Raw genomic sequence first — 71,840 nt, 5'->3', positions numbered from 1 at the left:
ACCCACTGCTTTCCTCTGAGCGTGTCGGCTGCCTGGTAATGCTGTATTAATGGCAGTTTGAAAAGAGGCGGTGGCTGGCTTTGTGGGTGTGTAGGAGGACATGTATTAAGATGTGTGTATTAAGAGGTGTGAACAGGCCACCTATCGATCTCTCTCTCTACCATGCTGTTTGTGTTGTGGGACGTCTTATATAAGCATCTTTTCAACCACTTAAAAAAGACATCTAGCTTCAACTAACATCACTGACTTTTTTCAACATCACTGACTCCTCAAACCTTGTCCCAACTTTCTCACATCCTCACCACAAGATTCTGCATCATGTGGATGGATGAAGGCAAAGTAGAACTTTTGCAGTGAGTAAAGGTATTTTGGGCAAAAAAGGAGGCCAAACTTATCAAAAAGAAATCCTCTCCTTTTGAACACAGGGGTGGATCCATCATGTTTTGGCCTTGTGTTACAGTTTGTGGCATAAGTAACATTTCACTAGTAGAGGGGTAATGCAGGGTGCCAAGACATTTGCTTTAGGGGCTTTTCCTTATTTTATATTTATTTTTCCCTTATTTTGAAGTGCAAATTTCAAAATGTTGTTCAGCCCCTCCTCTGCAATCACTGTCCTGCTAAAAAAATGAAGTTTCTTTCAAGTTTTAGTTTTTTAGCAGCAGGTAGCCTTATACTAATGCCCTGTATTTTGTATGGTTCATCCACCATTTGACTGTAAGTGGCAAGGCCTCACATTCTCACAGCATGTTGCTGCCACCTCCATACTTCACTTGTGGGATGGTGTTTGTTGATGAATGGACAGTGTTAGGTTTGCATAGTATAGCATTTTGAATTTGGGATAAAATGCTCTATATTTGTCTCATCTGACCACAAACATTTCTGGTAAAGTCTAGATGTGATTGATGTGTTTCTTTCATCTATGATGACTTCTTCCTAGCAACCCTCCCATACAGGCCAGCTGAGCACAGAGCTCTCATTATGGAAGACTGGTGCACCTTTACTCCAACCCACTAAAATTCAGCCACTGTACTCTGAAAGTTTCTACAAAATGATTGTTGGCCTCTCTGTGGCTTCCTCGTAAATCCCCTACTTGCTCTGATGAGTTTAGAGAGGCGGCCTTGTCTAATGCAGTGCCTGTGTGGTAAGGTGCAGCTGCCATTTCTTTACCATTGATCCAACAGTACTCACGGAGATAATCAAACACTTGGATATTATGTAGCCTTTTCCTACTTTGTGCATGTTAATAACTTTATCTCTACTTCATTTTAAATACTCTTTTCTTGATTTTCTTAGCTTGACCAATGGTTCATAAATTAACCCAGGCATTGTAACCGCATGGTAGTAATTCAATTGCTGTAATAAAAACACTGCAAAACTCTTTGGCTGTTTGAACTTATTTCTCTCATACACGGAAAGTTGAAGGAAGAAAAAACAATTATCGCATGTCATGTTCTTCACCCCTTAACAGTTTGATTGTTAAGTTTTTGACAGAAACGTGATGACGTTATGCTGAAATGCGCTTGTGACCGCTCGGTTGAGTTGCCCATTTAGAGTAAACAGAATTGGATGCCAGTGTTAGCTCTGCATTAACACTGCACAAAATGATATCACCAGTGTCCTTCCTAAACTGAACTGTATGTGTTTTACCTTAAGATTATAGTATCTTTACTCTTTATATAATAAGAAATGAGCTAATAATACCCATTTGTCAGCCATCATGACTGAGCCTCATTAAAGAACACTGTGCATTAAATAACTATAGCTACAGATATCTAGACAGGTAAGTAGCTAAAAAAATTTGATTTTACTTTAACATGCACATAGATAAGGCTGTAATTAAAGAGATGTTTTTTTATGTGTTTTATTTAGCACAGTAAACTTGACTATATTCTAGTTCTGTTTTATTACAGTGACTGTTCTGTAATACTATTTAGTTCATGTCTAGAATTATCCTAACTGGGCAGCTGGCTGACTTGCATATCTGCAGGAACACAATTTGACCAATAAATTAGCATTTTGTTTGCAAATGTATTTCTTAGTATACTTTCTAAAGGTTGAAGAGGCTCTTTTATCTAAAAAAAAGTTAACTTTTTAAATTATTCCCAGGTTGTCAAGTCAAGTGCAAGTCAGCTGTGTGCTTGTTAGGGACTTTCATGTCTTTCATTTGCGTAAACTTGGAGCTCCAACAGGGATTGAATATACTAGCCCAAAATATCAGAGTGCTATTTACAATTCAGATGAATCCGATGACTTTTAAAAAGGTTGCACTGAACTTTTGCACTGTATATTTTATTCCGCATACACATGTGCGGGCACACACACACATCATGATCTAATAATACACTACTCCACTGCACATAATGGGGAATGGCAGAAACAAATGTAGGCCACATTTCTTTACCTAAGAGCTCCATGAGAGGTGCATTAGGGGCAGAACACTCTCAGAGACATACAGTGAAGAGAAACCAAACATCCATATCTCTATTGTACTTTTCTTTACCAGGTGACACACTTTTTCTTGAGGGGCTCTGTCAACCCTGGTCCTCTCACCCTTTCTCTGCATGACTTCTCCTCAAAGGGCTCCTCTCTCTCTGTCTGCATGATCTGTCTGGGCCTGCCTGTGCAGGCTGTTTGTGTTTCGCTTTCCTGGGTAAATGTTTTGATTAAGGCCCGGTTACTATTATGATAGTAGCGAGCACTTTGTAGTAGCGCTGTGGCGGCTGATGCGCTGATGGACGGCCCCTCCTTCCCTAGTGTGCTAGCAAGATGCTCTCTCTGCATTCTGGGGAACATTTGGGGGAGCATACACTACTATGCTACTGTCAAAAGTTTAGAATAGCCACTCATTCCCCAACCTTGGAGCAGACACATGTATAATATGAGAATATGATGCTAATATTCAACAGGAGGGGTGGCTGACTCATTACAGGTAACAGGCCACATTACATCCAGTCCAATGTTAAGGGGACCAGGCAGAGAAACATGAAGTTCTTTGGTAGTTAATGAAGAATTAAATATCTTTAGCACATTTTGGCCAAAGTGTGGCGCTAGTGGAAGCAGTGGCTGGCTACCTGATATCAGACAACTGGGCCACTGACTGACTTCCACCAAGTTTTGCTCTACATACAACCTTTGTCAGAGCTATGATACAATAACTTCTTCTAATAAGCCTGTCAGTGTTTATTTTAACCCTGCAGGTTCTTACAGTGCATTAACTGTGCTAGCTAACAATTCTTTAGAACATCAGGTTCTATCTTAGTGAGGCAGTAAAAAATCCAAACAGTGTGGGACACAAACTGTGCCTTTTTATTAGTTTGTACATTACAATAAACCCAGCTCTTACTGAATTAGAACTCAACTGTTTGGGAAAAGTCTCGCCCCCAAATACAGATTTGAGTCTCTGATGTCCGGCCCCGGCTGAAATTGACTCTGTGTTGCCCTGCCCCCTCCGGCTGAAATGGAGACTCTGATTGGTTTTGCCTCTATGAGTTTGGCTATTTGCTGTCCTGCCCCAGCTGAAATAATCAATAGAGATTCTGATTGGTTCTGCCTCTCTGAGTTTGACTCTCTGTTGTCCCGCCCCAGCTGAAATAGAGATTCTGATTGGTTCTGCCTCTCTGAGTTTGACTCTCTGTTGTCCCGCCCCAGCTGAAATAGAGATTCTGATTGGTTCTGCCTCAAATTTGACTCTCTGTTGTCCCGTCCTCAGCTGGAAAAGATTGGTTTTGCCTCTGAGTTTGACTCCCTGTTGTCCCGCCCCCAGCTCAAATGAAGACTCTGCCTCTCTGAGTTTGACTGTATATTGTACCGTCTCCAGCTGAAATACAGATGCTGATTGGTTCTGCCTCTCTGAGTTTGACTCTCTGTCTGTTTCTCTGACACATAGATGTTGGCACATCATCCACTGAGGAGAAAACATTAGATATGTAGATAATGGTAAACCTTTACAAGCATCCAGAAATAAAACGGTTAACTTTCAGCTTGTATGTAGAGAGGGAGCCCTACACTGATTTTGGTTGAAGGATTTTGTGGTGAATGTCCCAAAAGAAAATATGGAGAAATAGTTAAAAATGAAGTAAGATCCTGTCACTGGTATCATATAATAGTATACAAATAGAGTAATTTTACACTGCAAAAATTGTTCAGTGCCCATCACTGCTTAGCATGACCAGCCAGGACTATCTGAAAGAAATGAAGAACAATAAAGTGTAACATTTGAAAAATAGGGTGTAAGCTTGCAAGTAAGCTTGATAGAAACATTTTCTGAGCTGTCATAATTATTTAGCATATACCTCTACACGTACTCATTTATGCAACTATCTAATCAACCAAACATGTGGCAACCATGCAATGTATAAGAAAATCACACAGATATGGACCAGGCCATTCTCACATGGGATTTTGAGAGTGGCATGATTGTTGGCAGGGGCACTGCCACGAATTTTGGCCCCTTAAAAATATATTTGGGCTAAAATACTCAAATAAATCCATATTTAGGGCCCCTGTCAGTCACAGGCCCTTAGAATTGTCCTAACCACGCCACCCCCAAACTGTGGCCCCTGATTGTAGTTGCCAGACATGTTGATTTGAGTCTGTACAGTTTACTGAGAATGGTGTAATAAACATCCAATAAAAAACATCCAATGAGCGGCAGTTCTGCGCATGTAAATGCTTTACTGATTACAGAGGTCAAAGGAGAGTGGCTTGAGCTGGTCTGAGCTGACAGAAGTCTACAATAACCACTGTACAATTACAGTGAGCAGAAATCATCTCAGAATGCACAAAACTGTGTCAGGATCCACTCCTATCAGCCAAGAACAGAAAGCTGAGCCTGCAGTGGGTACAGGCTCACCAACACTCAATCGCTGACTGGAGAAATGTACCCTGGTCTGATGAATCTCATTACTGCAGAGGTACACAAGGAACAGGGTCCGACACTGGAGACATTGGAAACATTTTCTTGACAAACTGATTTTACAAACATGCTAACAAGCACAGCATGCTAACAAATAATTGGAGACTGTTTTGGGAGTCAGGAGGAGGCACTAACCACTATTAAAGTGGGAAATGAGTGCACAGTGTGGTGGAATGTATATTTGGACGCAGCCTTGCAAACAGGCGCCCTTGGTTTTTAAATGACCAATAGTGTTTTACCGACATCTACTGGTTGGGTTGTGTACTACACCCATGAGTGGCGTGACAATGCGCTGGATCTACCACAAAATGATATAGCTATACATATAATATATATATATAATGACAAAATTATAATATGTATTTTTTTATTTACTTATTTCTCATTATATCTACATCTTGACAATAAAAAACTAATTTAAGCCTGTTGTTATGGTCTAGTATTGTTAATCCTACTAGCTATGTTACTTGCTACTACTTAATGACAGCTAGCTAGCTACTAAACTAAGTGAAAAATCTATCCTCATACACTCATTATACTATAATGTAGTAATTATTAATATTTGTTGTGAGAACACGTTTTATTTGACTGCGATCTTAAACGACTGTGAAGAAACAGGGACATGACGAAGCTGTTTCCCCTTCTGCCCACAGGTCCGAAGAATCAAGCGCAGATCCGCTACGGTCTTGTTGTCAGAGGCGAGGACTGTTAGTGGCAGCCGGAGAACATGATTCCGTAAATATGGCCATTTCGAGGGGACTGAGATGCTGTCAGAGGATTTTTTCATGGATACCCGTCGTCATTATTTCCTCCGTGGTGTTGTGGTCGTACTACGCCTATGTGTTTGAGCTTTGTTTTTGTGAGTGTTAGCTAACCTTATATTTACAGATTCGCGCTGCCTGACGTTAGCTCGGATGCTAGCTAGCTAACCGCTCTGTGGGATGCTAAAGCTGATATAGCTATGAGGAAGTGTTTTTCGGTGTCTTAATAGCTAGCTAACAGTTTAAGCAGTCATTTAAATATCATTTAAAATAATAATAATAATAAAATAATAATAATACGTCGGTTACATATCGTAGCTATGTATTCAATGGTCGTCTTGTGTTTTAAGGGAGGTTACAGGGCGACTTCGCTGGCATTATTTGAAATGGACGTCAGCTTTTGCTGTTATCAGTAAGAAATGAGCTGAACGGGACTGTCATGCTTGAAAGGTGTCCTAAAAGAAGTCCTAGCTAGCTGTTTAACTGCTCGTCTTTCCACTTCTGCCTGCCAACAACAAGCTAGCTAACGTCTCCTGTCTGTTTGTATTGCAGTTACTCTCAACAATACATTGGAGAAAGGTAAGTTCCTGGTCAGTTAGTAAAGGGTATCCAGTTCAATCCCCCTCATTCACTCTTAGTCAGTTCCATCTGTGATTTCTTCACACTCCTGTTTGACTTCAGATCAAAATCACCTCACACTGCCGTATCGCTCTGATCCTCATAAATCAACATATTTGCTGTGTTTTCCTCTGCAGTTTCCTACCTTCTGGTGTTCCATGTGTGCTTTGTGATGTTCTGCTGGACCTACTGGAAGGCCATCTTCACTCCACCCTCCACGCCGTCCAAAAAGGTTGGTGGTGTGGATGAGTTTTAAGGCTACTTGGTTTATCAAATCAGGGCCCAGTTTTCCCAAAGCATCTTCACATTAAGATCATCTTCCCTGAACGAGAAAGTGCTCAGTGGGATGCTTGCCCGACCATTTAGGAATCATCTTTGTGCTGAGATGCTGATTTGGAGGCACATCCTTGACACTGTTCTTTCTTTTGCTACAGTTCCACCTCTCCTACAGTGATAAGGAGAGATATGAGATGGAAGAGAGGCCAGATGCACAGAAGCAGATCCTGGTTGACATCGCTAAGAAGCTCCCGATCTTTACAAGGGCTCAGTCAGGAGGTAAGTAATCTTAGATGCTTAGATTCTCCTTATTGAAACTGCCTTTGACTGAATGCTTGTTTAGGCATTGAGTTATATGGTGGGAGTTTACTGTGCACACCTTTGACCGTGCTCCTCAATTCAGTTTACCTTAAAATGGAGAGCGCAGTCCTCATAAGCATATATCCCAGCAAATTGTTGGGAATTGATTATTATTAAATAATGTACTTTTTGTAATGTAGATTGCTCAAACTGAATTAAGGTAGATTATCAGGTTCTTCTTACTTTAACTCAAGACCCTGTAATATCATTTAATTACATTTTAAATGCTGAGAATCATTGCACTCTCACTATACAGGCTATCTGTACATTCTTTAAAAACAGCTTTGTTGTCTAATTGCCTTGCTGAATTACATCAGTATTGCCTGTCTAGTGACATTAATGCTTTGAAAGATAGTAAGTGGAGCACCGAAGTGTGGCACTGAATTCCAATGCTGGTAGATGACTCTGCTGTGTGTGTGTGTGTGTGTGTGTGTGTGTGTGTTTAGCTATCAGGTTCTGCGATCGTTGTCAGCTGATAAAACCTGACCGCTGTCACCACTGTTCCGTCTGTGAAACGTAAGTTTCTTGTCCCTCCGCCTTAGCCCCTCTCAGTTGCCCTATCTCTCTCAAACCGCTTGTTCTCTGCTGCTGTAGAAAGAGGATCGCCGCATGCGAGACTCATGTAATAATTAGATGGTGTTGTCAGGCAGGAACTTGACCTTATCAGAGAAGATATCTTGATTCTGTTCAATTTAATTACAGTACCTCTGTGTGTTTTTCCCCTTGCAGGTGCATCCTGAAAATGGACCATCATTGTCCTTGGTTAGTGCATGTTGTTTATTTCTGGCATCATTAGTTGTTCTCAAAGTTGTCATACAGCAGTGTGTAATGATCTACGATTGTTTCCAGTTGTTCATTCATCCATATATGTGTGTTACTCTCTTCTCGCTTTCAGGGTGAACAACTGTGTCGGATTCTCAAACTATAAGTTCTTCCTACTCTTTCTGTCTTACTCTATGCTCTACTGTGTCTTCATCGCTGCGACAGTATTCCAGTATTTTCTCAAGTTCTGGGTGGTGAGTGTCATTATAAATAGATGTTGCTAAAGCACATCATTCTTTTGTTGTCATACTGTATTCTAGAGGCATAGCTAGTGATATTTTTAACAGCTGAAATTTCATTTGCAACAACAGAGAGAGCACAGATGTTTTTTCAGCATCTTTGAGTTGTCATGATGTTTTTTGTTTGTTTTTTTTTCTCCCAGGGAGAACTTTCAAACGGCCATGCGAAGTTCCATGTCTTGTTCCTTCTGTTTGTGGCTCTCATGTTCTTCGTTAGCCTCATGTTCCTCTTTGGCTACCATTGCTGGCTGGTGGCTAAAAACAGATCGACGCTGGGTAAGACACATCGCCCTGTTCCTCTTCAGCATCACTGGTACTGTTCCATCCAGTCGGTGTGATTGATATAGCAGGGCTCATAAACTCTGGTCCTGAAGGTCTGGAGTTAAGCACAGTTTGGTGCTGGTAATGAACTGCTGTGTTGAACCAAGTACATTTGAGCAGAGAAATTGACAGGCTGTGCTGGAGACGGTCCTTCCAAGACCAGAACTGATTACCGCTGTGATAGAGTATATGACACTCATTCCACTGGCAGCTGAATGATGGGCACTGAACGTGCTTTATGTGTTATTGTATCATTAAATTATGGTGCAAAATCATTAGTTTGGGTCTTTCTTGCATTGATATTTGTTTTTCATGCTTTTTCAGAGGCTTTCTCTGCACCACTGTTCCAGAATGGTCCTGACCGGAATGGCTTTAACGTTGGCATCCGCAAGAATCTTCTTCAGGTCTTTGGAGAAGATCGAAGGCTTTGGCTTTTTCCAGTGTTTACCAGGTGAGTAACCAGAATTGCAATATCACAGCTGTCACATCCTAAAGATTTAAGTTTGCAAATCCACTGCATGTCCAAAAGTATACATGGTGCACTAATTACTGACCTAAATGGTCCATTGCCACACACACATTGTACACTAGCAGTGTACAAGGAAATGCTCACATGCTTATTTCTGATGTGTTCATTTTCTGTGCACTGGATGGAGGAAACCCACAACCAGTGGCAGATAATTTTAATGACGATGCAAGATGAAATTCTCTTCTCCATGAATTTCTTCTCCTAGTCCCACAAGTGGACTTCAAACTGTGCCTGAAGTTTACTGTGTGGCATCTTGCATGGGCTTGTAGGAATATCCGTCATTTGGTGTGTTTTTCCTTCATTAGTCATACAGCACAAAACTTCTCAAAGACAGTTGCTATACACAGTTGGCAGTTCTTTTTGACTGCCAGTGTATAATTTCCTCATTAGGAAAATATTAAATGCATTTATTATGGGATATGTTTGTTTTGTGGTACCTCAGTTTATCCATCAACATTCCCACAACATTGAGCCATGTTTCTTGTGGCAGTGTGAGTATGAATGGAACCAACATTGCAAATATTGTATGCTTGTTCTGTTTAGTCAAGGTGATGGCCACTACTTTCCTCTGAGGACGCTGTGTGAATATCAGAACCCATTATTGGCCAGTGAGGGGAGATGGGGAGAGGATGGTGAATCAGATGAGGACAGCACAGGTGAGTGAGACATGATCGCAGCAGAGCTAGAACAGCGTGTGCCTCGTCCAGCCTAAATGCAGCTCAGTTACAGAAGCTGATTGAGAAGTAATCAATAAAAGGCTGCATCTGGAAGCTTGCCTGGCTCGCTTACCTTCAAGCTTGAAGATTACAAATAGTCATTGATTTGGTGTACCACCACGCAGAGCGTTGATTTTGGTTTGTTTTAATGTTGTCCTTATGGACTGGAGAACATGTGTTTTGTGCTGATATAATGGGATATTATGTGATAGAGTTGTGTAAGGGATCTGCTTTGTGAATTTTTTTGTTCAGTCACTGCTTTGCTTACATAATCGGCTGAATCAGCATCGTTACAAAACCGGTGATTATTAATCATACTAAATATAATATGACATTCATATGAATGATCAGGTCATGGTCAATGGGTGATAGTTGTGTATTGCTTTTATGCGTAGAAAAGCCTTTTTTTTTTGGTAAATCAAGCTATGCTCAGACTACAGGTAAAAGTGGCCCAAACCTGATTTGCTTTCCAAATCTGATTTTGTTTGGATGTTCTCATTAACTTTTTAATGTGGTTTATATCTGACATTAGTCTGAACAGATTACATTACTGCACTGACCCACAGGCGCAAAAGAACAGCACTCCATCTGGCACACTGATTTAAAAAACAGTTGTTTTCTTTAGATTACGATGATTAGAATCATCTTTAAAAATTGCTACAGTAGACACTCCTACAGATAGGAAGTTTAGTTTCTTTCGTTCACCTCCCTATGGTGAATAATGCGCTGGACTCAATGTCAATGTTTTCAATTTTGTTTTCAATTCAGTGTTTGCTTTATATACATTGTGTACATGGCTAAATCAGATTGTAAATGTCACTGTAAATTCTGAGAGGCCGCATTCGTGTGCATTTCTGTGTATTTCAGTACCATATATTAAAATTGCCTAAATTCTAAACAGAATTACCCAGGTCCTGGACTACATTTTGTTTAATGGAGAATCTTTTTTAAATAATGAAGTGTAGTATAAAGATCCAGGCTAGTCCAGGACACCAGCCTTTAATTGGATGATTTTAAAAATCTTATAATATATTATAACATCTGTGTCAAATGGTTGGATTTGGAGCGCTTTAACCTGCAGTGTGAATGTAGCCATAGACACTTTTCTCTATCTATTTTTATTTTAATTATTTTTTTTTTTCTCTCCCACAGATGGTGAAATGGAACATGACCCTTCAGTCACCATTGATATAGAGACATAATGGACAAGCTATATTTAATAGTAAGTATAGATTTTTTCAATAGTGTCTGGCTGTAGAGTTCCAGCGACAGACCCCTTTTTGTCGCACCTCCAGCAGGAGGACCCTGTGACGTCATCTGGGGTTGCTAACGAGGCGGAAGTTAGCTAGCTTCATTTTTTTAAGCTATATTGTTATTGTATACTGTCTTATGTTGTCTTATTAGCTTAGCACTAGATAATAAAATAGAGTACTGTTTTTAATGTTAATGCCATTGTTTGATTATTTAGAAAGTAAGCTACGAGAGTAGTTGAATTTTTTTTTTAAACATAGAGAAAACGGAAGTTAACCTAAAAATAACAACAGCAAGTGCAATCTTACAAAAAAATTGCTCTGTTTATACGGAATGAAAGTAGCGATGTACAGAATGTACAGAACAAAATGTCTCCTGCAAAATCCACCCTGGACAGAAAAGCACAATTTGAACTTTTGACTGATCTGTAGAGTTAAATGCAACAATGTTATTGTTCATTTCATTTACATATGATTTCCTTTGCACTGGTTTAAAAATGCTAAGATTTTTTATTTAATTATACATTTTAAAAACATCTTGGTCTATAAACACTGTACACTATGATATTGTACATACATGATAGTGTACATAGACTTGACTTTTCTAGCTTTATGCTTTACAAGTGGGGGTGTCTGGGCGAAAGATACCTATTGTTACTTTGTAACTTGTTTTCTTTTCTTTTTACCAGAGCACTTTCAGTTGCTTCAGACATAAACGTTTATGGTAAATAAGGAGAGGAATCAAACCTTGGAAGAGAAGAATGCATTCCAAATACTGGAAGACTCCAGAAACACATGTCCGTTGGATCGCCAAATAATCAGGAGGGACCACTGAGTGGATTTGTCCTCTTTTTCTTTTCTTTTTTTTTTTTTTTTTTTAACTTATTTGTCCTGGATTTTTATTATTTATCACCCGTCATGATTTCCATCCATACAAATCTTTTGAGAAACACCTGGGGCAACCACTGACTGTTCTTAGGGGCTCTGACTTGGTTTGTCTCCTTGTCACAAGTTTAATGGGCTTGAATGTCTTGAATTTCTATCACAATTCAGCTTACCAACATACTGGTTACGTTGTCTGCGGGCAGCTGGTGTCGCAGCATGTGCGTGAGGTCTGAGGTTCTGGAACTACAAAAGAGAAGGAGCGGTGCCCCCATTTTAAGGTCAGTCACTTCCACTGTTGTGCACTTGAGAGAGCTGAGACAAACGCTGTCCATCTGTCCACTGCACACGAGTAGATCTATTCTACTCCAAGCATGATGATGTCTCTTCAAGCCTTAAAGACTTATCAAAGACTGTGACTGCTTCTCTGTAAACTCACTGTGGTGCAGCCTAAACACCTGTTTATTTAGTAAATGTCCAAATTGATATTGTTCTTTTATTATCATGTTATTTAATAGGTATTTTCATTTACTGTATGTGTGAGTGCAAATGGTCCACTTCAGGTGTTTTCGTCTGTTCTCTTGCTGATGAGAGGTTAATTATCCTGAGATTATTCAGATAATTTTAATTTATCATGATGTATCATATCTTGCTGCCATCCGCCACGTAGACACTTTACCATGTGAAAATGGTGTGAAACGGTTTTCTAAACGACGTGAGCACACAAATCTGATCATTTTAAATCAGATCTGAACCACTTGCATATCAGATCGGAAACATATCCAATTACTGACCATACGACCTTAAGGAGAACGGTCAGGTCAGATTCATGTCTACTTCAGTATTCCTGTTGCTCTAATTATGAACAGCTGAGAGGTCTTTGGAGACAATTATCTTCATGGCGGCTTTTGTTGATACTTGGAAGAGGCTGAATGACAAATGGCTCCCTATATGGGTCATGAAAATATAGGCTTCTGTACACAAACAGTGGCTTCTGTGTCTAATAAAGAGCAGTTTGGGATTCAGTCCATGTGTACAGACAGTAAAGTGCACTGTTAGCATCTAAAAGCTATACCACCCATTTTAATACCAATAAACAAGCCCTGGTCCACTTGGCCTCACTATTTCCCAACAGGGGAAACCCAACACCATCTTAAGGGCCATCCATTAGTTTATTAGCTGCAGTGAAGTAAGTTATAGAGGTGCAATGGATCAAGTGAACAGAAGTGTCGACTTCAGCAGAACCCAATGTGCTTCCTCTTTTAAGCTGGTTTACATGCAGTTGTCGTCTCATCGTGAACATGAATTTCATGGCAATATTGGCCTGTCAGTGATGTCTGCAAACTTCTGCTAAAATTTTCTGGGGAAGAGTGAACGACAATATGCATCTTTATAGGAAAACACAACAACAGCAATGTGTTGCACAAGGTTACTATGTTTCCTGTTTTGGAGGGTTTCTGAGTTCAGCATGGCCAGAAATGTGCTTACAGTAAACCTAATATTTGGTTCAATGTCCCTGAGCAAGTTGCACCTTGACCAGTTGCTTTTGATAGCTGTCCTGACAGTATTTAATTAAATTTGTTGGCTTCCTGGCACAAACCTGGCGTTTAAGCACAGTGCACATATTTAAGGTCAGGACTTTGGGAAGGCCATTCCAATAGCTTAAAATTAGCAGTTTTTTTCATTCCACAACCACCTCTGATGTGTGTTTGGGGTCATTGCCTATTGGAGCTGAAGACTCAAGGTTATACTGGGGAATTGAGGTAGTCCGCCTTCATTACACCATCCTCTTTGTGCAATGCACCAGATGCACTGCCTCAGATCCAAAATAGCCTCAGAGCATGACCATCACCATGCTTATTATTTAATACAGTCTTCTTGGGGTTGAATGCCTCACCTTTATTCTACCAAACATCTTTGTGTCTTCTGACCAAAAATATCCTACAGTCTACATTCTTTGTCCTCATGCTCAGCTGTAAACTTTAGTCAAGTTGGAGGTGTCGATTTTGGAACAGGAGCTTCTTTCTTAGACCACATCTTATCAGTACATGATGCTATAGAGAATGACACTGGTGTTCCAGCAGCTTCCAGTTCATAGCAGGCTTGTGCCTTGGTTGGTCTTGGGTTGTTCCTGTCTGTCCGAACCAATTACCTCTCAGTTGAGGATGACCGTTTGGATCTTCTTCCAGACATTTCCAGACATTAACAAAGTGGCAAAGTTGTACATGCATTTGCAACAACTTCTGTTTGATCGGATGATGTAGGATTCTGCGGTAGTTTTGAAATAGGTTCAAGAGACTTCCCTGACTTGTGTAAGTCTACGATCAGCCTTCTCAGATCTGCACTGACCTCCTTTTATATTGTACTATGTGTTGGTCAATTCAATGAGTGCTGTCAAACAAACCCTTTTTCTGTAAGCACAGAGAAGCTACCAGCTAGGGCTGGTCTATATGGTAAAAACACTATCACCATATGTAAAGATTTCTTTGGCGATACACAATCTTTATCATGATACAAATAATCGCAGATTAAAAACATCAGTAGCGACAGATTCTTATAAAGAATGTAGTTTTTGAAAAAACGAAAAGTTTATATGCAGCAGCTTGGGTATCACATATATTAAAGGTGCATAAAGGCACTCTACAGGTCCCTGGATCGGTTTATAAATCCCTATTTCTTTTTAAGGTGTTTGTTGTACACTCATCTGCCCCAGACAAAACTATCATACAATACAACGAACAACTGTAGCAAGCTGATTAGCATACTAAAGCTAACCTAGCCAAAGGCGTGTGAGTTCCTGTTAGAAAATTACACTTCCCATCAATCCATCCTCCCTTTCTGCTGAGAATAGCCACTTTTTGAAACATCAGTGTGACTCACATCCGAGGTCTGAGGTGACTACGTTGACGAAGGGATGAAGAAAAATAAATGATTGAGACAGGGCCAATGTTTCATGACTCACAGTGAACTAGGGAGCAGGAAGCAGTTTGGGATTCGGCCTTATTGTGATGTTCACGATGTATGTGGTTCATTTGTGTGGCTTCATTGTTTTGAATGTTTCATAGCGCAGGTACATTCATGTTGTTAAAAAAACCCTAATCTAAGCAAAATCGGAATGGAACAAAAAGGCTTGTAATGTGAGCATAGGTTATTTTTATGTATTGAATTGGAACCAGTGTTTTCACAACAGTGTAGTCCAGTGTTTCTCCATCTGCAGCTCCCCACCGTCTAGTGTTTTGCTCAGACACACTTGATTCGACTTAACGACTAATTCCTTCATGAGTTTCGTCAAGTGAAAACAAACAGTTGTGCGCCAGCAAGGATTTGTCAAACGCGGAACTAGACTCTGCTACGTGTTCTCTGGAACTGACCTAAAGAGCTTATCTTGCACTGTAATTCCAGTTCGGTGAGGAGTGCTACTGTTCATTTACTTGGCTCTGTTCAGACAAAATGGGATTAAGTCATTGGATAACACTGACTGTATTTCATATCAGCATCATGTTCCTTTTTGTGCTTAAGCCTTCTCCCCCCGCGCGCCCCGCTGTTATGTAAATGTATCATTCTTTTGTACACTCCATGTCAAACGCCTGTATGTATGCCATGTCGTCCTTCCTTACGAGTCCCATTGTTGATGCTGTTACACGTATACCTCCTGTTTTCAAAACTGTATTCATGTGCTTAACCACTACATGTGTTATATGCTGACAAAAATTCTTTTAAATGGTACCAATTATTGCATTGTTTAAAAATCAGATCACTGCATAAGATGAACATTAGCGAATCATTTTCGGTTGAAGATGTTTTTAACAATAAAATCCACTAAATAAATAAATAAATAAATAAAAAGAGCCAGGAGATCTGGCCTAGGGTAAAGCAGGACATGACCTAATGTAGGGTTAAAAAATATCCCCTGGTAATTGCTTTTCAATTACTGAATCACAGTTTGCTCACCTATGTTATAATAATCACTCTTCTGGTGGCTGTAATATAGCATAGTTTCATAACATTCACAAAATCTCCCTTAGTTGGAGTTTTTTTTGTTCCATTTATGAAATTTTGCATCATGCAATGTTTTCTCCAAACATGTCTTCACTTATTGTGTCTGGGAAAAAAAGCAAAAAGTTCTGGCTCCCAAAATGCATTAAACTTGCTTAGATGTTCCTTTGAAAAGTTCTGACGCTGACTTTTTGTGGTGAGGATGCAGGAAAGGTTTTCTTCTGATGACTTTGCTTCCATGAAGGTCATATTCATGCAGGGGTCACTGCACAGTAGAACAATGCACCACCAACTCCAAAGTCTGCTGAATCCTCCTGAATCCCCCCCCCCCAGTTTTTGTTGTCTTGCAGACCTTAACTTTACCTCCACAGTTACTGTTAACTTTACATTCACAGCATTTGTTTGACGCGCTATAAATAAAATAGAATTACTTTTTCCTCTGCTGATCTTTGCTGTTCTACTTTGTGGTTAAATATAAATGTGGTATGTTTCTCACAACTTCTTTTCACTGATCACTGACATATATATATATATATATATATATATATATATATATATATTGGTGCAGTTTTAGAAGTTTTGCAAGCTTGTCTGTTTTAAACACAACTGTGTTACTGAATTAACCTTTTTATTTTGTAACCCCCCCCCCACCTGCCTATTGAGTCTGATACAGTACACCCTGCCTATGGGGTAAGTTGTAACAGTTGCTTAAACTTTGCTTTCAGCTGAAATGTCCATAAACAGTTGGCGCTGACATTTTAATCTTCACAAATATTTGGAATTATGTTTGCAAAACCTACAATGTGTTAGGTCATGTCCTGGTCATCTCTACAACAGATTCAAGACTGTAATGAGTGTACATATTCATGAAATGAGTACAAATAAAACTGAATTTTTAAATAGTTTTTATTATTTCTTCATTTCTAATCGCACTGGAAACCAGACAGAATGAGGCGCCTCAGGCTGAATGTTACCAAAGTTCCACCACATATTGGCAAGTTTTGATTGGTCATTAAAACTGATTACCCTTTGCAGGTGCCTTTTAGTCACAGATGCCACACATGAGTCTCCATGCTACCATATTGCTCATAGTCATTAGTTCTAATCCAGCTGGTGAGACCATTAGGTGAAGCTTCACTGGCAGTTTCATTGGGAAGGCTTCTGACTGTCCTGCCAAGAGTTTAGTTCCCAGGCTAATCTTGGCTGACTACGAGTGACCTGGGCATTCGCTGATACTTCCTATGCTAACCGTGAACTGTGAGAACACTAAATAAATGATCTATTTGTTGTGTAAATATGTAAATAAGGCACTTCATATACTTCTAACCCTCATTTGTAAGGGGGTAAATAAAAAGAATTAGTCTGTTCCAAAATATTTCTGTCCAAAATGAGTGGGGGAAACTGAATGGACCTCAGTAGTAAGTATGGTGATGTCTGGAAACTCTTCAATTATAGACTTGGCCCCTGAAATGACACAAAGGCCCATAATGACAAAAAGGCATAAGAATAACAGGATCATCGCTGGCGGCCTCATAACTGACCATCTTCGATTTGCTCAACGCTTCAGTGTAAAATGACACCCGTGCCAACACAGTGCACAGTTGGTAATGTCATCACAACTTTGTTTTAATGTATGTTTAATCATTAAAGCAGAATACAGGGATACTGTGTTTAGATGGTGGGCAGAAAATTTAGGGTGAAACAAATTGTTCATCAAATGTGGCCCTCTAGTTTAAGTTAATGATAACACGTCTCAAAAAGGGCTCCCGAGGTAATTATCCCCGTTTCTTCCTCACTTTTTAGTGAAGTGAAAATGTCAAGTTACACGTTTTGGCAATGCTAGACATCACCGAGATAAAGGGGCAAAAGACTTCCATTAGCATATTAGATTTTAAAGCCCCAAAGCTTTTTACTGCTTTGACTGACTAGTTAGTTTTATTCTGTACTACATATATGCTTCTGTCAGTATATATGATGAAGCAAATAGAAGACCCAATTTGTTCAGTCATGGGCATTAATTTTTTGACCATTCAATTATTTTTCATGTAATCAATATCCCTACAGTTTAATTAATAAATCAACTGACCAATGGATGCAAGATTGACCAGTGCTTCCTTTTGTAGTTGGGGGAAGGAATCCAAAGGTTTGTGTTTTATTTAGATTAAATCTAATAACAACAAATAATAATTATTAAATTATATAATCACTTTATAATTATCATTCAGTTACTACTAATTTATACTTTGTTTACACAGTGACAATAGCAGGACAATAATATAGTTTAGTTTCAATTTCATATATTGTACATGAATATCAATTAATTCATTTGAAAGCATACATTCCCAATAATAAAACAAATAATAATAATAATAATAATTCATTTTAAAGAAATGTTTTTTATTGGGTGTTTATTATGCTTTACTTACACCTTGCACCTTACTTACCTTACTTGCACCTTACTACATTATTTGAAATGTATATTTTTGTTACTTATTTTAGTTACATTTTATTTTTATTTACATTTAATTGCTATTTTTTTAGGTGTAAAATTGTGTGACATTTCTGGAATTATTGCATTATGGAAAATGTATTACAAATTCACTAATCTCAGACACTATAGCCTATCTATTGGGCACAGTGACATTATTTTATGAAAATCTGAGATCAGCTGGGAAAATCATCTGGGTAATATTATCTCTTATAAAATCAGCTTTACAATGCCCTTCATAATGTCTGGGACACAAGCTTTTTATTTGCCTCTAACTGTACTCCACAGTTGCCTTGTGGGTTTCCTCTGTATTTCTGTTGATGAAGTCTTCAGCAGACAGCAGTCATTAGCTGGGTCTGAAACTGTGGTCTTTTCACTGTCTTTTCACCCCTACATACAAAGATCCAGATCACTAATACAGAGCACAGAATTCAACAAGGTGGTAAATGATTTCTGACACATCGTGTGTGAGCTCACTGCTCTGTGACAGCAGATTGCATCTCATATAAAATCTGACTGTCAGTCTTCCTCAGAGAAGCTGCATACAGCTGCATACATCATACGCACCTGCCCCCTGATGAGTGTTTGTGATCTGTGCGATTGGTGTACAAAGATTTTTCTTCATTATGATGAGAATTCTTCTATATTTAGCTGTGGAGGTCTACCAGTCTCTTTATGTCCCAAATATTATGGAGGAAACTATACGTTTACATCTTCAGGGATGGACTTACCATGAGGAGTGGAGAAAAGGCTGAGGAGGATGATGTGTGAAGGCTCAACACCATGATCCATCAGTACCCTAACTGCTTCGATGACTGTGTTTCCACTGCCTACAAGAAAATATGAAGATGGAGAAAAGATAAATGGTCACGCCATGTCCATTTATCATTTACATTTTTTTATTTCAAACTACACTTTTCTTTTCATGAGAGCTTATAAACGCTTTTCGAAGCCAGCTAGGAGTCTTTCAGTTCTTGTTTGGGGTTTTTTACTCGTTCTTTTTTACAGAAGACTTCTGTATCAGTTAGATTTGTGGGCTGTCTTGCATGCAGTGCTCTTCTGAGGTCTATCAAAAGATTTCTGATAATGTTTAGGCAAAACTTGAGGTAGTGCATTGTGGATTTTGAGGCATGTTCAGTGCTGTAGAAGCCTTTTTTTAATCTATTGCTTTTTACAGACAGTGTGATGTGTGCTTCTAGAATTTGCTGGTATTGAATTAAATCCATTCTCCTTTTTAGTGTAACATTCTTTGTACCACTGGCTGCAACACAAACCCATGATTGATTCCCATCCCCATTAACAGTCGGAAAGGTGTTCTTTGCATTAAATTCTGCGCCCTGCTTCAAACCCACAAGTGTTGCCCATGTAAAACATTTTAGCATTTTAGGCTATATTTGCTGACCAAAATAATAATATATTAATAAAAAATTTAAAAATCAAATGACCCCCCCCTCCAATATTCAATTCCCTCCTGTTGTTAACTGGATACCAATACTGGGTTTAAGATTAGTGCCATCTAGACCTACAAATACACTGATACTGTCCAAACGCTCACAAGACTACCTCTTCACATCACATCATAGGATGGTCCTGACCTCTTCCACCTTCCTTTGGAATGAATGAATGTTTTTGAGTGGGGAGCGCTGATGAAGACATTATGTGCAGCGCTGTTCGGCTTCGACCAGAGCACAATGGTTAAGTGTATTAACGACGGGTGTAAACCACCCATTACTGCGCTATTTTCAGGGCCCTATCCTCATGCTATTCAGCACTTGGTGGCTAACTGGCAGGCGCTGTATAATTTCCTCACGAGAGCTGTAATTACCCTCGGCAGCTGAACGCCGGCTAAATTAGCTAGAGATGTGGGACAAGACGCAAAGGTCAGCTAGAACAGAGCAGTAAGGTGTGTGTTTGGGAAGGGGGAGGGGGGGCTCTTCAATTTTACATGTCTAACAGCAGGCTGCAGGGCAATTACAGGTGTGCACGTCAGAATGGTCAAGTGATGGACAGAATATTAGAGATGACCATGACTGTAGTGAATTATCTGTGACTCCTCTTTGCTGCGGAGTTGGAGCACAGAAAGGTTAACTCAGCTGCTGCAGAAGCTCTATACTCACACAGCCACTTCTCCAAAAAGAGATCAAGATTACAGTCATTTCGTTCTACTGTACAGAGTTATCACTTCATTACACTCACTGGTCAGTTCAGCAAGTACACCTACCGTATAGGTGCACTTTGTAGGTATGCAATTATTAACAAATAGTGCAACCCATTTGGTCTTATTTATCAGCCACCCTTTACCCTGTACATCAACGGAAAGGGGCCACGATAGGACCTGACCATGTTAGGAGGTAGACCATTCTCAGGCATCCCATTCTCATGGGACATTGTGACAACATTTTTGGTCACTAAATTTCCAGATGCTGTGAACTGAGTGGCCACTTGCCTTCAAACAAGACCACTAGACCACTTAAATGTTAAGCTCAGCCAATCGCGCAAGATAGCTAAGACTCCCTCTATAACTTGTAATGCTTATGACACCAGGAGGGTGAGGACAATCACATGCCTATTCCGATACATGTGAAGTCAGCCACCTTTCAAACTGCTGCCAGTGCAGAATCCCTAGGCAGCCAATGCGCTTGGAGGAAAGTGTCAGATCCCCAGCTCTGATACATCAGTCAACAGACGCCGGCCAGCATCACAATGGGAGCGGTGAGAAGCAGGAGCATGGCCAACTGGGCTCCCCTTATTGTCCTTAGTCCTTTGAGGATGTTAAAACCCTCTCTGTGGGTCTCTATTCTTCTCACAGAGTACTTACTTACTCAAGATAGGGTACATGAGCAGGACTTTGCGTCTGTAGATGTCCGGTGGGAACTTTGCGTAGTACACTTTGGCTTTCAGTGTCTCTTCGTCACTCTGTATAAGAATCTTGCCAATGCGGATGGAGCGGCAGCAATCTCGGAGACCCTGCTCCATGGCCTCACCTGTTTATGAGTGACACAAAGAAGCATCTCAGTAAATGTCAGACAAGAACAGGGACTTTTTTTCTTTATGTTGGCAGATGAAGATGCTGAATGCAAGAGCCATTTGACTGACCACTCCTCATAATGCTGACGCCACAGTTGCCTCTCTCAAACTTGACCCCTTCATACTTGTATCCTGTAACATAAGAGAGCATTTTCATGAGCAACTTTGCTCACTATCTCCCAGAGCTAGGTTAAACCTGGTGGTCACTTATTTACACTGTTTTCCTGAAGGTTCCAATAACCATGATGTAATTGTCTAATCAGTTACATGCTTTCTACACAATTCTAGTTTGATCTTCAAGCTTTTTGTATGAATATTGTAAATAACACAAGACAACCATATTCACCATTAGTGTTGGACACAGATGGAATTTGGACATCCACCTTTAACCCATTTGTGCAGTGAACACACACATACACACTAGTAAGCACACACACACACACAGTGACAGTGGAGTGGAGAGGGTGAAGGAGCTCAAGGGCCCAACAGTGGCTGCTGTTGCGGGTATCAAACCCACAACCCTGTCATCAATAGCCCAGTGCTCTAACCGCTGCTACCACTGCCCCATAGCAGGTGTGTTAACCTAGGGGCTAAAATATTAGCTTCTGTCGTTAGCTTGCTTTATCTAATCTATTATCTAACAATATATTAATTTGATTAATCAAATTGAACTGTGCCTTTTGTGAATCGTCAGCATCCTATAAGAGAGATTTATACAATACATGATATATCTATGGTTGAGGCACACATGCCCCTGAAATATATTGGAGCAATCTGAAATGTACTTTTAAAGGTTTTTAAGGAGGAATAAAGAGTGTCTACTAGAGTGGACCATTTTCACCAATCAAATAATATAAGTGACATTTATATATAGAACTTTTAAAATACAGGCAAAGAGGGGGGGGGGGTGTGCTCACCAGTTGGTGTGGTCACTACACATTCGGTAAACGGAAGCTGGTTCAGTCCTTCTTCAACCACAAGACGAATCTGTAAACATGAAACATAACAAAATGTAGTTTGTTTGTTTTATATAAAAGATATTATATAATGTTTATTATGTAAATAATTATTTTGTGTGATTAGGTGGGAAATGTGGTGATGATGGGAACAATACCTCTGAAAGCTTCCTTACACAAAGTTATCACATGATTACATTTGCGTTTTACAATGGTGATATAAGCATTTACCTTAAAATATATACATTTGACCCATTCAGTGTTAAATAAGAAATACTTTGTGCACAATTAATTATTTATTGTTAATAAATCTGAATAACCTTGTTTACATCTAAATACATTGGCACAGTAGGAGGCCTGATAAAGAAATGTCACTGGGGGCTGTCTATTAATAAAATCCCTTACCAGTCTGTCCGCACAGAAGACAAAATCCCCTCTACTCGTTGACCTATGGGAAACATGAAACACGTTAGATTACCAACACGTGTTGATCTTGGGGAACATGCAGCGACTGTTCAGGACACACAATCCGGACTCCTCACTTGTCCCTGAGTATAGTCTGTAGTTCTCGGACTTGGTCGTTTAGGGGTAAAAGCTTCAACTGAGGCCCAAGCTCGATGTGCAAGCGGCCGTTCACTGGGCCGTCACACGGCTTCTCCTGAGAATCGCTGTCCGAATTGCTGCCACTTGCAAAGCGGACCTGCTTCATAGTGCCATGCTCACAGTTAGTACTGCTGCTGCTGCTGCTGCTGCTGCGGGCCACCTGCTGGCTCGGGCAAGGCATGCTTACTCTACGGAGTTCCGTACACTACCGTATTTTCCTCTCAGCAAAACAAACAAACAATAAAAAACACCAGAGAATGGTGAAGAACTGGTCAGGCAACCACAAAACACAGAAAATTCAAGGGGACAGGGTCTGAAAACACAACGTGCCTCCTGTCAGAGCACGCACATGACAGCTGGGGGAGTGTGTGAGTTAACTTTCGGTAATAACAAACGTCACATCCAATCTACAGCGAAATCTTATTTAAAGTTTATTAAGTTTAATAATTGACAGAGATACATCTTAAATGCTAGTAATAGTTAATATTTATTTGTATAATTATTGGTAATATAACGTTTTTAAAAATAAATAAATAATTAATAATCGTATCGTAGGTGCGGTCGACATACGCAGACTTTCTGCAGGTTCTGTAATTTACAGTATGCGCAGATTAGGGTGCAGACTCTGTTGCTCTAAAGTCCCCCAAAACAGCATCGATTAAACCACAAATATTATATATATATATATATATATATATATATATATATATATATATATATATATATATATATATATATCATGATGAAAAGATCGATGGAAGTAGACCAATGCTCCAAAATGATTTCTTACTTTGGCTTCTTTTGAAATTAATTTTAATTAATTTTAATTTTTTTTTCCTTCTTTTTGGAGATACAATGTTTTGCAGTGTTAGTATTTACATATCTAGTGTATGTGAAGCAAAGGTCACGGTCCAATATCCACGCTTGCTTTCTACCTACAGCGCTTAGGTGTCCGTTCTTGTTAGATAGCGCTAGTGCCTAACTAACTAGTGTGCACTACGTAAGCATCCAAGTTACTACACTAGTTCAGGTCCTCGTCTTCGAGTTATATATTGTCTATTATCTATTTGAGATTGTAATAATTACAGTTCGAAATTTCTGAATGGCGGTTTGTATACTTCCGTAGTAGTTAGGACGCAAGTACACGTATTGGACAGCGGCCAAAGTCCCCCTAACTTACCCACGTTCACGCGTAACCGTAAACTCATCATGGCGCCGCTCTTGGTACCGCTGCAGTGTGGGGTCCACATCCAGAAACGCAAGTTAGCCCGGCTCCTTCAGCAGTGCAGCTCCTATCATGTTCGGAACTACGAGAACAAAGCCGGCGCCGACGGGTCAAGAAGGAGGCCGCGGAGCACATATCAGGTAGGCAGACAGCGAACGTCTGAGACTCGCCGGACCTTCGTGTCAAACTGAACGAGCAGGGCGAGCAGCTCGCGGTGCTAACGGCTACAAGGACAGATGAGCTAGCCGGGCTACAGAGCGAGCAGACCAGACAGTTAGCATTAGCGTAGCTCCGCTGCTAATATGCTAGTTAGCTTCAGCATGAGTTTGGTGAGGGGCGATAAGTGTTTTTTGACGGACAGTCTTCAGTAAGGCTGTAAAGGTCCAGTACTGTGCAATGAGACACACGCGTGTGCTGTCACTGCTGTACACATAGCCCTCAAACAATCTCAATTCAGCGTGTATCTAAGCTAGCTAGCGAAGCTAATGAGAAGTTGACATTAGCTGAGGAGGCTAACCGGCGGAATTTGCCGGGTTAGATTGACAGTTTTTTAAACTTAATTTGCAAACTATAAAATGTCTTTTTTTAGGCCTCGTAGCAAGAAGCCAAAGGCAAGTGAATATAGCTAGCTCGATGCTAGCTAGATAGCTGCTCAGCTTCAGTTATTTCAATTAGTGCTAGTTAGTTATAGCTACTTATACTTACTTATAGTCTAAAACACTGCGTTTATTGTCCAGGTTTAAGGGTGTGCCTTATTTCCCCATAAATGTGTTCTCATGTTAACGTTAAGGCAATAAATTAAACGTTTTAATCACACGCTTCTTTGCTTTATCGCCATTAATGTATGTATGTGTGTGTGTGTGTGTGTGTGTGTGTGTGTGTGTGTGTGTGTGGTGAAAGGTTGTGCAATTCTGAAATGCCGGTTTTCGTTGGTGTCCATGTCCATATCCTCGTGAATAACATGGACATCATGGTGAGATGATTGATTAACAGTGTGTTCAGACTGCTCCGTTATATTGGTTCATCTGTCCATAACCATGGCCTTTAAATCATGGTGGCTTTATACTATTGGTATTAGCTAGTTGTTATAAGATAAAGGTAAAGGTGCACGTATTTGTCACTGTACAACCAAATGTGTCCTCCGCATTTAACCCATCTGTGGGGTGAACACACACTCATATACACACACTAGTAAACTAGGGGCAGTGAGTACACACACACACAGAGCAGTGGGCAGCCAACTCCAGCGCCCGGAGTTGGCAGAGAGGGTAACGGATAAAGAGGCTCAAGGGCTTGCCAAGCCCGGGAATCGAACCCATAACACTGTTATCGATAGCCCGGCGCTCTAACCGCTGAGCCACCACTGCCAGTGGACCAGAGGGAGCGTTGGTTCCTCCCAAGGTTTCCTTCTCCAGCTGCTGTTGTCTTTAGCTTGCTCACTTGGGATCTTCTTTTCAGAAGTAAAATTGACTTGTAAAGTCATTCTCTGCATGCTGGGCTGGGCTGGGCTGGGCTGAGCTGAGCTGAGCTGAGCTGAGCTGAGCTGAGCTGGGCTGGGCTCAGTTTTGTTATACACCAGTAAAATAAAATGATTTGCAGAAAAGTTGTTTATTGCAGTCCTGCTGTAAAAGCCCTGTTTGCAGAACCGTATTACAAAGTGGGACGTTATGCAGAAGAAATTGTAGTTTCAATTTTAGCTTAATGGTTTAATAAAAATCTTTTTCTTTTTTGAATGGCTTGCTTACATAGGGGTTAGTTGATTTCCTCCATAACTGTTGCTTTAAGAGCTTGAGCGTTCCTTTAAGAGTTAGCACAGCTGTTGGGTTTAGTATAACTAAAACATCTGCATCTCTGATATACTAGCATGCTGGAACTTCATCCACTGAGCAGAAAACACATTGTGTAGAGTTGGAGTTAAATAAACTATATAGGTTTCCTGGCATGGACCTGACTTTTGGGAAGGCCATTTCAGAAGCTGAATGTTAGCCTGCTTTATCCATTCCACAACCATCTAATGTCTGTTTGTCCTGTTAAATCACCCAGTCATGTCCAAGTTTCAACCATCTAGCAGATGGTTTGAGGTAGTGCTGAAGGTTTCTGAGGTAGTCTTCATTTTGTCTTCCATCCATTTTGGGCACCTCTGCCTTAAAGTGTTGCTAACATCACCATGCTTAACAGTTTGCACAGTGTTTTTTGGATATGTCAAACCTTTACTCCTCTAAACATCTTGGTCTCGTCGGACCACAAATCCAGAAGTGCATAACATGCCAGGCTACGTTTATGACATGCTTATGATATGCTAAGCTAACCCTGCTAACAGAAAAATACTAATTTCAGTACGATCTTGTTTCAGTAAATCCAAAACAAAATCGTAATTTAAATCTGTTGGTAAAACCTTTTTTAAGCAAGATGGTGGTTTAACCAAACCATTCTTTTGGGGACTTGCCTGAGAAGACATGATTGGCGCAGTCGCTGGCGTTTTCACTCATTTAGGATAACTACGCTAATCGATATTAAGTTATTCCAGAAACTGTGTAAATAGTATTCCCGGATAAACTCATAAAACACAGGCTCTTTGTCCACTAAGCAGAAAATAGCTTGTGTAGAAGACGAGGAGTCCTCATCAGCATCCAACTGTTAGCTCATTAGGTGATTTTAAGCCTTCATTATTCATCTGACACGGAGACCTACCGATGTCCTTCGGCTGTTTTGGAACAATTAAAACATGCTTACGAATATTATCCTCCTTACACCAGAGCTAACTTCTGAGAAGTAAGCCTACAGCCCTGCTCCTTTGGCTAAAGTTCCTTTTTTCCTTCTTATTGTTGCTTTTTCTTTGTCTGAACTCCTTCACTCTGGCACTCTGTGAAACATCGAAATTGATAGGAATGCAAAGCTGTAGTTAAAACAGGAAAAATATCAAAACCATTCAGAGCTTGGATGAGAATGGATGCTGTGGACTGCGATTGAGAACCGCTAGTTTTGTTTATGTAGATCTGTCTGTGAGTTGGAGGCATGCAAACTCCACTTAAACATTCAGCTTTAAAGCAAATGAGAACTTTGTTTCAATGTGCACTTTTAATTAGTGCAGGTTTTTGCAAAAAATTATTGGCTCAGAGACAAAGTTGACCTCGATCTGATGTATTTTAGGCAGTTCTGACTTAGGCAGTGCTTGTAAATCATCAAATTATTATGCATCTGCGTCTTTACATATAGCTAAATTCTTTTTCTTCTTCTGTTTAGAGTGACACAGTATCCAACTTGTTCACATTCTACAGTGTTTCTTATGTTTAGGTCTAATTGCCTTTTCAAAGTAAATGAGGAGCTAGCCTAAGCCCATTATATCAGTGTTGCATTGTCACATGATGACAGCTGTCACAGCAAACGTTTGTCGTATTTTGCAACTTGCGCTGAGAGATAAGGCTGTATAAAAGCGATCTCTCCCTCCCTGGACCACACAGCCTGTGACGGCACTTGGCGAAGTTAGTAAAAACAGGCTATAGGCCTATGCCTCTCTCACGCCAACACTGTAGCGTCCGTATAAATCCATCCATTCATTGACACCTGGGCTTTCCTAACTGGTTAAATTGATCATGTGTTGTTAATTTTAATGTGCTTTAACATTTAGCATGTTTATTAGGTTTAGGGAACATAATAATATGGTTTAATAAGGTGTAACTATACACTCGGCTCACATTTTGGCTCGGTTATATGTACTGGAGTTATGTTTCAGTATGTTTTTAACGTGGTTTGAATGAAGAAAAATAATGACTGTATTTGTTATTGCATAATCTACTAATGAGGCTGGAGTTAAGAGGTTATTTATAACCAGTGGTCAAACTGCACATCTGCATTAGAGATTATTTATGATTTGTTAAAATGTCATAACAAACAGACCAATAGAAATGTTTCATTTCTATTGGATGCTTGGACGCTTTTTTCCTCAATTCCACTACGTAGCTGCTTCACGAGGTCCACCATGGTGGCAGTGGTGGCTCAGCGGTTAGAGCGCCGGGATATTGATAACAGGGTTGTGGGTTCGATTCCCGGGCTCGGCAAGCTGCCACTGTTGGGCCCTTGAGCAAGGCCCTTTACCCTCTCTGCTCCCCGGGCGCTGGAGTTGGCTGCCCACCGCTCTGGGTGTGTGTGTACTCACTGCCCCTAACACGTGTGTGTGTGTGAGTGTGTGTTCACTACCAGATGGGTTAAATGCGGAGGACACATTTCGCTGTACAGTCCACACTGTACAGTGACGAATACGTGCACCTTTATCCTTTATCATTTCTGACCCCAATCGGGTGGGCTCCATTCAAAGCTTTTACAGAGTCAGACTGAAATGTAAAATAGGTTTTTAAAACTTTCCAATTAGCACAAAGCGATGAATGGTGGTTTGTACACCAGGCAAAGTTTCAAAGGCGTACCACAGCAGCACTCGCACAATGCATGAGCACCTGAAGAGAAAAACGCACAGGTGCTGTTGTAGACGATGGACCACCAGAAACTGCAAAATCACAGTGACTGTTGTCTATTCATGTTTACAGCTAGTTCATACCTCGCATGCCACCGACCCTGGTGACCACATACTTTGACGCCAGAGTTGTTCAAACACGAGGCAGGAAGCTGCTCTTTCCCGCACAATACAAGTGAGGAACAAAGGCAACAGACCAGTGTTTATATGCGAGGGAATTTTGGAGAAGTTACAAGAAGGGCCTTTTTTTCCTCAGATATTATATTATATTTCATATTAGCATAAAATTATGTGAATTCAACAATTTTAATGACCCAGAACACTTTATTTCTTCATGTTATTAAAAAAAATAATAATAAAAAGAAAGAGATCTTAATGTGAACACCCACTGATCACACACAGTAAAACAGCATGGAGCCTTTGTGTGTGTGTGTCTGTGTGCTTTGGGCTTGTATATAAACCATATCTGATTACTTTTTTATTATAATATTATTTTAAGTAAATTTCTTTGTGTGGGGAATGGCATAAATACAGTAAATCACATACATTTTGATAAAGGGTATGAATACCCCGTTGCACTGCGGACTATTATACTGTAGTTCTTGTTTAAACCTACAGTTTTAATGTGTAATTATTATAATGTGTAAACCATTCATCGATAGTCGTTAGTGGCAGCCCCTGCGCCTTCTTAGGATTTCTCCAAGAATCGCCATTAGAATGAAAGGGTAACGAATTAGAAATGGCAGATGCAGCGAGAGATGGTAGATACAGCTTCAGGTAACACATAAGGTACGTGAACTGGGATGGAAAATACTGCGTTGTTCTTATGATTGATTTAGTTAATCTGAAAGAAATCTCAGGATTAAAACCTTTTCTAGAAATGTCCAGCAAAAACCTTTACTCCTAGTAAGAAGGTAATAAACTGAGTATAGATTTATAAATTCAGCTGTAACAGTGATTTAGCATTTTTATAGTCATTGAGAAACACGTCCTGCAGTTAATATTAAATATTAGAGCTCCATGATAAACAGCGTCTAATAAGCAGTAAAGGTGCATGCATTGTGACATTTCCATCATCAACTATACGTACAAAAATAGCAGAACTATTTATTTATTTAGTTAGTTATTTGTAAACCAAATGCAAAAAGTAAGGCTTAAATGTCAAAGTCTAGTCTAATATTATACCAATATATGTGTAGAAACATTTTCAGTCTTTCTGTTTTCAAAACATTGATTCATGTGGTAGACCCTTGCAACCTTTCCTGCACTGCTCTACCAGGTCAGTCATTTTCAGACCTGGACTTAGCGTATCAATTCAATGCTAACTAGATTTTATTACTACTGGGTCAGGCCTTTAACAAATCAATAAAACCGGCTGCACAGGGGCACCCTTTGATGTAATGACTCAGTTATATAATTTGCTGGTTTGGGGGCTCTGTAATTGTGCTACGTTTATTTCTAAAAACCAGACTGACTTTCAGTTAGGCTGTTATTTACTGCTAAAACCTCCTTCAGCTCTTCACTCACAAGAGGTTTTAAGATCTTGGCTTGAACTGACATTTTGAAAGTGATTTAACGTTACAGACAACTTTACAGTATTGTTAAGGATAACCAGAGTGTTCAGCAGGTTGCTGTTTTTTTTAATCAAGGATTTTCTTCCTTTTTTCTCCTTTTTTTCCCTTTTGCTCTTTCAAAATAATCGGAAGCAAATGACCGACTTTCTATTTAGGTTTCACGTCAAAATAGGATTAAAAGATGAATTGGTGGCAACACTTTTTCTTCACTTATTATCTAGGAAATGTGTTGTTTCGGATGTCACTAATCCTGAAAACATCTCTGAGAGTGTGTCATGCTGTGGGGTGGCTGCACTGTTAAGACTATAAGATCCTTGAGGTACTTTTGAAGGTTCTTCATATTGAAACTGTGGAGGAACCTCTTAAGGTTCTTGATGAACCTTCAAGGAACCTTTTGTCTCCTAAAAGAATATATTTATTTGAAAATAAATCAAAACCAACATTCAGGACCTTTAATCAACATAACCTTGCCTATGCCGACTATTTATACCATCACCTTAAATTCATTCCACCACATGTTTAGTCACATGATTTTCCCTGTCCATTCTGCAACATGAAAGCAACATGGAGGAGAATTTGAACGCTGAGCCAGCTAAGCAACTTAAGCAGCTTATATTATTATTAACGAATTGTGATCTATGTCAAATAATTTTTGACTAGTGACTATTTTGGATTATTCAGGCTGTTAACACCTGACATTAACATAATTAACATGCGTTTTTGGTGATTTGATCAAGTTTTCATGTCCACATGACATTATAACAGTGAGTGATAATGTCTCAAAAAAACTTTAATATGAGTAACAATTACTGTGGATCTTGGCCCCTCTCTCTCTCTCTCTCTCTCTCTCTCTCTCTCACTCAGGCTCATTTAGCTGTAGATAAAAGCACTGATTCAAAGTTTGTTCCCTTGTGGTTTAAATAGTATTTTCAGGAATATGAGAACCATCTACTGTTCCGTCGTAGAACCCCCACTGTTCCTGCATTGTTCACGAGCTCCCAAAGTATACGTTGCTGTGCTTTTTACGCAGGAAAGTAAAATCAGATCTCATCTGGTCACGCTGGGGACGCATTTAATCGGATACTGTTGCAGGGCGTGCTGTGCATGCTGAGCATGCTGTGCTCTTTTTGCCGTATTCTACACATTTTTCACCTGTGCTCTTAGCTAAATGAGGTATTGATGTTTGAATAGATAATCTTTAGTAGCACACAAGCTGCAACCATAGTGAAGTCAGATACAATTGGAATGATTTGGAAAAGAAACAGAGGTAAACATGAAGCTATGGCTTGAGCTCATTTGCACTGTTGATAAGGACTCTTCATTGCAGAGCCCTGTGGTCTAGGAGTAGGCTGCACCTGTTATTTGAAAACCATCTGTTGGTATTTTTCCTGTTTTCTTTCTTTATTCAGTCTTTCTTTCTTTTTTTTCTTTTTTCTTTTTAAATATAGTTACTGGGCCCGAATCTGACATCACCATCATGGGCAACAAGTCGAGGAAACAGTCGGCAGATACTGGAAGCTGTAAAAGTAAGTGTTTGGGGTTTTTTTTTTCTTTTTTTTTTTCTTTTTCACCCTCTCTTCATTCACCATGATGCCCATCAAGAGTATTTCAGAAGGAGCTGAAGAAGGTTATAAAAGGATGTGTGCAGCTAGGGGGAGTGATGCATCTCATTTTTATGGTTTGTTTGATTTAGATTTTTTATTATTATTATACTTTCATCTTCAGACAAGGCTTTGTTGTCTTTTCTGATACGACCTTGCAGTTTATGCGGTTCTTATAAATCATTCAAAGTGGACCTCAAAATCATTCTTTCTTTGTCCTGTACAAGAGCAGCACTTTTATTTTCTATATGCCTGATTCCTTGCTGTACTGAAGCACTCTTGAAATGCAGCATAGATTGCATGTTCTACACATTTCTGTTTAGCATAATAAAACCAGTTTGGCTTACTTTACATTTCAGCATTTGCAGATACCAGAGAGAACATGCTGGCACGGCCACGCAGGCGGAGGACTGAATGCAGATCCCAAAAATGTGGTAAGATTATTTATTTATGTATGTTTGTTTATTTCTGTATTTATTTAGGCTGTATTGCAGTAGCTCTTTAATCAGTGCCAAAAGAACATATCTGCCTAGATTAGAACGGTCATGAGCATTCAGTTCACTTCGATTGCTCAGCTTGAAAAGAATCCGCGATGTACAGAACAGCATTGTGTTGATGCAGTATACATATACACATCTTCACTAGGTGAAGTAAATAACCTTGATTAGCTCTTTACAATGGAATCTGTTGAAGGCTGGGATAAATAGGCTGCATAAATAGGAAGTTCTTGAAGTTGTCTACCACGTCCTGAACATAGTAAGATGTTTGTTATACATACACTGCTTGTGTTTGACCATTTACGTTACGTTGTCTTGTGCAACTATCCCACTGTTCGTCTCATTAAAACTCATTCCTTGACTTGTAAAGTTAATCAGTAGATTGTAAATAAGCCTCTGAAGTCTCTAAAAACAATGCAGTGCATCCTAGTCTTTGGATTGGTTTTCCCAAACAGTGGCAATGATCTCTTTTTGTAGACCTGAACCAGGTTTAGCACTTAAAAAGAATGACCTGATTATTCTCTTTCAGGCTGTCTTAGCAATCGGTAATCATAAAGAATAATAGATCAGAGGCTACTCTGGTCTACAATCAATATCAGAGAGTCATTCTGCATAACAATAAGCCACGTAGTGACAAGTATGTGAAACGTATCCTCCCCATCCCCACTCTTCACTCTCGCACCCCTTCCCCCTTATTCCTCCCCGTCATTTTGCCTAGTTGGATGTGACCAAGCACAGGTGTTGGCTATTTTTAATTTGATTTACTTTGTTCCCGTGCCATTCTGCCAGCGCCTCATTTTTATGTTACCATATTGACTGGATTAGAGGAGTTAACTCATATTTTTGAGACAGTCACGGCAGCAGGTGGTTGGACAGAGTAAACAGGCCGGTTGGCACGCAGCGTAGCGCGGTAGTGGGCTTGGTGGAGGCTCGAGGGAATGGCGCTGCGTGGGATGCCAGGCAGCGTCTTCGTGGCCACCTGCAGCGGCTGCTGCTGCTACCACTGCCGCCTCCCCCCACTGCCCTCGCAGGCTGGGCCATATGATGCTGTATCCCCCAGTGGTGAGTCACCGTGTGCTGGGGTTTCAGAATGAGCCTTCTTAAACTTTTATTGTCCTCAAAGATCAGGTCTGCATCACAGAAAACACATTGGATTTACATACGTTTTTCCTTTAAGACGCCGTATTGTTTGATATGAGCTAAAGGGTAATTAAGTGTACATTGAGTAGCTAAATAAAATGTAATATTATTTTATATGTAAAAAAAACAACAATAATAAGGGCATATATGCTCCCTGCTCTGAATTTTTAAAAAAAATCACTTGCAGGTAGGTTTCGCTGCAGCTATTGATTATTTTAGTAATCAAATATTTTACTGATTGTTTTTCAGTCGAGTAATCAGATTAAATATATTATATAAAAGAGCAAATATATATTGTTAAAGAGCAGTAATAAATATATATATTTCATTTTTAAAATCTCAGCATTTTTATTCAGTTGGTCGTCCACACAAAGCAACCTATAAAACATTGTGATTTACTGAAAATGGATTAAACAAATCTTTAATGCAAAAAAAAGTGTTTTAAAATATTAAGTGTTTCGGGTTTACCTACAGGTAGCTAAAGCAAACTTGTGAAAACTTGTATATAAGGCACCTTTTAGTTTTTGGTCTGCTCTGTCCAGAAATTCAGATGTACATTGTGAAAACATCTTCTTGAAAAGTCAACCTGAAATCAAAATGGAACTTTTGTACCTTGTAAGTTCATGCCTTTGGTTATATTAAGCATTAAGTTGCCATGTTCTGTTACAAGGGGTGGGAACATCTGCGGTAACCAGTTATGTTTACTAGCGATATAACACTGCATGTACCACCCCTACTTATACTATCCAGTATATCAAATCTCTGTTGTTTACAACATGTAAAACCTATGTAAACATATATGTGATGTAATCATTATTTTAGTCACATTGAACCTGATTAGTGTTGGCTGATTATCTCAGTGGGAAGGGTTACAAGTAGCTATTGGCTTCCTTCTGCAGTAATCCATGTTTAAAGTACTAGAAGCCATCACTAAGCACACTTGTTCTCCATACCTTTGTCCATTTTTGTAGACAAGCAGAAACTGTACATTGTCCAAATCCACGTAAGCAGCCTTATTACTTATCAGTTCAGTTTGGGGCAAACATGGGTACTTGCAAACTATGGCTCTCAGAGACAGGCCTGTAATGTCAAAAGCCACTTATACACCATTTTTGTCAGTTCTAGATATTTCAAGCTTGTAAAAGGCAAAAGGGCTTTGTATGTTGCATTTGCATACAGTGACTCTTCCAGTAAGGAGGCCTGGCAAAGAGCTGCCACTGTTCTGCATATGTAGCAAACCAGATTATTGCTCAGATTTGCGGTCAGTGAATGGACTAGAAGGGTTTCCCTCAACAAAAAACAACAAAACAAAAACACTTCGGAGAGCAGACATGGTTGGTAAATGGGGTGATTGTATAACATCTTGTTTTAACTACATCAACAATAGCAGACTCCTTCCCACCCTGCCTGCTCCTCACCCTCAGGCCTAATGTAGTTTTCTCAAAGGTGCTGAGAGGCTGGGGGACCAGCACATAAGGAGTTTGGATATACTTTGAAGGATGCTTTACATTTAGTTTTAAATATGTTTTATAATAGATGACAAAAATGCTTTTGGTGGAAGGCAATTTCAAAAACGGGTTCATAAATGCAGTCCTGGAGTTCCTGTGCTGCACTGCACAGCAAACACATTTTTCCCATCCGCATTGCTTTAATATGCATGATTCAACCCATCAACTAATTATCGAGCTCTTCATGAGTTGAATCAGGTGTGTTAGTGAAGGCAAAATGCTAAAATCCACGCTTCTGTGGGCTCTCCAGGGCTGGAGTTTGACACCCATGTTCTAAAACCGCTGCAGTCCAATTTCAGTCCGACGTGCTAACCACCCAGCCCTGCAGTTGCTGGCGGCTTTATTTCCTTGCTTTTATTTGGCTTTTGGTAATTTCCTGCCATTATACTTAGTTGTCTGTTATGTTCATAGTAGTACAGAGAAAGGAATGGTATAGATGTGCCCAGCTGCATTGCTTGAAGCAGCTTGTAGGGAGTATTGGTATCTGTCTGATACTGGACAAAGTCACTGGAACGGATTTCGGAAAGGGGGGTGGTAATCCAATTAGTTACTCTAAATGATCACGTAAATGCATGGTTCAAGCCTACATGCTGGTATTCTAGGCTTACAGGCTAGTTGCACATTATAACAAGCAGCAATACTGACCCTATCTAAGCATATTTTTATAGTCTATAATTGCAGGCGTGAAGTAAATGTATGATCAAAACATGGTCAAATATGTAGCTTAGAATGTCCTGAAAGTAACATGGCATGTGTGACTGTCTCTTATTAATTATTTGGAATATGTAGGCAAAGTAAGTTAGGTCAAGCTATCAAAGAATCATGCCTAGAATTATTGGATTATTGGAATTATTACAATTATTGAATCATGTTGTCACCCCTATTTATCAGCAACAGTAACTTATCTTATTGCTTTTTATTTACCTTTACCACTTTTTTTTCCTCCTATTCTTCCCCAGCTAAAGGAGGTGAACACAACGAAAATCCTTTCAGCAATGTTGTCATATGTTTGGCCTAAAGATCGTCCAGACCTGCGAGCCCGAGTGGCCATTTCGCTTGGCCTGCTTGCTGGAGCCAAGGTGAGTTAACATCATGAAGGGAGGATTGGGTAGTCATTGATGTGTCATTGCCAATAGAGCAGGTTTAATGCTTGTGACAAGCTTTAGTTATCTCAGTCCCTGATATGTATTAAGACTCGTAGATAATAAAGGACCCATATGATGGAAACATGTTTCAGCTTGAACTGCTTTTTCAATGAGGCACGACTCCGGATACAGGAAAGCCCATTTAGAACAGTTTTACATCTCCGTCTTAAAGACAACTGGTTGGAACATGGTCATGGAAATTGGACTGTTACACAAATGTAATGAGCATTTAAACCTTCTAAAGAAGGTTGTTAATGGATAGAGGTTAAAAAGGAAGGAGCAAAAGTTAAGTTTCACAGCACTGTACTAGAAAATATGTTTTATATCATGACCATGAACAGTAGTTTCAAAAGCCATCCCAACTCCTTGATCAATGAGAGCCAAACTTCCATCACATTTTATCGGCACCTTTTTAACAGTGACACTTCAAAGTTTCACAAGTTCGCAAGCCCAGCTTAACAAAGCAAAACACTTATCATTTGCACATTGTTTGTTCTCCTCTGTATAATTTGTCAGTAATTTGCATCCGAAGGAAGGCTGACAGGTTTGCCATACCCCTGTTTCACTTCTCCCTCACACTCAGCACGCAGCTGCCGACACAAAAATGACCTGCTGCTGCCGACGCCCGCTGCGCTACGGCGTTCTCCTCCGACGAGGCTCCGACATAGCCAGTACATTTTGCCGTATTATGCCACGTAGGTTGAAACATAATGATTTTGCCCTTGCCAGGGCTGCCATCCTGTAGACACGGGCGCTGGATGAGAACAGAGAGGAGAATTCATCCCCCAGAATGGGCTTGTGGCTCACTCCGCCCATGCCCCCTTTATCTACCGGCCGTGGTTCAGGAGAGGTCGAATCTGGAAAGGCAGATAAAGATTGACAAGTGTGCGGCGCACAGATAACCCCCCTCCGCTGTAACAGCCTGTCTGGGGCTCCAGCACCTTATCGCCCAGGGCGGAATTGAACGCGGGAGAGGAATGTCTGCCACATTGCGTCATTAAAGCACGGAATCGGCCAAAAAAAAGTCTTGACCATCTTTGATTCGTCAGGACGGCGTGGAGCTTTTTATGTCCCTGTTTGACCCATCCAAGGTTATTCTCGTGCCAGGCGGACTGGTAATTAAAGCTGGTTTGGATCAAGTCGTCCTCTGGCTTGTTCTTTATGGGAAAGGGCATGCCAGCGGTGTTCCGAAGTGAGACTTGAAAGTAAAGTTATTAGAAAGGTGTTGGCAGAATTTTTTATATATACACTGTGTGCAGAATTATTAGGCAAATGAGTATTTTGATCACATCATCCTTTTTATACATGTTCTACTCCAAGCTCTATAGGCTTGAAAGCCAACTACCAATCAAGTAAATCAGGTGATGTGCATCTCTGTAATGAGAAGGGGTGTGGTCTAATGACATCAACACCCTATATAAGGTGTGCTTAATTATTAGGCAACTTCCTTTCCTTTGGCAAAATGGGTCAGAAGAGAGATTTGACGGACTCTGAAAAGTCAAAAATTGTGAGATGTCTTGCAGAGGGATGCAGCAATCTTGAAATTCACCGAACAATCAAGCGTCTCATGGCAAATAGCCAACAGGTTCGCAAGAAACGTGTTGGGGGGGGAAAAAAGGCGCAAAATAACTGCCTATGAATTTAGGAAAATCAAGCGTGAAGCTGCCAAGATGCCATTTGCCACCAGTTTTGCCATATTTCAGAGCTGCAATGTTACTGGAGTATCAAAAAGCACAAGGTGTGCGATACTCAGGGACATGGCCATGGTAAGGAAGACTGAAAAACGACCACCTTTGAACAAGAAACATAAGATAAAACGTCAAGACTGGGCCAAGAAATATCTTAAGACTGATTTTTTTAAGGTTTTATAGACTGATGAAATGCGAGTGACTCTTGATGGGCCAGATGGATGGGCCCGAGGCTGGATCAGTAAAGGGCAGAGAGCTCCACTCCGACTCAGACGCCAGCAAGGTGGAGGTGGGGTACTGGTATGGGCTGGTATCATCAAAGATGAACTTGTGGGACCTTTTCGGGTTGAGGATGGAGTGAAGCTCAACTCCCAGACCTACTGCCAGTTTCTGGAAGACACCTTCTTCAAGCAGTGGTACAGAAAGAAGTCGGTATCGTTCAATAAAAACATGATTTTCATGCAGGACAATGCTCCATCACATGCATCCAAATACTCCACAGCCTGGCTGGCCAGTAAGGGTCTAAAAGAAGAAAAAATTATGACATGGCCTCCTTGTTCACCTGATCTGAACACCATAGAGAACCTGTGGTCCCTCATAAAATGTGAGATCTACAGGGAGGGAAAACGGTACACCTCTCTGAACAGTGTCTGGGAGGCTGTGGTGTCTGCTGCACGCAATGTTGATTGTAAATAGATCAAGCAACAGACAGAATCTATGGATGGAAGGCTTTTGAGTGTCATCATAAAGAAAGGTGGCTCTATTGGTCACTGATTTGTTTTGTTTTTGAATGTCAAAAATTTACCTGGTGAAAATAAACAACCGAGATGGATATATATTTGTTTTTTTTTTATTAAGTTGCCTAATAATTCTGCACAGTAATAGTTACCTGCACAAACAGATATCCTCCTAAGATGGCCAAATCTAAAAAAAAAAACCCACTCCAACTTCCAAAAATATTAAGCTTTGATATTTGAGTCTTTTGGGTTGATTGAGAACAACATGAGTTGTTGTTCAATAATAAAAAGAATCCTCTCAAATACAACTTGCCTAATAATTCTGCACACACTGTGTGTGTGTGTGTGTGTGTGTGTGTGTGTGTGTGTGTGTGTATATATATATATATATATATATATATGCGCCGCACAGCCGCTTGTAGTGAAAACGGTGTTATGTTGAACGGGGGTCCAGACTAACTTTTCTCTCATTCTAGAATCTTTTAAAATTTCTAGCAGCCGCTCCCAAATTTAAATCTCCCGTCCCAAAATGCATGTTGCTGCCATAATGTTATCAGCTGTTTGAATTATCTTGGCAACATGTATTTAATACAATTATTACTACTTAAGGAAACCTTATTGTGCTTTATTTTCACTTACATCTGTCCTATAACAAATGCAGCACATTCGGGGCCCCCATTTACACCTGGTGGTACAGGGTACAATGTGTCTTGAGGTCTACTCGTGATCCAAACACTCAAACCACATTTGAAGATTGTCAGAGACCCATATGACCATATTATTCTTGGCGTCTCTGTGTTTCCCAACAATAATTGTGAGACCACAGTCCACCGTATGCATGAGATAGCTGAGCACTCTACAATAACTGATTAATGGATAAAGGCGATTCTCGTAGCTGGTCTGCAAGCAAACGTATGTGTCTCAATAGATTAATTAATTATTAATGTGCGCCATGCATCACCTACCGCAGAAATGATGTGAGGAATCCAAACGCAAGCCGCTACAGGAGGCACTTTTAAAATGCCTAGTGTGAACGACAGTTGGATCACTGAAGATGCATGTTAATACCAGGTGTGCACGGGGTCTAGGACTTTACGCTAGGAGCCTGAACATTTCTGCTTGGGGTACCTTCACAGATGATAGAAGCAGTCTGATAAATAATCAGCTGACACTTGATCATGTTTTGGCCAGAGTTTTTAAATGACCATCATAATTACACTATTACATTACACATGGCCTACTCCTTTCCTCTTTTTGAATGCGCTATTGAGAGTATGTAGTACACTTACTTGCAGCTGGTCTGATGCTGCGTTCTGTTTACCTGTTTAGTCGGATGAAACCGTTCGCTAAAAATCAATAGGTTACCACAACTTGTCACCAATTCCGATATATAATTATACAATGAAAATGTATTTCTAACGAATCTGTGCATTAAAATTTCTAAGCTAGTAATTGTTTGTGTATATATATATATATATATATATATATATATATATATATATATAATTTTTTTTTTTTTTTTTTTTTTTAATATATATATTATTTATTTATTTATTTTAATCGGAAAAAGTTTTTTGTTTCCTTCAAGAACAGTGTTACAGCAGTAAAACCTCGCTGTTTGGAGGCTGAACTTTAGCCTGGACAGTTCTGAATGAGAGTTTTTTTTTTTTTTTATATGCTTTAAAATAGTGCTGTATTGCAGCCACCAAGAGGGTAATTAAAGTAATATAGCAGGTGTGAATACTGTGACAACACTACTTGGTAATTAAAAACACTTAAATTAATGTAGAGGAAATTAGTTTCAGATACAAAAAAAAAAAAAAAACATTTTCAAGCTTGAGAAACTTAAAAAGCTTGTAAAATGTGTCTCTGATGGCTGTGAAAAACAATATAAGGTGATGCCCAAAAGCATGCTCTACTTATAACCTATAACCTACAACTTTAAAGTGCTGTAGCCCAGTGTAACCTAAGCATTCTGCTCTTCTGGAGCTCATTAAATGACCTCTGTCTGATTGACTTTTTTTTTTTATTCATTTATTTATTTAATTATTTGGGTGTTTTTTTTTGTTTTTTTTAAAGCAAATATCTACCAATAGACCTGTGAAGTTATTCGGTTGCCAGACCTTAACGATTTCGTAATTCAGAGGAATGTGTCCGGTTTGGAGACGTTTTATTCACCATAGGGTGCAATAGCAATCTGTTCATTTCTGCCATACAGGAATCCAGCTGAGCTCCGAAGTTTCTGATATGGTCATTACTCTGGCTACAGAACAATGAATCAGAATTGAGGGGGGCGGGGTGGGGGATGTGATCGCAGTGATTTTAGGTGTGGCGTTGTAAATGTTGTCTCGGCCTACTTTGTGCCAATCAATCATGTCTTGAATGCCTTATCCTGTTTGCGCATTGTTGCTGACCATGTCCATCCATCCCTTCATAGTCACAGTTTACCTTCATTTCAATGGCTCTGTCTAGTATGATGATAAACCAAAACATGTATGTTGGCGTATCTCCAGCAGATCAGCAGATTTCATGAGGCTCATTACAATGAGTTCAATGTTCTTCGGTGACCTTCCCAGTTACCAGCTCTTAACCCAGTAGAACACCTGTGAAGTGTGGTGGAATGGGGAAACAATCAGCAAGAACTGGGTGATGCAATCATGTTAAAATGGGCATCTTGTGGAATCCATGCCACAAAGAATTGAGGCTGTTTTGAGATCAAAGGGAGGTTGACGAAATCTATCTTTTTTATTTTTCAATAGAGGTCAATGGAAAGAGATTTTATTTAATGTCATTTGAAGCATTTCTGTTGGCCAATTTGATTTGAAACAAACAGCAAGAATAGCGATACAAGGTTTTTGCATGACAACAAAAATATGTGGATCTGGATCAGGACTGATTATTTATTTATTTATTTATTTATTTATTTATTTTTAAGGGATCGGGTATCAGCTATTTTAATTCCGATCTAGTTCCGGGTTTTTGTTTTACCCATGGTGTTCAGAGCACCATCTGGTGTCCTCAAGGCGCCATTAACAAACATTATTGCCAGCCGGCAGCATTAAGGACATTCTCAGTAGGTAAATAAGAGTTGAGAGTAATATTTACCACAATTTATTTATTTGCGACCTGTATTGACCAATTCAATGCTTGATTTGATGTCAGGCGGGCTAACGTGGCAGAAGTGTTTCCTGACGGCTTAATCGAAGTCAAATATTATATAAATCATTTTCAGAACTTATTCTTCCCTTCTTCCAGATGCAAATGTGGTGTCTGTCTGTCATTTGTTAAAAGCAGCTCTGACTGTGACTTCTAAGGCCTAAAGCAAGAAAATGAGGTAGAGGGGGACAAAAAACCCAACACCACAGGCCAGGAATGCTGTTTTTCACCTGAAATTCCAATTCTTTCTGCTCTAGTCACATGGGACGTAAGGGTTAAACTAAAGTGGGGGAGCAAATTAAAGGGAAATGGTGTGCTGCACCCACTCCGGCCTGTCTAATGCGCTGCGGCGCCCGCCGCGGCAGCCGAGCAGCTGTCCCCGAGCTTTTAATTAGCTTTAATAACCATTTCAATTCCATTAGTGGATGCATCAACCAACTCATTTCCCGATCTGTCTAGAGGAGTGCACAGAAAACGGCCTGCCCCTAATGCAGTGTCTCAACCATCAGCATGCTTCCTAAGCTCACTCTGTTTCTCACTTTTTTTATTTTATTTATTTGTTTATTTATTTAAATTCCCTACCTCAAATTGTTTTTTTTTTTCTCTCTCCCCCCACCATTTTTGGCTCGTCCTCCAGATGACCAATGTGACTGTGCCCTTCATGTTTAAATATGCAGTGGACAGCCTGAACCAGATGTCGGGACACATGTTGAACCTGAGCGACGCGCCAAACACGGTGGCGACCATGGCAACGGCAGTTTTGATTGGCTGTAAGTACTCCTCCCCCTCCCTCGCCGTACCCTTTCTCTTGGCAGGTGTTTGACTTCATCTCAGGAAGGATGCCGCCTGTTATGAGCAGGGGTGACCTTTTTCCGGCAAAAATTCCTATCAGTGTTGCTTTGAAACCTTTCGTGGCTTTTGGAAGGACCTGACACATCTGCCTCCTCAGCTGCTAATTCAGTTTAGCCTTTTATTATTTTTAAAGCGGTGTCCGCTTGAATAACATCGTGTGAAAAGAAAGCCTCTGGCAAATCTCGCTTTTGACTAGCAGACCACAGCCACGGTACCTGTGGGAACGAGAGACCTGGGTTATGGTCCTGAATCACAAACAGCCGTCCTGGGCTTTAGACACTGACTAAGCCGCCCCTGTCTCTCGGCTCATGTTTCGGTCGCCTACTCTGCCCCTTTTAATCTTTCATGAACGGGGTAGAGCCAAGCATTTTGTGGAGCGTAATACAATTTTGAGTGACGAGCCGAAGGCCACAAAGTAACAAGAAAATCCATCAGAAAATTGTCTACGATGCTTCGGCGAACAAAGCGCCGTCGTTTTTTAAATTAATGTCGCCCGGTTACCCCGTATTTAAACCCCGGGCAGTCTTTTCGAGCTACCCTCTCAAGGAAACAGGTAACATGAGGTAACATGCCTGGAGATGTGCGAAGGTTTGACACAGGCTGTGAATTTTAATGTGCTTCCTTGCTCGTGCGCCACTCGCTTGAAGAAAATAAAACAAACTTAATGAGTAATAGTAACCACTCGTTTTGCAAGTCATTGTAGCATGCAGTCAGAATGTACTGTCAGTTCTCCCTGTAAGCTGCAGATTTAATGAGACCCATTAGGTCCTGTGCACACACACTGTTAATTGGAGCTCTCTGTCTGAGCCTCTGCAGATAGGATAGTGTTTTTTTCTTTTGTGTGTGTGTGTGTGTGTGTGTGTGTGTGTGTGTGTGTGTGTGTGTGTGTGTGCTGTAAGCCGCAACTTACCTGAGCGAAAAATTTGCCTTTCACTGACAACGTGCACAAGACACAAAAGATTGAATGCTTAAGGGCTGAGGATTTATTCCGCTAGAGCCAAATTCATTTTCCAGGGCGAAAGAAGCATTTGTGTTCACAAAGCACCTTAGAGTAGGAGTGCTGCTTCAAGACTGCAGTCGCAGGGCTCTTTTTTATGATAAAGTGATCTCATTAATCACTGGACGTCTGGATCTGATCTTAGGTCAGCACTTCTATTGCAGTGTTCTTTGTGAACGCTTCCCCGCAGTAACGTTTGTCATTTCCGTAATGTTTGACTCAAACGAAGTAGAATGTGACAAGATGTACAAACGGTACAGGGCAGCATGCAGAAAGCCCGAAGACACTTTATTAGGGAACAGTAACCCTACATTATACTGCTAAAAAAAATAAAGGTGCTGGAAATGATTCTTTGAGGGATTTTTTTAGAGGAGCTGTAAGCGTGAAGAACCTTTACATCCACATCATCAAATATTTTTAATGTCTATGTGTACATGCCTTCTTATGCGGTTAGCTTCTTTTAAGTTGCACCCTTTGCTGACACAGATGTGCAAATGCACACTTGCCTAATACCAGGCGTGGGCTAGATGGGTATAGGGCCCCATGGTGCTCTGTCCAGTACATTTGGGAGGGGATGAGGTGGGGTGGTAATCATCCAAAATCCTGAACTTAGTAATGCTCTTGTGGCTGAATGCAATCAGATCCTCACAGCAGTGCTTTAAAATCTAGAAAAGAAAGCCTTCCATGGACAGTAGAGACAGTTGCTCCAAAAAAAGCAGGATAAACTCTTAACTTAAAAAAAAAAAAGCTAAAACTTTTTTTTGTTAAACCCTTGATTTCAGAAGAAACAATGAATGAGCAAGCTTTTTGTAAAATGCTGCTCTCAAAGAACCCTTTCTAGCACCTTGATTTATAATGTGCATATTTTACAATATTTGACAGAGCACAAAAAGTGCGCCCCTCTAACATCCAATGATGTAGTATTAAAAGTTCAATGTTTTATTTTTTTGTTCGTCACATACATAGTTATACACACAGTGCAACTAGCTCTAAAGTGCTTTGCTAACTGTCTGCTCATATAAAACAATTTAGTTTTATGTTGTATTATTATCATTATGTTCCAGTGTTTCATTTACTGAATAAAATGTAATCATGACATTGACCAATATTAAAATCTATGGCGTCGACTGTTGCTGATGCAGTACTTTGTCTTTTAAAAATAAGCAATTATAAAATAGGTAGATTATTTTATCCTCAGTCCTCAGTGAAGCTTCATGTAAAGGTATGCAAACATGTGAGTACTAATCACATTCACAACAGATATGTCCACTGGATCATATTTCAGTTTGGGATGAAGACATTTGGTAACACTTTACTTGGTCTATTATCTTATTATAAAAAAATGAAATGTTTTCGTAGTTTTGCTTCCTCTGCTTTAATGTCTAGCTAAGAATCTGATGGAATACGTGAACTTACTCCAGGGCTTCATGTAAATATAATTATTTCTGAAAATGGCTTTAGATAAGCTCCCTCAACACAATATCTGAACCAGCATTGTCTGCTGACATTGCCCTGGTGCAGATACCCATTGATACTGATGTGCCACCTCAACTGTTAATAAATCTTGGAGCAGAAACTTCTACAATTTCTGGTTAGAGTGAACCAAAAAGTAGGGTTGCCCAATTACTCATCTTGGTGTATCATGGTGTTCTTGCCCTGCCCCCTGGGCAACCTAACCTGAGTCTGCCACAGGGAAGGAGGTGGTGTTACCCAGTACGCTACACCAAGCGGCTATTTTGTTTAGTGTCCATTTAAATAATAGTATAACTGTAAGTATTTATTTTGCAAGTTAATCACATTTTAAATGTCTGTGGAAAAATACTGTGATTCAGAATGTGTTTTTTGTTTCCATGCAATTTCTAATCCGCCTTTGCGGTGATGCGAGAGCTTAAGGATGTTGCCGGATGGACAGGAGGCAGAAGTGGCTGTGGCTGCGGGAGCTGCAGAGCAGTTTTAATGAGCCTGAGGTGACGCGTGGCACAGCTGAGCGCACAGAGACAACAGAGGAAGCCACTGTCGCGCTGCCGTCCTCATCACGCCTCAGTTTCCAGCACCACCGCTGTTCAGCTTTAATTTACTCCGCCTGACCCCTGACAGCGAGAAGCACCCCCCCAACTCTTCCACACCCCCACCACACTCCTCCACCCCCCCTGCATTTCTCAGCTTGCTTATAAGAAAGTCAAGTGACACAATGTCTTACCTTTTTCAGAGCAGATTACAAGATCTAGTATATTTTAAGAAAAGTGTTGCACTAGTGCTTAGTAACATATATTTGTGTAGCAGTACTTCTGAAAGTGAAGTACAGTGGGGGGGGGGTTGTTTTTTTGTTTTTTTTTGGGATGGGGGGCACCAAAGCTCATCTCAAAGCAACTGCCAAGGTTAAATTGCTCTAAATCAGGAAAGAGAAGCTGGTTATGTTTAGACAAGAATGCTGACTCAGATTGGGCAGCCTGTTTTGAAAGGACAGAAAGCTAAAGCTCACTCGCTAAGCTAGCCTTTGTTTAGCTAGCTCAGCTACTGCTCCACCACGTTTCAGACACTTGGTGCAGCTGCTATTCACTGTTCTAGTTAACATGAACTGCTTATCTGCAGATAAAGGTGTTGAAGAGTGAAATGGCTGGCCCACTAGGCTTGTATAAGTAAGCTAGCAGGCTAAACACCTCATAATTAAGCAGCAGGCTAAAATAATCATAATTAATTAATAATAATAAATAAGCTTATTTGCTGATTTAACAAAATCAGACATGACATAATTTTGAAATAATAACGAAGTACTGTCCTGATTTTAAGATAGCATAATACATTTTTCATACTTTGTTTATTTTTTCAGTATTTTTGGATTTTAAAAAAATCCTAACAAAAATTAGAGGAAAAAAACTATTACAAAAAATAATTTGAGAGCTGCATGAATTTAGATTTAGAATTTACTTCAAGCCGCAAACCACTGAACACTCAAACCGAAAAGCCAAATTAGACTGCTACAGGACAAAAAGACTGTGCGGACTGGAGCAAGACTCTTTGGACAGATGAAGAGTATGATTAAGGAAAGGAAGGGTTCCTGATCCGAACCATACCACATCATCTGTCAGACATGATGAAGGCACTGTTATGGCTTTGGCATGCATGGTTGCCAATGGAACCAGATCACTGGTGTTCATTGATTATCTGACCATTGGTAGAAGTAGCAGCATGAATTCTGAAGTGTATAGAGCCATACCTTCTGCTCAGATTTAGTCAAAAGCTACAAAACTGATAGGACAAATGTGGAACATCAAACTTTGTAGACGTCTGCTCACCCAGTGACCCCTTTTGTCGGAGCATGCAACTTAGAATAACTGAATTCACCATGTGTGCAACTGAAGCTGAATGAGCTTAGAAGAATGTCTCTGGGTACTTTTGGATTTTGTGTGTGGAACATGCATAGATATAGGATCCTATTTTCTGTAAAACCAAATCTCTGTGTGTGTTTGTGTGTCAGATGGCGTGTCCCGTGCTGGAGCAGCTCTCTTTAATGAGCTGAGGAACGCTGTGTTTGGAAAGGTGGCTCAGAGCTCCATCCGAAGAATCGCCAAGAACGTCTTTCTGCACCTGCACAACCTGGACTTGGGCTTCCACCTGAGCAGGCAGACGGGTGCACTGTCCAAGGCGATCGACAGGGGGACTCGGGGAATTAGCTTCGTCCTCAGCGCACTGGTCTTCAATCTGGGACCCACTGTTTTCGAGATGGCACTGGTCAGCGCCATCCTGGTCAGTGCACTTCACTACTTTTGATTCAGTTAAATTTATTAGGTTTAGAATCTTAAGATTGTGTGTACAGTTTTTTTTCTTTGTCCTAAATGTAGTCAGCCAAGACATATTTGGAGACAGAAGACTGTTGTGTTGTCTGTGAAGTGGACAAAGCTACATTGCATGCCTTAAAGCACTAGCAACAGCCAACTTGAAATTTACATTTGTCCACATTCTCTGACATTGCCCTGGGGCTGACACCCATTGATCCTTATGTGCCACCTCTATTGTTAATAAATCTTGGAGCAGAAACTGTAATTTCTGGTTAGAGCGAACCAAAAAGTAGGGTTGCCCAATTACTCTTATTGGTGTATCATGGTGTTCTTGCCCTGCCCCCTGGGCAACCTAACCCGAGTCTGCCACAGGGAAGGTGGTGGTGTTGTCCAATTTCATAGGTAACTGTATGTCTGTGGCCTCCAGCCTCCTTCCTGGAGAGCTACCTTCATGCAGGTTCCAACCCAAATCTAACTGTCCTCATTCAGCCAGTCAAAGACTTCTGAAGGCAGTAATTAGTTGGATCAGGTGGGTGGATTAGGGTTGGATCCAACGTCTGCAAGAAGGTAGCTCTGCAGGAGCAGGGATTGGAGACCACTGCTATATGCCATTCAAAAGCAAAGTATGACATTACCTAACGATGTCCTGCAGTTTGAGGCGAGTGTGTGATTTATTTAGATGTGGTGTTTTTTTGTTTTGTTTTTTCTTTACAGTGATTAACTGGTAACTGTAAGCCTTCGTTAGTTTTTACATCTGAGCTTTACCTCAGTGAAATGTATACACTTCTCAACATGCTGAGGCCTTTTTTGTGTTGATTTACTGTTTGCTGACCAGTAGATAGCATTGTGTAGGACTGAAAACCTAGAAAAGTTGAGTTCTGAAGTCATGCTTTACAATATGAGTCTTGAATATACTTACATTATGTGCTAAACATCCAGACAAACCTTCTCCCAACTGTTTTACACATTTAAATAATAGTAAGAAACAGTAAAAACAATTTGAAACACAAATACGGATATATTTATTATTATAATCCTAAATTTCTAAATGTTCAAAGTTGCCGCCAGTTGGCTTGGTTGTTTGTACTCTGCTTGTGAGATGCATGAGGAGCCAGCACTTATGCACAAGCCTTTAAACTCACAATGTCTTTAAACATAATACACAAACATAACCTTAGTTAAACATATTCCTTAGTCCAAATTGAGCAACCTGGCAGTTTTGAATAGTCTGTATAAATGTATTGCTCTTGAACCAGACACATACACACAGAGTGCCCACTAGGAATGTGTGCAAATAGCCTCCTCAGGTTCATCACCTTCAAGTCCTTTAATGACGTCTATGGCCAGATGACTGAAACATTAACTCCAACCGTTCCTTCACTTTGTCCATTTGTAACACTCAATTTAATGGGCATAATCGTAAAATGGAAGTGTGTTAAGTGCTGCATGAAATGACTACTGCTGCTTTTTAGCCAGCCGTAGATGAGGATGAATTAGGCATTTCCTTTGAACTCTTAAGTATGTCATGGCCCTGTTGCTGCTTTAATAAAAACGCTGTTCTTCTCTTTGCCAGTATTATAAATGCGGTGGGCAGTTTGCACTCGTCACTCTGGGGACCTTGTCGGCCTACACTGCATTCACCATCGCAGTTACACAGTGGAGGTACAGTGTTGCAATCTGAATTGCATGTGTGTCTTTTCTGCCCATTTGTTTGTTGTTGCTTTTGTTTGTTTGTATTTACACTTTAGTGTGGTTCCCCCTTACCACCAGAGACAGTGTGTAAGTATGATGTTTGTATGATAAGTTGTATTATCCAAAGGCAATTGGAATGGATTTCTAATGCAGGTTTCCAAGTTACAGCCTGGTATTTTCCATGGCATGATCAAGTGTGTTGCCCCAATCCTGAACTTCAGTACTAACTTTTACAATAATGTTACAATTGAATTCCATTATTGGCAAGACATTAGGTTGCCAGTTATATTAAAAATCTCCAGTAGGTTTTCTTCACTCAATCTGAGCAAGGCTTAGCCCCATTAAAATGCATCCAAGACCCAAAGATGTGCCGCAGCTCCTTCAGTAGATGCAAGTTTATTTTAATAAATTTAAGTTTGAGTTGCCTACTTGACTGGTCTAAATATTTGGTTAGTTTACCTTACACTGCTTTATATTGCTACAGTACATTGCCGCAGACAGCAGAACTGAACAAACGCAGCGACGCAGGCAATTGGTTGTTGTATGTGTGCTAATTTGCATGTTAATGTGCCACATTGCAATTGGAGCTGAGGGAAGAGTGCTAATCCAGTATCAGGTTCCTCCTTTATTTATGATGGCCTAAATAACAAAAACAGATCCTAGATCAGCACTCCTACTTTTTTATTATTATTAATAGTTCATATGTAAATATTGGTGGCAGATGATTGATCATATTGGTGGCGCTTGATTTTGTTTTGTTTTGTTTTTGTTTTATTGCATAAAAAGTACATTCTTTTACTCAGCTTTTATGCAAATATAGGTATATTTTATTTTTATGCAATATTGCTTGCTTACAGTATCACTGTATTGTAATATGATTACTGTTTTGGCTATTTATGATCTCTTGTAGTGCATTTCAAGTTATTCTAACAAAAGGGTTGGGCCTTGTAGGTCTGGAGAGTATCAAACATACTATACTTGAGAATACTACACTGTGTGCAGAATTATTAGGCAAATGAGTATTGTAATCACATCATCCTTTTTATACATGTTGTCCTACTCCAAGCTCTATAGGCTTGAAAGCCAACTACTAATTAAGTAAATCAGGTGATGTGCATCTCTGTAATGAGAAGGGGTGTGGTCTAATGACATCAACACCCTATATAAGGTGTGCTTAATTATTAGGCAACTTCCTTTCCTTTGGCAAAATGGGTCAGAAGAGAGATTTGACGGACTCTGAAAAGTCAAAAAATGGTGAGATGTCTTGCAGAGGGATGCAGCAATCTTGAAATTGCCAAACTTTTGAAGTGTGATCACCGAACAATCAAGCGTTTCATGGCAAATAGCCAACAGGGTCGCAAGAAACGTGTTGGGGAAAAAAAGGCGCAAAATAACTGCCCATGAATTGAGGAAAATCTCAGAATTTCAGAGCTGCAACGTTACTGGAGTATCAAAAAGCACAAGGTGTGTGATACTCAGGGACATGGCCAAGGTAAGGAAGACTGAAAAACAACCACCTTTGAACAAGAAACATAAGATAAAACGTCAAGACTGGGCCAAGAAATATCTTAAGACTGATTTTTCTAGGGTTTTATGGACTGATGAAATGCGAGTGACTCTTGATGGGCCAGATGGATGGGCCCGAGGCTGGATCAGTAAAGGGCAGAGAGCTCCACTCCGACGCCAGCAAGGTGGAGGTGGGGTACTGGTATGGGCTGGTATCATCAAAGATGAACTTGTGGGACCTTTTCGGGTTGAGGATTGAGTGAAGCTCAACTCCCAGACCTACTGCCAGTTTCTGGAAGACACCTTCTTCAAGCAGTGGTACAGAAAGTCGGTCGGTATCGTTCAAGAAAAACATGATTTTCATGCAGGACAATGCTCCATCACATGCATCCAAATACTCCACAGCGTGGCTGGCCAGTAAGGCCAGGGAACCTGTGGTCCCTCATGAAATGTGAGATCTACAGGGAGGGAAAACAGAACACCTCTCTGAACAGTGTCTGGGAGGCTGTGGTGTCTGCTGCATGTGATGTTGATCGTAAACAGATCAAGCAACTGACAGAATCTATGGATGGAAGGCTTTTGAGTGTCATCGTAAAGAAAGGTGGCTATATTGGTCACTGATTAGTTTTTGTTTTTGAATGTCAGAAATGTTTATTTCTAAATTTTGTGTTATTGGTTTACCTGGTGAAAATAAACAAGTGAGATGGGTATATATTTGTTTTTTATTAAGTTGCCTAATAATTCTGCACAGTAATAGTTACCTGCACAAACAGATATCCTCCTAAGACCTCCAAATCTAAAAAAAAAAAAAAACCCACTCCAACTTCCAAAAATATTAAGCTTTGATATTTATTATATTATATTAAATTTTGAGTCTTTTGGGTTGATTGAGAACATAGTTGTTGTTCAATATTAAAAAGAATCCTCTCAAATACAACTTGCCTAATAATTCTGCACACACTGTAATCAATTACCTTGTGTTGGTGGCCTTCACACTTCCCATCCTCTAACATGAGCAAAGGTCTTCTTTTTTATTATCTTAAATGGATGGATTGGTGTTAATTGTGTAGTAGCCATTCACCCACATTTCACATGTGGCACCTGCTTCATCTGACATTGTAACACAAATTTGCAAATTTTTGGACCTTCAAAAAAAATAATACCACATTATGTATCATGTTTTTCTATTGACTGATATGTTAAATAGAAATGAGCTATCAGCTTTGACTTAAGAATGGCAATATCAGTGCATCCCCCATGTTTTACATTGAATCAGATCATCCCTACCCAGACCAGTAGATTGTGGATAATCCAAGGTGAGTCGCAGCGCTCAGAGCCTGTGGAGGTCAAGGTAGATTCCTGAATATCCAACAGTGTTGCTGGGCTGTTAGGTGTGCAATCCAATCTGTCACCCACTGTGCTTTTCCACCACCTCTGGTGTTCAGAAGAAATGGAACAGAACCAGTTACATTTTTAACTGCTGTTGTAAATGAATAGTCACCACTGCAGTGCAATTCAGCTCAGGGCTAGGCTTAGGAAAAACACAGGGCAGACTACTGAAAACTTGGGAAGGTTGGAAAAGGTTTTATATATATCTTGCAGAGAATTGTCCAACATACTAACCTTCACCCCCACTCTCCCCATGTGTGTTGAACCAGGACCCAATTCAGGATTGAGATGAACAAGGCGGATAACGAAGCAGGGAACGCGGCCATTGACTCTCTCCTCAATTACGAGACTGTCAAGGTAAGTCCCTACACTTGTCCCAATCACTGCGAGATGAAGCGCCCATTTGTTGGTGCAAATATTTACTCTCCTGTCACAATGTCACGTTTAATTAGCGAGATTTGCCCAGGGCAAATTAGCCTACGAATTAGTTTGATGAGAATTCTCCCCTCAAAGCTGGTGAAAGGTTTCTGATTCACCTTGCATGGAGCTAGATTAAAACCGGTGTGGTACACACATGGAAAGTTTGCAATAATAATAATAATTGATTTGTGTAATAGGGAGTCTTAATTAACTTCTTTTAAGCTTGTCCAAATGACAACAGTATTGAAATCCATTGCATTGACACTTTATTGACTCTCTGTTACACACTGATGGCTTTGATGAACGTGTTCAGCCTCTGTTTGAGCTCTCAACTCGTTCTACCTCATTTCTTCCCCACCCCCTCACCCCTCCTCTTTTTTTTATGCCCTTGTTGTTAAGCGCAGATATATTTTGTGTAGGGCTTTATTTTGTGTCATTGATGTCAATGCAGCTGGATTTAGTATCACTGTAAGCCAGTGTGCATACATAATTAGATCTCCACCCACTCAAAATCCGTTCCACTCTCACAAAAGCTCCTGCATAACACAAACACACACTCGCTTGCTCGCTCGCTCGCTCTCTTCTTTTCTCTCCCGCCTGTTCTCTTCCCCAGCCAGCCCACTTTCCTGACAGCAGAGAAATTGTTTATAAAGCCCCTCTGCCTGCAACATGCTCCTTGATACCTTTTGCTCCCGCAGATAATTGGCACAGGACGCTCTCGCCAAGTTTGACGCTCTCTAATGAAATATTCAGATTGTCATTACAGACCAGGAGACTTGTCTGTTTGATCACATTGCGCTAATGAGCCCGAGCAGTTCCCCCGGCACGTGGCAAAGAGGGGTCGTAAAACGCTATAGTTTTTTATGAGTCCAACGTAGAGCATTTTTTCCGCAGGTCCCCTTCTCTCGTTTGGACCACTGCCTTTTGTAAATTTGGCCCGTCTCCGACCGACTTCCCGGTGAAAAAAAAAAAAGGCATGCGTTTAACAAGCTGTGGTTATCGCCTCACCTCTGTTTGTCATGTTTCAAAACTAATTAGATTGTCTGTGACACAGTTCTGTTTTTGAATGGTAGAGCGGAGGAAGCCATTGTTTCTCTTTGTTGCCTTCACAACGCTTTCAGTCTCTCTGATATCATGCACATGCTGATGCAACAGAGTGCCCTCTCTAAGCCTCCGCTACAATATCCTTCTTTTGTTTACTCCGCTTCGGCCCTGTTCAGAAATATGCCTGTAGCTCTGTGCTCTCCACAATCCTTGTTTTAAAGCTGATGACTGTGATGTAGCTGGAAGATGGATGTGATTTTACGGTTTGCACCACGCTCATAAAAATGATGGTGCTTTAAAAGGTGAGCGAGACCATAGAAGAACCTAGGGCTGAACGATGTGTGGTAATTATCTAATTGCGGTTGTTCTGCACAATAATGCTATTGCCATTTACATAGTGATTATTTTATAATGACTTAAATTCCAACCCTGTATTAGTGGTTTACATGTATAATTGTACTGAATGAAACTCATTCCTACATGAAAAGGTCCTGAAGTTTTATTTTTAAACATTAAAAGCCAACAGTGAATAACAAGACAAAAATACCAGATAAATGATCGCATTAGCTGAGGAGTAACCTCAATAATAATGAGCTTTTGCAATCTTTTCCCATATGGCGTGATGCTTACGCCTGTGTAACCAAGGTTTGTCTGGCCACGTTAGAAAATTGTGTCTGAAGTGGGGGGTTCATGGCTGGACCATTTCGACATGCACTCATCATAAAGGTGTCTGTGATGCTTCTTCAAATGTTTTTGGAGGTTTGTAGTGTTGCCTCGTGGGCTCAGCACCAATTCTCGTTACCTGATTTTGATGCACGTCAGTTTCCCTAAAACCAAATGCCTCCCACACAGGTGTTGTTTTTTTCTTTGGTAGCAACTCATCCACTGGATCTTCTCCCTCACTCGCTTGCTCTTCTTTTCTCTGACATCTCGTGTCACGCTGCTCTTGTCAATACTTATCAATAGTTGTGCTTCTTTGTTACGCTCTGCATATATGCATGATTGACAGCTTCTGATTGGTCATTAACAGGAAGTTCAGCGTTCATTTGTATTTGTATTCTGATTAAAAAATCATTTTTCTTTTAGTCCTTTATCTTTTAGTTAATTGTTAAATATTATGTTTTCGCTTCAGTTGGTGAAATTATGGATTAACCCCATTTTTTTTAAAACAGATGATTAATGTGATGTGGTGATTAATTTTAAATATTGCCCAGGCCTAGTCTTTAAGCAACACATGATGCACTTTGACCACTACAACTGCAAATACTAATAGTAAATAATAAAAGCAATGTTTTTTCTGAGAATCTCAGAAATATTCCTGCCATTGAAGTGGACTGAAGCAAGCTTAAAGATAGTGTGCGAGTTGGAACAATCTTTTTCAAATCAAATAATAATTCGAATAAAAATGTGCAGTTCAGTGTTGAGGTATATTGTCATTTATATAGCCGCTGAAGTGTTTGTGGGTTTTAATATAAACAACACAAACTTTACCATCTGAGTCCATTCAGCTAAGAGCTCATGTGGTTTTCACCTTTAACCTGAAGCTGTTTTGTCTGATGTCTGAAAACAAACGTTATGGTCCTATAATGTAATAAAAACTGACACTGTACCACAAAGCCTTCAGCACCCACATTCAGCCAGAATGGCTCAACAGATGTGTATGTAGAGCCTTTTCACGTGTGGGGTATAAAAGTTTGTCAACATGCTCACATTTATTAATTTTGTAAACAATTATTTCTAGGAGCTTTTACCAGTGGTACTCTGCAATGCACTTAAAGTATGTTGCAATAGATTGTGTTTGAGAGAATGTTGAGAGAGTTAACTTGACTTTTCCATGTCCTTAGACAGCTCTTCCTCTGATTCGCTTTATTTTTTTTGGAAGGATTTAGCCTTCCAGCTATCTTATCTCCTTCCTTTAAATGTCCTTTTGTGTTTGACTTTGATGAGATTGTGTTCTCTCTCTCCCTCTTCCTCTGTCTCTCTCCTTCTCTTGTCAGTACTTCAACAATGAGAAATATGAAGCAGAGAGATATGACGGTTTCCTGAAGGTCTACGAATCCTCCTCACTAAAAACTACCTCTACCCTGGCCATGCTGAACTTTGGACAAAGTGCAATCTTCAGTGTCGGCCTCACAGCTATCATGGTGCTGGCTAGCAAGGGCATAATGGCAGGTGAAAATCAGCATCATCACCATTTAACACTTTGTCATAAACTGAGATATGGGAAGATAATGTGATTTTAACCTTTTAATCTAAAGTTTTGTTAATGCTGGTGTCTTCCGTAGGAACCATGACCGTGGGAGATTTAGTGATGGTCAATGGACTGCTCTTCCAGCTCTCATTGCCACTTAACTTCCTGGGCACTGTTTACAGAGAAACCAGACAGGCCCTCATCGATATGGACACACTCTTCACTCTGCTCAGTGTGGACACTAAGGTCAAGGTAAAGTCGCTTTCACTGTCTTTTGACCACGTAGCGTTAGACCTCAGTCCTCTGATTTGATTTATTTATTTTTTTATTTTTTGAGGATGTCTTTTGGAAACTTTTCAGTTCATCATGATTGTTTCGATTCCTTCATGGTTTGATTAGATCATAGATTAGACTTTTTGAATTTTACATATTTGTAGGATTGTCGAAGATATTATTACGTTATTATTATTTATTTATTTATTTATTAATTTATTTTATAGCAGTTTTAACTTTTCCAATTTTACTCTTCAAAGTAGGGAGCCTAGTTTGTATGCCATCTGTGATTGTAGCCATGTTATTAAAATACAGCTTTTAAATGGTGTCATGGTCTGTGGGTAAATTACTAACAAAAGCAACAACAGAAACGTGGAGAAATAGTTCACCTCAGGAGCCTCCACTGTAACAAGAATTCTTGATGTCCGTGAATGAGAGTGGAATGCTACAATCACAGAGATTCTGAAACCATCATATCTACATAGTTTTGGTTTGGATGTATATATTTATTATATTTTTAAAAACGTCTTTATAGCTTTAAAAATGGAAAACAAATGCAATAGTAATTGAATGTTATTTGACAAGTGGACTAATTTGTACATACATCTGTACATGGTCAAAAATGAGCAAATAAGAGTTGTGACACAGTTAACGAATAGTGAAAATAGTAGTTAAATGAATGAATTGCATCTAATATGTACATTTGTGTATGTTTAATTTTCATGATAAACTAAATATGGTGGAGAAACGGTAGTAAAGGCCAATATTGTAGTATTTTTACTACATAAAAATATTTCTGCACTATGTAACTGTGTAAAGGGTAGGACAGTGCTTGTGTAACTGGAGTCATATTTAGGTGAATTTCCTGTAGTTGGATTCTACTGCTTTATTCTGCATACTTCTTTTACCTTTAGTGACAGTTCTGCATCTTTCAGCTTGTCTAGAAATGCATGAGTAAGACATAATACCAAATTTAGGTAAATACCAAATCTATCATAATGCTGCTAAATGTAGGCGGTACACCAGTTCTTTTTCTGATTTTTATTTTATAAATATCTATTATTATTATTATTATTACACATGGCTTAACAGATATTATTATAACTCATTGGTGTTAATCCTTACTTTACAAAATCAGTAGTTAAATTATCACTTTTAAACTGATGCATAGTTGCACATCTATGCAGCTTCCTTCTGAAAGCATACAATTTTAAGCCACTTTCACAGCACTGAGAGGCTGTTGTGATTAAATCACCATGTTTGTTTAACAGTGCCCCTTGTCTGATTTTATTAGTATGTCCTGCTTGATGAAGTCGGTGGGCTGCACAAGAGCAGTTATTTTAACCTGACAATAATTTGCCGTCAATGATGATTTCGAATTGTTCTCAGTGTTTGTAACTGCAGTCCCAGGCTCATCAGGACTTATTGTTCTCTCTCCACAATGCATACCTCTCCCGAAATGTCAGTGCTTTTTGGAATACAGTCGCATGCTTAACTCCCATTCTCTCTATGGATTTGAACATTATGAATTTGCATAACATTTTGCTTTAGTATTTATTTTAATCTCTGAAACCTTTTTTTTTTTTTGCGTTTTTTTTTCCATGCCATCAGTGATAGTGTGGTGGGGGTGCTAGGGAGGTTTTGGAGGTGAGGGAAGAGAGGAGGGGGGTTGAAATGCATTTGAGGTTGATGAAGCTCATTCTTCATTTGGCTAATTCTGTATGCAGCCTGTAATTACTGTGAATAAAATCTGTCCAATTGTTCCCAGTGATCAGTAATGGTTTTCACCATGGCTCTCTGCATGACTGAACAGCCCATCAAGCCATTACAGGGGGCTCTAATTTGATTTCTAAAATAATGTGGCTGTATGTAGAATTAGTGTAAACTTGCTGAGTACTCCTGTTGTACCAAAATTGTTGGACTGCTCAGCAATGTGTAGTTCGCAGACCTTTTTTTAAGAAAAAAAAAAGTAAGTTGAAATTTACACTTATGCAGCACTTTATTAGGAAGACCTGTATGCCCACTTATTCATGAAATGATATAATCAGCCAAAGGTGTGGCAGCTGTACTGTGCATAAAATCATGCAGATACGGGCCGGCAGCTTCAGGTAATGTTCACTTCGACCGGGGGTCAACGAAGAATGGCCAGATTAGTTTGAGCTGACAGAAAGGCTTCAGTAACTCAGTCATTCTACAATTGTGGTGAGCAGAAAAGCGTCTCAGAATGTACAACATGTCAAACCTTAACGCGACCTCCAACAGCAAAAGAGCACGTCGAGTTCCACTTCTGTCAGCCAAGAACAGAAAGCTGAGGCTGCAGTGCACACAGCCTTCCCAAAACTGGACAGTTGAAGGCTGGTAAGAAAAAATTGTAGCCTGCTCTGATGAATATGGATTTCTGCTGAGACAAACAGCTGGAAGGATTAGAATTTGGCATTGACTGCATGAACCAATGGGCCCAGCCTGCCTTGAGTCAACAGTCCAGGCTGATGGAGGTGGTGTAATGATGTGGGGAGTTGTTTTCTTGGCACACTTTGAAGCCGTTAATGCCAATCATTATTTGAATGCCAGAGCCTGTTTTAGTATTGTTGCTGAAAATGTGCGCCTCTTCACAACCACAATTTACCCATCTTCTGAAGGCTGCTTCCAGCATAATAGCACAACATGACCCAAAGCAAAGGTCATCCCAAACTGTTTTTTCTGAATACGATGGGGGCTTTCCTAGTGCCTGAATATGAATCTAATAGAACACCTTTGGGATTAGTAGAATGGAGGATTCGCAGCATGCAGGTGCTCCTTAACAATGTGCAAGAGCTGGGGGACGCAGTTATGTCAAAATGAACTGAAATTTTAAAACTAATCTTTCAGACATCTTGTGGAGTCCATAAAGAATTAGAGCAAATTGAGAGCAAAAGGAGGTCCTACCCTTCATAGCACTGAGTCCCTAATAAAGCTTTTTACAAAGATGTCGCACCAGGCGGTGCATATAGGCTGAGCACAAGTAACGGAATACAGTGGTTTTTTTAAGATCTACTGCAACTAAAGCATATGGTTGATTATCACAGATGATCATTTTTACGCTTATATTAGAAACCAGTGGGCAGATGCTGAAGCAAAAGCCATTGGCTTCTATTGTACATATTTTACAGGCAGCAGGCTTTCTACATGGAAAAGCTTTTGAAATTGTGTATACAAACCATTCCAATTTACCATGCAGATGCAAATTGGAAAAAGTGGATTTATAAGGGAGAATTTCAGTTTTTTATGTGTACCATTATCTGTGCTTTAGTTTAGTTAGGTTAAAAATGGTTGTAATATGAATCTACATTTATTTAATCCGGAATCTTTAATCTTAAATAAGATAACAATACACGCATCACAACAGGTACTAAAAGCTCGGGACAATCCGTGGCAAGCAAGGCCAATTGTGCTCTCTCTGACTGTTTGCTCTGAATCCTAGGGCAGCGCCTTAGTCCACTGGACATAACCTTATATGTTACTGTTTAAAAGTTAAAAAATAAATAAATAATAATAATAATAATAATGAATACATATTATACTAGAGGACCATTTGGGAGCTATTAGAGGTGTAGTTTACTCTGGATTGCTTCTCAGAGCACAGAAAGCAGCAGCTCAGGCAGAGGTCAGGGTCAGGGCAAATATGCGTATGAGAGATTTGTGGGTGTAAAAACCTCATGGACAGTATTGTAAAACCGCCTGTTTAGCGCTTAGCAGTTAGCATTATGTTTGTGCTTTTGTAGAGCACTGTGTTAAAGCGCTAATCACAGAAAGATGAGTAAACTTTTTTTTCCTCTGATTCAGTCGTGTATAATTTTGTCAAGCATGCTCCCCCAGCCCTCAATGCAGTATCTGTTTTACACAGACATATCATAATTTTATGACCATCCCTGTTTGAAATAAACTCTGCCCATTACATCAGCACCACTTACTATAAAGGAGCACTTTGTAGTTCTATAATGATGGACTATAGTGCTATTTGTTTCCCTGTACACTTTGTTAGCCTCCTTTCATCCTGTTCTCCAATGGTCATGACCCCACAGGACACACAGGGTGGTGGTGTGTTAGTGTGTGTTGTGCTAATAGAAGTGGATCAAACACCGTAGCAGTGCTGCTGGAGTTTTTAAACAGTGTGGCTACTGGGGTAGACTATGTTTTATTTATGATGAAATATGGATTAAATATCACACCCACACACACAGACACTTCTCCTAGCTCACTTAAAACTACCTAATGTCTACAATACTATAAATACTGTGTGTAGAGCCTGTGCCCATCTGGTATGTGTACAGTATCATGGAAATAACAAAAACATCCCTGACTGCATGTGTGCAGTTGACTTCAGAACATCTGGCTCTCAGAGTAACTGAAGTAGTAGTCCTGGGTAGAAAAATGCTAGACCGTCCCCTTTTCTTGTACCCCAACGAATCAATATCCCAGCCAAACTAAACTACCTCTTCATGTTCTGTCTGTCAAAGGAGAAAAAGCTGGCTCCTCCGCTGCTGGTTACCCCTCAGGAGGCCACCATCAGGTTCGAGGATGTCTACTTTGAGTACTTGGAGGGACAAAAGGTCCTCAACGGGGTTTCCTTCGAAGTGCCTGCTGGGAAGAAGGTGGCCATTGTCGGAGGCAGTGGATCCGGGTAAGTGCACAGTGGAAAGCAGCTCTATGGCACTTTGTTGCCAGCTTGCAGGAAAAGCTGTTTTGTGGTTGTCTCGTAGCTATTGATAAACTTTTTCTTTGTAGAAAGAGCACAATTGTCCGCTTGCTGTTTCGATTCTATGAACCCCAGCGAGGTAACATCTATATCGCTGACCAGAACATTCGAGATGTTGGCCTGGAAAGTCTGAGGAAATCTTTGGGTGTGGTGCCTCAAGTGAGTGTTCCATAAAGCTGAATAAGGCTGGATTTTGACAGTGCACTTCATGTTTTAGTTTTTTCCAGGCTATAAATACCTTTACAGACTTGTGAAAGTTGAACGATTTGTGTTGTGGATGTCTGTAGCAAGGAAAACAGTTGATATGTTTTAATATGAAATAAATGTATTGTATATTTCTGTACAGCCTAAAACTAATACAAATCTGTGATTTGGGTTTTTTCTGGCTTCAGGATGCAGTCCTCTTCCACAATACCATCTTCTACAATCTCCAGTACGGCAACATCAATGCCACAGCAGAGGACGTTTACAGAGTGGCCAGGCTTGCTGGTATCCATGATGCTATCCTCAGAATGCCTCACAGATATGACACACAGGTTGGAGAACGAGGCCTGAAGCTTTCAGGTATGGAGAACATGCACTATTAACTTCTGTTGTATTAACACAATGAATTGGAGGAAAAAAAGGATTGAGAGTGCAGTAACACAAAATACATGCAAACTAAAAATTCAGATTAGATTACATTGGTCACCCTTTTTTCTGATCTCAGGAATTATGGGAAAACAGCTACTTTGTACATGCTGGTCTTACATTTTGACATGAAAATGAAAGTAATTTTATTCATCTGTAATATTAGCTGGAAAGCTCATGAAAGCAGTGAATATTTGAGTAAGGTAGTTAGCAAATGCATAACCACCTACAGCTACATTTAGAAGCTGATTGCGATGAAGTTATTTGCTATTATTCATTTCCACAATTGGGCCCCCTTGTGAGCCTTGATTAGATTTGACTTGATATAGGAGGGTAAAATGTTACATAATGTTGCTTTAATGTTAATGTTAGGCTAATGTTCATTTAGTTTTGGGTTAGTGTTCCAATTATTTTCTACAAACATTGGTTTGAATCCAATAAATAAACATTCTCCAAACAGATGTTACTCTGCCATTTACCAAGACAACCCCCTAAAATGACTACGGCCCCTAGAATGTATAATTGATCTGTTAAAAGCTCAGTAATTTGAACATGGATGTATACTTTACATAATCTCTGCACACTTACTCTTATACTCAAAGTAATTTTGTAGGTGCCTCGTTTTGATTGTTGGCATTGTTAGCCATGGAAGGTGATTCAGGAGAGAACCTTTTAAGAGGATTGAGGGACATATCAACAATACAGTTTTAAATGTTGTTAAACAGCTTGAAAGACACCCAAAACTGCAAATCAGCCACAATATTTAGCAGCATCAAAACAAATCTGACCATTTGAGGCATGGACTCCACAAGACCTCTGAAGGCGCCCTGTGGTATCTGGTGCCAAGACGTTAGCGGCAGATGCTTCTTAAGTTCTGTAAGTTGTGAGCTAGGACCTCCATGCACTGCATCAGTGAGCTTTAGGTGTTCATGCATACCAGGGAAAACCCACACAAGATCCTAATGCCTAATGTTTTGTAGATGCTCTGACCCAGTAGCCTAGCCATCACAATTTGGCCCTTGTCAAAGTGGCTCAGATACTTTTTCTTTTACATGATTAATACCTCACCTTCAAGGACAGACTGTTCACTTGCTGCCTAATATAACCCAGACCTTGGCCGATGCTACTGTAGATGAAGATAATCATGTAGTCTTCACCTGTCAGTGGTGCTAATGCCATGGCTCATCGGTGTATAGTTCATATGGTTAAAGTTACTTGCTGGTAGTAATTCCAGTTGCCAATTATGTTTGAACAGTGCACTCAGTTGTGACCTCACCGATGTGCTTGAACCATGACAGGTGGAGAAAAACAGCGTGTCGCCATAGCCAGAGCGATCCTGAAGAACCCTCCCATACTGCTCTACGACGAAGCCACTTCTTCACTAGATTCCATTACCGAAGAGGTGAGGAGCTCGTCCTGTCATAAATGACTTCTTTACCTCACGTCACGTTTTTTACTATTAAATAGATTCCAATTATATATTTATACTTTTCGTATTCAAGCATTTAGCAATTAAAAGTATACTTAATGCAGAGTGAAGATGAAGCATGAATTCAGTTGGTTCAGTTTTTTGCAGTCATTGTAGACTTTTCATATGGATATTTACACTCGAGGTGGGCGCTCAATTATTTTTATGAGAACAAGGCTTTATAGGTTATTACACACACTGGAGATATTTGCTTTGAAGTCTTTCACTTTTTATTTATTTATCTCCCCTCCCCCCAACTTTACCTGTATCATGTCAAAAAGAATTCTTCATATAAATCCTGTCAATCAAATTGGTGCTAGTTATTACAAAGGAACAGAGAAACATTATAAGCCAGACAAGCTCACATTGAAACATCAGTGAGGGAATGGACGCAGGGGGTTATCTTAATGTTTCTAAATTTGTTCTTCCAACTTGCTGTGATTCAGGGAATTAAGTTATTGTTCCCTTATCTCATTCCTTACTAGAACATTCTCAGTTCCATGAAAGAAATGGTGAAAGACAGGACGTCTGTCTTCATTGCCCACCGACTATCTACCATTGTGGATGCAGATGAGATTATTGTGCTGAATCAGGTAAGATCACTTACAGTGCAGAACGCAGTACAGAATCCGTAAGACTAAGAGGATTAATTACAAACCTTGTGCATCTAGTTAGCTTTTGAAGTAAAGCTTTTTAAGGCAGCTTGGGTGGTTTCATGAAGAGAGCTTATACTCGGCACACATTTTACTCTTATTATTTTTTGTTGTTCAAAAAACAAAAAAATGAACTATGAATGAGAACTACCACATTCAAATGATGTCAAAAATTGCGAACATTTAGGATTTTGGGTGACTGCAAATATAGGAATGTACACTATATGGACAAAACTGTTGGGACACCTGCTCATTCTTCTGAAATCAAGGGTATTAAAAAGATTATCCTGCTTTTGTTGGATACTGGAACTGTCTCTACTTTCACGGGAAAAGGCTTTCAACTAGATTTTGGAGCGTTGCTGTGAGGATTTGCTTGCATTCAGCGACAAGAGCATTAGTAAGGTCAGGATGTTGGAAAATAACTACCCCACTTCATGCCCAACTGCCCAACTCCCCAACTCATGCCAAAAATATTGGATGAAACCCCATCATTCCAGAGAACATAGTTGCTCCACAGCTCAGTTAGTGTGTCCGCAAACATTTGAACAGACAATGTACCGTCTATCTAAAGAAACGTTTAAGCATCCAAGCGGTTCTTTGAGCTGTCATGGCTCTATATAGGTCTGTTGGCTTTTTTAATCATTATTATATAAGATCAGGAATTGATGTTTGATGATTTGTTCTGTACTTCAAATGCCACTCCAACTCATCCCAAAGGTATCTGATGGAGCGCCTTCACTCGCAGAGAAGGCTGTTCCACTACTTCACATCACTGTGCTAGGGGACATAGTGATTTTAGGTCACATTTTGTGCCACCACTGAGAATCATAGCAATGCATTATATTGTTCCTATTGATTATTAAGAGAGAGAGAGATCCAATGTACCTCTCTTATGATCAAGATTCAGCTCCAAGCATACTGTACATGCTGCTTTGATACATTCTTATTTCTGATATTCTCAAGAGGCCGCTTATCTCCCTGTGTTTCGAGACGGAGCCATAATTGAACATGATTTAGGGCAAATTCTGCCATCTTTTTGTTCCTTGCTGGTTTTGCTGTGCTCAGCATAAAAAGCTTTCAGACAAATGCTGTCCTTTCATTTCCAGTGCCTGTTATAGCCCCCCCCCCTTTATATTCCCCCCTTTAAGTTTAAGTATCTTCTGTATTGCACTGTAAACATCATCCTGGCAGTGTAAAGGAAACAGTGTGCTTCCTTGGCAACAAACAAAGCACATTGAGCTGCCTCCCTGGTAATGTTGTAGAACGGTTTAATGTTTTGAACACTTGAAGGAGAACAATAACTGTCCATTTCTCTAAACATGGCCCAACTGATCTGGACCTGGTCCACAGTTGTCTGGCATGACTTTGGATTGACTGGGAGAGAGCATCTAACTAGAGTTTGTACTATATGCTGCGGTGAAACAATAGAAATCTATGCGTGTGTTTAGCATTGACTGATTCTGTTAGTGAAAATTGGGACGAGAAGCAACAGTCAATTAAATATGAAGCAGCATAAACAAATCAATGAATATGGAGTTATTCTGGCAGTTGTTCCTTACGTTGTGTCTAAATTTCTTGATTAATGCATCAATGGAAATACTCCAAAATGGAATTTTTATATTTGTGACCGCAACAATATGTGTTTGTTGAAAGGAACATGGGAACAGGACCTGTGGCCGTGTAATGGCAGCGTGCTGTAATGTCTGTATCGTGAAGCCCTACTTTCCACCCAGTGAGAGCATGGCAGCTTGTACTCTCTTAAACTCCTGGCTGCAGATGGCTAAGAAGGTTGCATCCCTTCCCCTGCGGACCCAGCAATAGGAGAGCACCTCCTTAGCCAACCGTGTCACTCAGGAGCTACAAGGATGATTTAAGAATGCTTTTCCATTATCCATATCTGACCCCATGGCCTTCTGTTTCCTTTTACTCATCCCAACAAGCGCAGTGCCTCAGCAGCGCTGTCACTGACAAGGTAGCCTTGAGCATTACTGGTGATGAGAGGCTGGGCCTCTGTGTGAAAAAGAAGACTTTGTGGGTCACTCTGCTCTAAAAGTGGCCTTGAAGCGACGGCGGAGGGAGAATGCTTCTTGTATGCTGACGCTGACCCCTTAACACCTTTCATTAGTGGAAAGGTTTGAACTTCGAGAAACCAGTGTACGAAAATAAGATCATCCTTCTTGGGTACAGGTTTGAAACAGAAGCGTTATAGAGCTGTAGAAAACCATCTCTCTTACAACCCCACCATGCTGCATAGCTCCTCTATGGTCTGAAGGGATGAAATTGCCAAAGATTGTGAGGTCAAAATCGGTCAAGATCGGAACGCTGCTCATACATCTGTCCCATAGTACTAGAGACCGAGGAATCTTATCAGCTGTGTATCAGTACCTGGAGATTATTAATTAATAATTTGATGATCCTGAGAGCTGCTCAGATCATATAATCTATATTTTGCTGCAGTGTTGCGCGAGGTCACATCAAACCGACGAAGTTGTGTTGTGATACCACAGCCAGCCAAGGTTTACTATACATACACAGCTGCAAACGTCCAGTTAAGGAAAATGTACTCTAACACACTACTCAGGAGAACATGATGTGTAGTTTAACCCCCTTCTCTTGTTGGAGATGTTGAGTAGTGTCAGTGGTGCTCAGGAGAAGCAGAACGAAGCGGTGGGCGGTGGTGCTCATTAAAATAATGAGTGGAAGTGCTTCGCACCTTCCACTCTTGACGCCAACACCTCAGTGCATCTTCCTCGGGTCGAGACATTCTCGCTGGGTGCAGCGAGCGAGCGAACGTGGGTGGCAGTGGCGAGACGAGCAGCTGGGTGTCACGCTGCGGAGGTCAAAGTTCATACTTGTCCTGTGAATACATTATGAGTGATGATGTCCCAGTCCAATCTGAAGTTGATTGTCTTGAGTGTTTTGTTCCCAGCCTGCAGTGAAGGTAAATGGAAGAAACTCATTTCCCTGCCATACCGTGACCAACTTCAGAGGAATATGCAGTATTAAGCAGGGGGTTTGACCTGAGCTGAGCCTTTCGTATGATAAGAGGTGGAGGTTGTTGGGAGGAGATGCATGTTATTGGCTGAGATTATGTTGCTCCGCCCATGTGTTCATGGGAGGGCATAAATACGGAAAAGGAGAAGAAAGAATAGCAGAAAATTATTTCATAAGCCAGTCGGAAATGCTTGGATCCCCAGGCATTTTTTCGCTAGTGTGTGTAAAGGCATGACTAGAGATGCTTGATTTTCTACACCTGTGGCAATGGGACTGAATGAAAGAGGTGTGTCCCAATACTTTTGCCCATAGTGTATACTGAATTAATCTCAATGTCGGACTGTACTCGCTTGGGCCAGGATAGATGAAAAGAAACTTGGTTAGGCCGTCCGTAGTTTCAGACTTTTGCTTCGAAATGGGTCACAGTCATATCGGGTTGATGCTAAACCCGTCGTCGCTAAAAATATGTGGTGTGTTTTAGCCCGCCTTTCTCGGCATGGAGCGATGTAGTAATTGTGGCAATAACTAGAAAACAGCCTGGAGACATATTCGGCTGTCATTGTGCAGGCTAATTTCATACTTTTGCTTTGTTGCTGGCAGTCTTTTAAGACCCAGTGCTGCGAGCGCGCCCACACACAGGCTGTGTGCCTGTTCAGGGCCGCTGTGTGTTCTCTCAGTCTCTCGGTCTGTCTCTGCTTTCGCTCCTCACTCTCTTACACACATGCATGCATACATACATACACGCACACGCGCACACACACAAACACAATCTCTCCTGCCTGCCCCTCCTTTGGCTCATCTTCCATTGCCCCTCATGTCATAGCTGATCTGCCTGGTGCTCCCATTTGCTACAGAACCGTATCCAGCTGCACCACCGGCCTGTTATGCACAGTTAAGACTATGCCTCTCTATTGATGACGCAGAGATGAATGGTACCATAACACCCTTGTGTAGTCTCTTTAAGCGCTCCCAAAGCAAGGCCTGCATGAACTGCCAGATTGTGTGTGCTTGCACTTGTATGTGTGTATGTATATGTATGTGCGTGAGCATAGCTTTTGTTTATCAATTACTGCACAGAAAAGTAGAAGACATGGAAAGCTGGAGACCGCAGCAGTGTTGGTTACTCCAGTGATTGCACGAGGCACTGTCACGACAGCCACAGTGAAAAATAGACACTATAAATTGTCATTAACCTTGCCTGCTCTCAGCATGTTTAATTGTGAGCTAATGTCTCTCTCCCCTTCTCTCGATCTCTCTCTCTCACACATATGCACCCTCTTAACCCTCCCCCTCTCATAATCACCCTCCACCCCTCCTCTCTGCCTCCTACATCTCGCTTTCTTTCCCCCTCATCCAGCCCCTTTTCCTCTTTCTGTCTCTCTTCTCCATCCCCTTTTCCTCACTTATCGTCCCCTTTCCTCCTCTATCTCTCCCCCGTTGCTCACTTCTTCACCCCCCCCCCTTTCCGCCTTCTCTTATTTCTCCTCTCTTCCTTGCCACTTTTTCTTTTCATGCATTCTCACTTCCTCCTCCCCCTTTCTTTTTCTTCTCACCATTGTTCTTTCCATCTGAAACATCCCCTCTCTTTCTTTATTCTATTCTTCTTTCTCTATCCTGTTCCCTGTCCCTCTTTTTCTCTTGCCATGTCCTCTCTCTATTTTCTCTTACATTCTCTTTTTTTCTCCAATCTCTTTCCCTTTTCCTCATCTGTTCTGTCTTACATAAACCCTTTTTCTTTTCTCTTATTTGTCCCCATCACTCACTCTCCCCTCCTCCTTCTCTTTCCCTTCTGTCTTTCTCTTTCCCATTCCTTGCCCCTTTTTATATCCTTGTCCCGCTCATCTTTCATTTTACAATTTATTTTCAGTTTTTTTTGTTCGTTCTTGTCTTTTTTCCTCTCTTGCCTGTTCCCTCTCTCTCTCTCGCTCTCTCTCTCTCTCTCTCTCTCGCTCTCTCTCTCTCTCTCTCGCTCTCTCTCTCTCTCGCTCTCTCTCTCTCTCTCTCTCTCGCTCACTCTTATGCTCTTCCTCTACTTTCTCTTGGCCCTTCATGTCTTTCTTTATCCCTATTCCTTGTCATTTGTCCCTTGCTTCTCTCTCACTTACCATCTTGCTCTCTCTCTCTCTTCCTTCACTTGTCCCTTGTCCTTTCTCTCTCATGGACGTTTTTCTGCCATTTCTCTTTCTTGTTCTGTCTTTTGTCCCAGTCACTCACTCGCACTCTTTCTCTTTTATTTGTCCCTCCCATCTTTTTCTTTCCCTGTCCCTGTCCCTTTTTCTATCTTGCCTGTTCTTTCTCTCTCGCAATTGTCCCTCTTTTTGTTTTTTTGCACTCTGTACAGTGTAAATATGAATGACACAGTCTGTCTAAAGTCTAAAGTTCTCTTGTTTGTCCTTTCTCCCTCTTTGTCTCATTTGTCCTCGCAGGGCAGGGTAGCAGAGCGGGGTGACCACCAGACTCTCCTGAGCACGCCAGGCAGTCTGTATGCTGACCTGTGGCACACGCAGAACAGCAAGGTCTTGAACAGCAATGGCAACAGCAAACCCCTGTTCCAGGCCGAGCGCATCTCGCAGAAGGAGGAGGAGCGCAAGAAGCTTCAGGAGGAGATCCTCAACAGCGTAAAGGGCTGCGGCAACTGCTCCTGCTGAGGCTCCGTCCTGAACATGTCATGTACATGCACACCTCCATATACAGAGACGCACACACTTACACACGCACACACTTACACACACACACACGCACAAACAAGCTCTCTGGAGAGTCAGACTTGCTGGGCCTTCTCACACCATCCTAGGGCTTGCTCTGCAGAGCGGCTAGAGGATGAAGGAACAACCTAATGCTCTTCATGCTGCCTCAGAACTGATTTACCCCGAAAATGCGACCAACCATAGGCCTGAGTCTGCTGAGCCCGGTCATCTTGACTGTGTTGAATGACCAGTTCTCTTTCCTATATTAAAGAAGTACTCTAGCATTTCTTAGCCAAAGCTCTATCTGCTGCATCAACAGCATATAGATTCTAACTGTGACATGTTTCCTTGAGCTCAGAATAGAAAAGCTGTTGTCTCAAAACAGAAGTCATGGAAATCAATGGGCAAGTGCTGAAATCAGCAGTTTTGAGCCAGCAGTGTTTCTTTTCGATTAATACCTATAAATGCGAGGAAAATTGTCAGTGGTAATCAATCACATGCTACAGGCACAGCAAAAAGAGACTAGGTTGGGGGATAGTTCTTTGGAAACTGGCACATGGCATTCTGCACATCCACTGGCCGCATTCATTGACACATGCCTTTCAGTGAATACAGCGTTACCCAGCCCTGGAGCACCCTATCCTGAATATTTTTAGTGTATCTGCTCTAACACACCCCAGCCTACTCTTCAACTTAGGCAGGGCTCATTAGATCGCATATTAGTTGGACCAGATGTGTTGGAGCAGGAAAAACACCCCAATATCGAGGGAATGCCTGCTCCAGGAGAAAGTCTGGGACCTGACACATTTATCAAGGTGTTTAAACGTAGTTTTAAATTATTATATATATCTATATTTTTTTCCCCATGTGATTAAGAACTCTAGGAAGCTGTTTTTATTATGGATGTGTACATATTAATATAGCTTGATGGGTTTGTACAAGAGTGAAGAGTCCTATTGTACAGGAACAAACATGTCTGATGGCTTTTTTTTGTAAGTGAAATGTAATTACTGGAAGTAACAGGAACACTTTATATATTTGGTCTTTTGAATAACAGCACCTTGAGCAAATATTCGTTGCCGCATTATGGTTGTGAGATCTGCTCTTTGACAAACATTCATTTGTATCAAAAATTAACAATGAAAAGACACTGACTCTTGACAGAAAAAAAATAAAACCTCTTAAATGGATCATTTCTTTTTTTTTTTGAACAGCATTTTTAGTTGCACAAGATGGATTTCACATCATATTCAAATGGACAACATCCTCCATTTGGTCATGCTGGCATTTATCAGCACGGTCATTATGTTTCCAGGGCATTAGCAGGCCTGTTTTATGTGATATGTTTAAAGACTTTGGCATGGACCAGTTCACATATTTAATGCAATTTATAGGTATGGGAAACTCTAGGCACCTCACAATTTAGTTAGAGGGCTGCCGAGTGATGATAAGCTGACGATTGCATCTTTGTTTTCTCTACACAGTTGTTTTTTTGTTTTTTGTGATTGTACTCAGTACTCCTAAAGCAGAGTATTTGTAATGATCCATAATGAATTTACTTCCAATATCTCTTATTAATAAAACAAGTGGAAGTGATGTGGCAAGTCTGCAATAAGGTTTTGCAGTGGAAAAACGCCTTGATGTGTGGGCATAGTATTTCGCATTTCGCAGCTGCAACAACCATGTTGGAGCGTTATCAGCCACTAAAGCTAAATCTTTCTTGGTTATCTGCCGTTCCTCTGCTACTTTCTGTAGCAGCTCAGACATATCTGCACCTGTGTGGCTCTCATTCACATGACATGCTAACAGTCACTCATCGATGATAACATGCACAGTTATGGAGACATACAATGTTGTCGTAATGGATGTCCATTCATCACGTTATACCTATGCTACTCGTTTTCTTCAGTGATCCCATGACTTGAGTTTTGGTCTCGTTATAGAGCGCGGGGATCACTTTGTCTTGGAGACCGGGTAATGCACAATTGAAAAAAATAAATAAATGGAAAAAGGACACTAGAGCGGGAGGCTAATCAGTAACCTATGACTACTAAATAAATTAAATAAATGCTTCAGTGGGTGGTGTGTTTGTGACGATGTGCAGTGTTTGGTGGACACATCATCTAGTCTGATGGCCAGAAAGCTCCATTTGGGTCTAATCTGACCAAAGAACCAGTTGAGTGAGGAAACTGGGCAACAGTTGTATGCAGAGTCTCTCCTATCTTAGCTGCTGATAATTCGAACTCTTTCAGAGTAGTCATAGGTGTCTTGGTGTCCTCCCTCACTAGTCTCCTTACCCGGTCACTTGATGTGCAAGGACGACCTGCTCTAGGCAGATTAACACGTGCCATATTTCTTCCATTTCTTACTGATGGATTTAACCGAGGGATGTGCAGGGACGTTTAGAATTTATAGGATCCGTCCACTAACGTATACTCTTTTAATACCTTTTCTTGGAGTTGTGTGGAGCGTTCTTCTGTCTTCATGTTGTGTTTGTAGCCAGGACTACTGATTAACCACTGACACTATCACTGCGCTCTGGTGATCTCCATTTCACTAACTGTGAGACTACTGGCACCAACTGTCTGGACCTCTGTTGAATTAGGTCAGTCACTTTAAAGGGGGTGACTATTTATGCAGTCACTAATTTTACAATTAAATGTAACTGATGTTAAAACTCTGACATGATGTTTTCACTTTGACATTGAAGTTTTTTTTATATATATAAATTCTTATTAATAAAAGCCAAATTATACTGACCATGATTCCATTTCCAAAAACAATAAAAGGGGAACCATCCAAGGTGGTGAATGCTTTTTATAGGCACTGTAATTGATGATCTGGCTACTGCTAGAAGTAGCCTTCTGAATTCTGAAATGTGCTGTACTTTCTGCTCAGATTCAGTCAAATGCTGCAAAAACCGGTGGACAGGTGGAAAGCGCTTTACCATGCAGAAGGACAATCGCCCAAAACATACTGCAAAAGCAACCCAAGAGCTTCTTAAGGCTAAGAATTGAAACGCAGTCTAAGCT

At 40.4% G+C, this 71,840-nt stretch overlaps 3 protein-coding genes across 5 annotated transcripts; 2 read left to right on the top strand and 1 right to left on the bottom strand.

Moving 5' to 3' along the window:
- Positions 1-5,487: 5,487 nt before the first annotated feature.
- zdhhc15b (zDHHC palmitoyltransferase 15b) lies at positions 5,488-16,587 on the top strand. Its single transcript, XM_072663918.1, has 12 exons — positions 5,488-5,774; positions 6,229-6,255; positions 6,432-6,526; positions 6,729-6,849; positions 7,377-7,446; positions 7,660-7,692; positions 7,826-7,946; positions 8,135-8,267; positions 8,637-8,763; positions 9,385-9,497; positions 10,710-10,779; positions 11,497-16,587. The coding sequence occupies exons 1-11, from the start codon at positions 5,657-5,659 to the stop codon at positions 10,757-10,759; spliced, it is 1,008 nt and encodes a 335-aa protein (XP_072520019.1). The 5' UTR covers positions 5,488-5,656; the 3' UTR covers positions 10,760-10,779; positions 11,497-16,587.
- LOC140541335 (uracil phosphoribosyltransferase homolog) lies at positions 16,580-23,089 on the bottom strand. Its single transcript, XM_072663920.1, has 7 exons — positions 22,699-23,089; positions 22,562-22,604; positions 22,118-22,187; positions 21,270-21,332; positions 20,996-21,157; positions 18,905-19,003; positions 16,580-17,149 (listed from the first exon to the last, which is right to left on the bottom strand). The coding sequence occupies exons 1-7, from the start codon at positions 22,938-22,940 to the stop codon at positions 17,043-17,045; spliced, it is 786 nt and encodes a 261-aa protein (XP_072520021.1). The 5' UTR covers positions 22,941-23,089; the 3' UTR covers positions 16,580-17,042.
- An 850-nt stretch (positions 23,090-23,939) lies between these two features.
- On the top strand, positions 23,940-71,610 carry abcb7 (ATP-binding cassette, sub-family B (MDR/TAP), member 7). Of its 3 annotated transcripts, none has more exons than XM_072663916.1 (16): positions 23,940-24,124; positions 31,475-31,552; positions 31,987-32,061; positions 35,732-35,851; positions 42,136-42,268; positions 46,826-47,094; positions 48,700-48,788; positions 51,995-52,070; positions 55,175-55,349; positions 55,463-55,620; positions 60,138-60,301; positions 60,406-60,535; positions 60,769-60,940; positions 62,305-62,408; positions 62,960-63,067; positions 68,548-71,610. In XM_072663916.1, the coding sequence occupies exons 1-16, from the start codon at positions 23,969-23,971 to the stop codon at positions 68,767-68,769; spliced, it is 2,229 nt and encodes a 742-aa protein (XP_072520017.1). In that variant the 5' UTR covers positions 23,940-23,968; the 3' UTR covers positions 68,770-71,610. The 3 variants fall into 3 exon arrangements, with proteins under 3 accessions (XP_072520017.1, XP_072520016.1, XP_072520018.1); XM_072663915.1 differs by having other exon boundaries at positions 51,983-52,070; XM_072663917.1 differs by lacking the exons at positions 23,940-24,124; positions 31,475-31,552; positions 31,987-32,061 and adding an exon at positions 33,027-33,186 and having other exon boundaries at positions 51,983-52,070.
- The last annotated feature ends 230 nt before the right edge of the window (positions 71,611-71,840 follow it).

This window comes from Salminus brasiliensis, chromosome 19 (assembly GCF_030463535.1).
Source record: "Salminus brasiliensis chromosome 19, fSalBra1.hap2, whole genome shotgun sequence".
NCBI lineage: Eukaryota > Metazoa > Chordata > Actinopteri > Characiformes > Bryconidae > Salminus > Salminus brasiliensis.
The sequence above is the reverse complement of the archived record's forward strand: the minus strand, read 5'-3'. Positions and strand labels throughout refer to the sequence as shown.

Coding starts and splice junctions, on each gene's coding strand:
- LOC140541335 (XM_072663920.1), bottom strand. CDS start 22,940: ATGCCTTGCCCGAGCCAGCAGGTGGCCCGCAGCAGCAGCAGCAGCAGC. Junction 21,333..22,117: donor TGTAGTGACCACACCAACTG/GTGAGCACACCC, acceptor CTTATGTTACAG/GATACAAGTATGAAGGGGTC. Junction 19,004..20,995: donor GCTCATGTACCCTATCTTGA/GTAAGTAAGTAC, acceptor ATTTTCTTGTAG/GCAGTGGAAACACAGTCATC.
- abcb7 (XM_072663915.1), top strand. CDS start 23,969: ATGGCGCCGCTCTTGGTACCGCTGCAGTGTGGGGTCCACATCCAGAAA. Junction 60,941..62,304: donor ACGAGGCCTGAAGCTTTCAG/GTATGGAGAACA, acceptor GAACCATGACAG/GTGGAGAAAAACAGCGTGTC. Junction 62,409..62,959: donor TAGATTCCATTACCGAAGAG/GTGAGGAGCTCG, acceptor ATTCCTTACTAG/AACATTCTCAGTTCCATGAA.
- zdhhc15b (XM_072663918.1), top strand. CDS start 5,657: ATGGCCATTTCGAGGGGACTGAGATGCTGTCAGAGGATTTTTTCATGG. Junction 7,947..8,134: donor ATTTTCTCAAGTTCTGGGTG/GTGAGTGTCATT, acceptor TTTTTCTCCCAG/GGAGAACTTTCAAACGGCCA. Junction 8,268..8,636: donor TAAAAACAGATCGACGCTGG/GTAAGACACATC, acceptor ATGCTTTTTCAG/AGGCTTTCTCTGCACCACTG.